Consider the following 72,089-nt stretch of genomic DNA (forward strand, 5'->3'; position numbering starts at 1 on the left):
ATTTGCGCGAAACTTTCTGGTGGAATGGCATGAAAAGGGAGATTGCTCGGTTTATGGAGCAATATCTGACGTGTCAATAGGTAAAGGCTGAACATCAAAGGCCAACAGGGCCATTGCAGCCATTAAGTATTCCGGAGTGGAAATAGGAGCACATCTCCATGGACTTCGTTAGTAGGTTACCACCAGCATTTCATGGGCAGATGTCATCTAGGTAATCATGGACAGGTTGACTAAATCTGCTCACTTCATACTGATAAAGGTTAGCTACTCTTTGAGTAGGTTAGCATATTTTTACGTGCAGGAGATAGTCAGAATGCACAGGGTACCGATGTCTATTGTTTCATATTGAGACTTGAGATTCACTTCTCGATTCTATAAGAGTTTACAGGAAGCACTAGGGATGAAGCTTACTTTCAGTACAGCGTTCCACCCCCAGACTGATGGACAGTCAGAGAGGACGATACATATCTTGGAGGATATGTTATGGGCTTGTGTATTAGACTTCGATGGTATTTGGATGCAATTTCTACCATTGGTGGAGTTCGCCTATAACAACAACTTCCAGACTAGTATCGGGATGGCACCGTTCGAGGCATTGTATGGTCGAAGGTGTCGATCTCCTTTGTATTGGGATGAGGTCAGTGAACAGCAGATATTGGGTTTCGAACTCGTATAGCAGGCATCTGAGAAGGTCAAATTAATCAAGGATAGGATTAAATCAGCTCAGAGTCGGCAGAAGAGTTACATGGATGTTCGCCATCGTGAGATGGAATTTGAGGTTGGGGTTAAGATATTTTTGAGAATCACTCCGATGAAAGAGGTGATGAGATTTAGGAAGAAGGGCAAGCAAAGCCCGAGGTATATCGGACCATTTGAGGTATTGGAACGAGTGGGTCCGGTGGCCTATAGGATTGCAGTACCCCCAACACTCTCGAGGATCCATGATGTGTTCCACATATCCATGTTGAGGAGGTACGTGTCGGATCCGTCGCATGTGGTTAGTTACGAATATTTAGAGATTGAGGATGCTTTGGCGTATGAGGAGATGCCCGTTCAGATTCTGGACCATAAAGTTCAGAAGTTGCGTACCAAGGAGATACCTTTAGTGAAGGAATTGTGGCAAAATCACGCGGTTAAGGAGGCTTCTTGGGAGTTAGAGACGGAAATACGCCAAAAATATGCACAGTTGTTCTAAGTAGTAGTTTTGATAGTAAGATCGATATGGGTATGTATGTATATATGTAATACTCTGTTATCATTGTAGTATTGTGTGGTTAGTCTCTGGAAGAGTATGTGATATTGTGAGCTCCCAAGACAGTGTATGTATGTAACCATGGTATTCCTCCGCTATAAGTGAGGGTATGTATGTATTTGGGATGGGGCTGCTATGTGGGTGACTGTCGGCTCTTCCAAAAGTCGGCATGCGTTTGGGTATGTAGTGAGTTGGTAAGTGAGAGATCACAAATTTCGAGGACGAAATTTTTGTAAGGAAGGGATGTTGTAAGAACCCGACCCGAGATATGTAGATTGAATAAATAACAAAAGAGTAAAAAGGTAAATTTTGCAGGCTTCGTCGACGAAGTCATTGTTCTTGTCGACGAAGGTCATCATACTCTTCGTCATCGAAATTCAAAGCCTTGTCGACGAAGAGATACCGAACGTGTTGTAAAATATCAAAATAGGGTTAGTCGCCGAAGGTGCTGGTTCATCGACGAAATGTATGGATGATTCGTCGAAAAAGGCACCATCTCGTCGACGAGGTTGGCCGGGTCAAAAGGGCTATAAATATCCTATTTCATTGCTTCATGTCTAAGTAAGCTAAAATCCTCTCTCTCTCTCTCTCTCTCTCTCTAGAACCAGCGGGATCTCTCTTTCTCTTCTATTCTTCGTTGTTCGTCGCTTGATTCAACAATCTGACGTTACTACGTGGATCAGGGGGAGAATTTCTACGTTTTTAGTGGATCGAAAAGTCGTTTCAAGGATTTACGAGTTTTGACCCAAAACCAAGGTAAGGGTCTGATTTCAATTTTGTTTTGGTATATATGTAGTAGTAAGAATTGTAGTAAAGTATAGTTCTTGGATTTTAGGTTTTGGAAACTCGATTCGTAGTTTTGGAGCCTTAGAGTTCGTATTTTGGTATTCGGGAAAAGGTAAGGGGATTTTGTTTATATCAGTTTATTTTTGAAATTGGGATCGGTAAACCTGTAGTTTACAATCGTGTGTATGTTTTAATTAATTATTTGGGAAAATCTATCGAGTTAAAATGCAGGATTTTCAGGTTACAATTTTTGGGAAAATTTGGGGGTTTTGAGTATCATCTCTGTTTTGTTGGAGAAACCGTATGTTGTATTAAAACTGTAGTATTGAGATGACCGTACCCATATTTGTATTAAATTGTACTCTTGAACTAAAAACGATAGGATTTGTTGTTTACCAAATAAGTGTGGAATGAACTGTTGTATGTAAAATGTTCCATAGTTTTGTAAAAACAGCTAAGGGCGACTAATTATCGTACGCTGATGAGTATAGGGACATGAGTTCCAAAATTGTTCCAGTTTTTGTAAATCAACTAGGGACGACTAATTACCGTACGCTGACGCCATGTCTCGGGTAATTACCGTAGGCGAGAGTGTCCAGCTCTATATCCGAGGGTGTGAAATATCACCTGTTTCGATGGGTGTGAGCTGTGTCCAGCTCTATATCCGAGGGTGTGAAATATCGCCTGTTTCGATGGGTGTGAGCTACACCGTACTAGCAACGATATCGCTGTGAGGCTTTGGTTATTGCAGGGTATCGAGTGCTTAAGTGTAACGACACTAACCGTATGTTTGGTATCGTATGTACTTGAATGGATTTGTAAAAAATATTGGAACTGTATTGAACTATATTGTATTATGTTATGTTTTACGCTGAAATAACACTCGTATACCACACACTGATATAATATGTTTTCTTCCTTACTGAGAGGTGTTTCACCCCGAATATACAAATGTTTTTCAAATCCTTTGGATAGCCAAAACTAGCATCCTAGCATCCGAAAGCGGAGGTGTTGTTTAGCTATATTTAGTACCTGAGTAGGTACGAGTTTTGTAACCAGGTTGTCAGTGTTGGGTTTTGTAGACACCCAAAGTATGTATTATATTTTGGAATGTATATTTCCAATTATGTAGATTTTGGTATGATATGATGTATGTATAGAAAGAATATTTCTGCTGCGTATTTGATGAGTATAAATATGTATATGAATGTGTATAGGGTGTACATGTATCCCACAGGGTCGAACCCTCATTCAGTGTAGTATCATGTATGTTTTAATTGATACAGAGACAGGTTAGGTTACTATATTCACACATGAGACCCATCTGCGGGCTTGAGGCGTGGCATATACATAAAAAAATAATTTTTAATTCCATAATAGAGGAAGTTATTTGGCATTTTCTAAATATAAAAGGACAACATTAGCACTAGTATAATTTTCAATAAGAAGTTAAAATTCAAGGTCCAATGGTCAAAGTAAAATATTAAATTTAAAATTAAAGAAATATTTGTTAGATGAAACTTATAACGCGATCATTGTTCATAGACAAACAATGAAAGCGCAAAATACTAGTTTGAAAAATACAAGTAATGAAGATTCTATAGGACCTACCAAAGATTTGATGCATCTTCAGTGACAAAATGAATACAAAATCCCGAACGATTTGTTTGATATATAATGTTAAAAATACTAATAATATAAAATGATAAATTTATAAATAAAAAATAAATAAATAAATCATGATTCACAATGCTCTCTTTATATTCAAGCCCTCTGCAGTTTATTGGCTTTCCTCATGAATCAATGCAGCAGATTTCCTTAAAACTTATCTCCTCCGAAATACAACAGTCGAATCTAAATCGTATGACTCCAATTCTGCATAAATAGAGGAGTCCAAAACTCCACAAAAAAACACCTCTCTTTATTTGTCAAACTTTCTAGACTCAAGAAAAATGATAAAATGAGAATGAAGATAATTGATTTATCTTGTACTAATTTTTGTGTCAAACTCTCTAGACACAATTTTTTTTTTCAAAATTTATAATAATAATAATTATTATTATTATTATTATTATTATTACTTACCTCATATCATGAAAGGTGTGTGACAATATTTTAGATGGTTCAAAATAAATGTGTAGGAGTCTATATACTGAATATTAGAATTCTTTTATAAAAGAAGGAAAAAAACAAGAGATAATTAAACATTCCAAATATTAGATGAACCTTAAAAACTGAAAGCAAAAGAGGGGAGATCAAAAAATAAAATAGATCCACCAAGTTGGGAAAGGAAAAAATAAAAAAAAAAATCTAGAAAAGGCATATTGCCAGCCTTTAAGTGAGGAGCTGAGAGGCAGGCAGCCAAACCAAGCCAAGCCAACACACACCAGATCCAGATAAATTTTTTTAAATTACGAAAAAACCTTTGGTCGGTCCAACACACCCATCTTGTCTTTTTGACGCTTCTCCTAAACGGCGCCAAATCCCCCGTGTTGTTCGATTCCACCCTCTCCCCCGGTTTTTGACCCCTCCCTCTCTAACGGGCATCGGAGCCCGCGCGTCAACACCGCATTCGTCCATACTTTCCATGCTACGTCCTCCCTAGGATCCGACGGCCCGCGGCCTAGTCACGTGGTCGCCCTATCCACCTTCTATATTAGTCAGGTAAGTGGACACGTGTTCGGCGGACACACATTGTTATCTTCCCTGTCTTTGCCTTTCCGAAATTTATTTTGTCGTGCGTGGGCCAATCACGAGTTGTCTGTATCCCCGGTTGTCACGGATTCCATATTTCCGTTCACAGAATATTCGGAGTTTAGGGCTTGACCGATCCGTAACCTGTTGGACGGTCTCGATTTCGCGATCTACTGAAGTTTGGAACAAAGTCTAACGGCTGAGAAGCCTCAACAAGACACGTCAAATTTTCCACAATAAAAGAATTAATTAATTACCCGATAACTACAGAAATTCACAAAGTTGGAGGTCTCATCTCTCTCCCTTACTGAGAATTAGATCCCACCCCCCAAAAAAACCAAAAAAAAAAAAAAACAGCGAAAAAGCGCGTTGGGCTTCTAAATACCGACCGGACGAATAAAAGAGAATTTAATTGCCACCGATAACTACAAAAAATTACAAAATTGGACCTCACTGGTCTCATCTCTTTAGACGGGCGGGGGGAAGACAGCCTAGCGGAAAAGCATTTTGAGCTCCTCAATCCTGGCCGTCCGAACTTCGTCGTCGGTGAGGGCGCCGGCGATCATCCGCTGCTTCCTGGCCTGAACTTGCTGCATCCTCTCCTCCACCGTGTCCTGCCCCCCATTCATTTCAATTAACTCAACTCTGCCGGCCTTGAACAGCTCACACTGAGCCTTTTGGGCCTTAATCTGTTCAGGCCCAGCCCACCCTTTTTTTTTTTTTTTTTAAGAAAATAAAAATTAACAAAAAAAGAAAAGGGGGTATGCGGGGAGCCCACCTTGACGATGAATCTTCTGACCCGTACGGTTCGCTTCTGTCCAATGCGATGAATTCGCATAATTGCTTGCTCCTCTACTGCTGGATTCCACCATGGATCCTACATAAACATTTGAAATGCAATACAAAATTTTGATATCACAGGGACGAGGGGAATACTTGACCTTCCGGAAGTAATAATTTGGAAGGCCACAAGAACTAATCTGAATGAAGTATATATATAAAAGAAAGAGTTTTTTCGCAAGGTATTCAGATTTATATCGGACCGTTTTCCGAATACACAAGGAGTATCCATGCTACAGTTGGAAGCTTCCGTGGCACAGTCAGAATACAAAGTCCCAAAAAGGAAAAAAATTTAAAGTCATTATTTTCCATGCAGAAATGGGGTTAGGAGCGTACCATTATAAAGACGTGAGAAGCTGCAGTTAAGTTCAAGCCCACGCCTCCCGCTTTCAGTGACATTAGCAGTACCTGCAAATTGCAAGCATGCACGTGGAGTGGGATTAATTACACAACTCCCAAACAATAGGCTCCATCATAAATTTTGATCCATTATCTCCAAAGCGCCTTAATGCAACTATTAAATCCACAAGCATCCCGGCCGCAGGAACTATTTCAAGTTAAAACTTCTCCATTAGCGAGTGCTTACCATTTTATCTTTGGTCTGACTGAACTCCTTCAATACCAACTCCCTGCTCTTCTGCGCCAGTTTTCCATCAAACCTCAAGAACCCAATTCCCCTGTCCCTCAATGCGATCTCCAGGAGATCAAAAAACGAAGTCCACTGGCTGAACACAATGCTCTTCTCCCCTGACCTCGACTGCCCAATCCATTCCAAGCAATTCAGCAGCTTCGAAACCTTTGAAGACTCCTTCCAGTTCTCCTCCACATCGACTCGGAACTTGTTCTCAGACGGGCATGTTATGAGATCATTCTTCCTCAGCGGTTGCCTGCAGATTGGGCATGCGCCGGCCAATGGTGTTCGCCAGCTGGAAAGGAGGCATTCCCTGCACATCCGATGGGCGCAGGGGGTGAGCACTGGGTCATCGGCGTATTCCAAGCATATTGGGCATTCCATGTTCTCCCCACGCCGGATACCCTCCACCACCTCTTCCACGTATGCTCTGGTGGGCAGTCTGTGATTTGGGGATTCAGAATCAGTGCTGCCTTCAAGAAACCTTCTTGCTAGCTTGTTTAGGTCTGCATATTTTTGCGAATCGACTCGACTGGAAAAGGAAACGGAGAAATCAAATCACAATTTGCCAGAGCAGGAAAAGGGAAAATAAATGAAAGTTACTTGGGAAGTAATTGGAATTCAATTTCCCACCTCATGACGAGAAATGGATGGTTGCAACATTGCCTCAGACGAAGTAGTAGCTCAAGGATGGATGCATAGTTGTGGAGAACTTTGCCTTGTGCCACAAACTGGTCAAACTGAACCTGTTCACATTGCACAAAGGATGATAAATTTCGTCGTTAACAAAAAAGCCTAAAGAGGGTTAAAAGCCCATGGCCAAGACAATGACATGCAGGAATCATGTCAAAATAGAAGTTACCTTCGATCTCTTGAAGAGGGCATTGTAAAAGTGATGTTCTGCTTCTGATTGTTCACACTCGATGATTTGAATATCCGTGGCAGGGAGAGTAAGTATGGGCCTAATCCACGCACGTAGAATTTCAAAATTCTATAAATAATATGATATAATATAAATAGATAAATGAGAACCTAAGAATGATCACCTTCCTTGTTTGTCCTTTGTGTCCTTTGTTCTCCTTAGCATCAGTGGCCTCAGAATGGCCTTAATCAATCTCAGCCCTCTTTGATCGCCGCATTCGTAAGGCTTCTGAATCAATTTAGACCACCTACACAGGCAAGATGATATTAATTATGAATGATTCAAGGCGGGAGGATTAGCTAGAAACTCAAATAAGCATGAGTTGTTAAACTCTAAATTATTGTTGCTTTAATTTGGGAAACGGTAATCAAAATGTGATGATTTTCCAATGATTTTGTTTATCTCACCATGCCCAATTGCACCATGGCTCAACACGTAAGAAGCATAGAAGGCTGTAGAGGTCTTCCAAATTATTCTGCAAGAATTTATAATAAACAGTTACCGTAGACAAAATTGAAACTACAGATATGGGAACGAACTTTAAAAACACATTGCATACTAAATCAAAACTCATTATTTGCTCAGCCCTCAGAATCCTGTGTCCCAACAGGGCATGTAATAGAGAGCAAGACGAACCTGCAGAGGAGTACCAGTAAGACACCACCGGCAGTGTGAAGATAATTTGAAGGCAGCCTGAGCACCTTGGGTCCTCGAAGATTTAATAGTATGAGCTTCATCTAACACCACCCGGTACCAGTCAACCCTGTGGAAGATGCTGTCCTCCCCATGCTGTAACAAAAGTTGTAAAACACCTATTAAAGAACGAAAAGATATAACTCTATGTGGGACTATAAACAAGGAAGAACAAATAAACAAGCTAACAGTCAAAGTAAACAAAGGGATTTAATTGGACAGAGTCAAAGATGACAGTTTGTACATTTTTATATGCTGCAGTTAAGACACCGTATGTCGTCAAGACCACATCATGTTCTGCCATCACCTTAGGGTCATTGGTTCTATACCCACCATAGTGAACAAAAATTGAAAGACTTTCCGGCTCCGAATGGGTTTCAAGCTCATCCTGCCAAGTACACCAGAATCATTAAGATTTCTCTTCAAGTACAGAACAGTCAAGTAATTAATAATTTAGATTATCCTAGGATTTATTGTTGCATTATTAGCATTTTGTACTGAAGCATGATAAAAAGTTAGAAGGTGCAAGGTTAGGCCTAACAAACAATTCAAAAAGTAATAGATTTTCTTCATCTCATGGTATAGGAAATGGAAATCTCACCTTCCACTGGCCCAACAAGGCCATGGGACAAATAACAAGAGTGCCACCTCTTGCTTTCTTGGAAACTTTTGCACAAGAATCTTTTTTATTTTTTTGTGTGCTTATAGAATCATTAGCAGCTTCTGTGACAAGTCTTTGGTTATCAGGGTTTCCCCTACCTGGCCTTGCAAGTATTAGAGCTATTGTCATCACAGTTTTCCCAAGCCCCATGGCATCTGCTAAAATCTGCATGTACAGTCATTATGTTATAGAATGGTCAAAGCACAAGATGACCACAAAAAGGAATAAATCCAACTTCATGCAGACAATGAAAATTAGCACTTTATTTTTGGACTGAAGATAGCCAAGACTAAGAAGTGATCAATGATCGACGAAACTCACTCCTCCCCTTGCCATCTGTGTCGCAGTCGGAAATTTTGCTGTTGCTTCCCCTGAGAAGATGTTCACATAGATTGAAGAAGCCCTCCTGCAAGCATCAGTTTTGGTCATGTGGGGATTAAAAGCTGTATAACCTAAACATGGATATCCCAATTAAAAGCAAGTAAATTCATACTGGTCACATATACTATAGGCTGCCCAACATGGATGAAGAGTTTCTGCTGCTTTCTCAACATCAATTCCCTTCTCAGATTCTGACATCCAATAGAGAGCTTGTTTCTGGTATGGCTTTAGTTCACACGTAAGGGTACTTGGGCCCTCCATCTCCTGTGAAAATTAGAGTTTGAATGAGAAAGAGGTGGAAAGGAAAGAAGAAAATTTATGTGAAAAACATTTCATTGTTCTACCTCTAAGTTATACACATCTGCAGCACCAACTAGCTTGTTTACAGATGACTCGGAAATAGCTTGTTCATCTTTGTTTTGTTCAGGAAACTGTTGGCAATCCTTTCTTCGTTTCACTATGGGCAACATGGACGAAGCTTCCTCGGGGTAATCCTGCTTTGATCAATAAAAATATTTTTTTTTTAATTAACTAATAACAAAGCATGCTAATTAAATTTTGAATGCAACTTCAGGATTAATTTTTCATTTTCAAAACTCTAAAAGTGTCACCTCATCTTCATTTTTTTTTTATATTTAGATAGCCTTGAAAACAATAAAAAACATGTGTTTCAAAGAAGAAAAACTAGAAAATAAGGTTTTATTTCTGTAATTTTTAGAAAGCGAGAAATGAAAAATGAAAACTAGTTTTCGCATGCTAGCTAAGGTTCTGCAAATATTGACATAACATACTGCAATAGTTTGGAACCATTGAAATCAGAAAAGCCTATCCAATTAAGGAAAACTTGGGATCTTTTTAATTGAACATTATAAATTAAAAACAAATGAACAGAATCAGCAAAGCAGCAATTTAACCCATAACTCTACACATTTATTATAATCAAGCAACCTAAATCATGAAATTTGAGCCAAGCAATAAAAATTAAGGAAATCCATCAACTGAAACGAAACTAAAAAAAAAATACCTACTTCTAGAATTAGCGAACGTTTTCGTGAGTCAAGATCCTCGGGGGTGAATTCAGCCTGGTTGAAAGGCCAAAAAGAAACACTCATTTAATATTTTACTCTTAACCACAGTAAAAGGTCCAATACGTGGACTTGTCTTGTCTTGAACTTCCAGCAGAGAGAGAGAGAGAGACAACCTTCTGATATGGTTTGATTTTCAACACTTTGAACAGAGTCGGGAGGGGATAAACTGTGGAATCAATGTTGGAAGAAGCATCCAGCCTCCATGAAGATGTGTCACCCTCAGTGAAAATGGAATGATGAACATAAAAGCTGCCAAACAAGAAAACACCAGAGAAACAAAATTCTGAGTTAATTAAATTCATGTCTTATGATTGGTTTGAGCAATCAATTCTACAGAGGAAAAGTTATTGAATTTTGAGCTGTCCAAGTAAAATAAATGAAAATAAGTTTCAGGCAATTTTTCAAGTTAATGAAGTTAGAAGCCCAACCTCAAATAAAGTATTATTTCTTGCATCAAATGAAGCATTGTTGGCGCAGCTACACATCGACCAAGAACTTTCACCTTTTTAGAATTTACAAGCGGAATGAGGCATTTTGCCCATTCCATGGGCAGCCTACCAATCTGAAATTGGATCACAGGCAAAATAAAAGAACTACCTTTTCTTAAATACTTCATGAAAATCTGTAGGCCCAAATCCAGCACACTTCAAAAAATTTTTAAAACAGAGAACAAGAAAATTGAAACTTACAGCAAAGATATAATCCATGTTATAACATCAAGAGGCTGGCAAAGCATTAGTGAAGCACTAGAAGCATTTCATTTATAGAACTTGGGAGGGGAAGAAGCAAACCTCTCCAGATCGTTTGGTCGAGAAGCGCACAATTCCAGATGCTGCAGCACCAGCTTTTGCACTCGCTCCATAAGCTCTATACCTACTTCTCGAATCCGCAGAAGGAAAGGAAAAATGGACTATCTCATTGTCCACCAATTTCGTCCCTTTCGTCGTTGAAAGTGCAGTAACCATAGTTCTTCCCACCAACAGCCAATCTTGTTCTTCGGGAAAATCCCCATCCTCCACTACGACAGAGCTAAGAGTCCGATTCCCAGTCTCTCCTTTCCTCATCTTGGAAGGTTCATGCCACAATTCACGATCTTGTGTAGTCAGAGCTTTGCTATATTCATCTGCCGACACAACTTTGGCATTTCTTGCCCTTAGAAACTCGTTAAACATCTCCCGGTGCTTCTTCGTCAGTGTCAATGGCAGACGACGCTCAGAATCGGCTGATGCTTCTTTCAATGGGACTTTTTTCTCAATCCCTACATTGGGCTCCTCCTTCGCTTGGATCTTCCCTTCTGAACCATGAACAGTTACAGCTTCTTCCGACTCTATATATGCCTCTGGCTTAAACTCATCCAAAGGCACTACTCGCATTGCCTTCTCAGGCACCAATGGTTGAAAATGCTCCGAGGCTACTGCTTGGATCTTCCCTTCTGAACCATGAACAGAAACAGCCTCCTCTGACTCTGTAGACGCCTCTGCCTTAAACTCAACAGAAGGCGCTATTGACGTGTCATTCCTAGGCGGCAATAGTTGAAGATACTCCGAATCCGAAACCTTACTCTCAAACCCCACATCAGGTTCCTCCTTAACTCGGACATTAGAGTTGGACCCATCGATCGATCCAACTTCTTCTGATTCCGATGGCTCCTGCTTAATCTGCGCAGAAACACGTGCACCGGTGCTAGTAACCGTTCGTTTGACGGTGACGGGCCTTGACCAGAACTCTCGCGTGTCAAGAATGAACTTAACGGCAGCATCTATGCCATTCCCTGACAGCGAAAGTGCTCGGAGAATATCTACTCTAGACAGTTCCTTCCCCAACGCAGCCCTGATCTTCTGAATTTTCTCTTCTGCTTCTGCTGAGTTGAGTTCCATATTTCTGAACGGCAGCTAAGAGAATAACCCAGATGGAATAATGAGAAATGGAGGTGAGGAAGGAGACTTGAGCTTTCACTGGTTCGAGGATGGGGAGAGGGAGAAAGGGAAGTGGAAATGAAGAGATTTCGAAAGGTTTTAGTGCGTATTTACAAGTAATTTTTGGCGCGAAACTTTTGAGTTTGTTCAACCGCGCGGCTTTTCCACTGCTTTAATTGTTTTTTTAACATTCTGGCGCGAGAGGTAAAAATGCCAAAAGTGGAAAGCAGCAGAGCAGCGCCATCGAGGGCGAAATGGACGACAAAACGGAGTCGTTTAGCGATGCTTTTCACAGAGGCGAAAGACTTCTTTTACGAGATTACCTTGTTTGCCTGGTTTTAGGCATGGCAATTTTCCCAGCTGGGCAATTATGGTCTGCTAAGATTAGAAAAACATTGTGAGAGAATGATGAATGTTGGTGGTCTTACATGGTTTCTATGAGCAGTCTCCAGCTAATATAAAATCCTCTTAGCTCTCTTTTCTTGATGCCTAAGTTTTGAGGATGAGCTCTCTAACTTAAAATTAGAGTTGAACTTTGATATGCTTCACTCCTCCATGGGTTGGACTCCTTCTCGCCTCATTTCTCCTCATAGGCTCGAGGGGAAGTGTTGATGTATGTCCAGTACCACATTACCTCTACCTATGAAAAAAAAAAGTAATAAATAAAACTTTGTTTAATTTTAGTTGTTGAATCTCTTTAATTGATTAATATATGATATTCCGAATTCTCATTATTAATGGAATTCAAATGATCTCTAGATCAATCATATACTTATATGGTTAGTTTTGCTACATAAATAATTTACTATTTACTAATTGTAGGCATATACTATCTGCATCTCTCACTTTTTAAAATTTGCTATTTGTAAATCATAATGGGGAGTAATGAAAATCATGAGAATTTATACAATTTCGTTTAAATTTTCTCACATTTTAGATTACTATTACTTGGAAATAATATGAAATTAAGAAGAAAAGTTAAAAATGAGAGTAAGTAGGGCGAAGATGAAATTTGATTCGATAAAAGCTTGTCCAAACCCGTTATTATAGAAATGAATGATTTTCAAGTCAATTATGAAGCTCATCTAACAAAGGAATTGAACATAAATATGAACAGATTCAACTAAATTTGGCTTAGTTGTAGACTTCATTGCGTTTATTTAATATGCTTGTTGGGCTTGTATAGGACATGGTTTCTAAACCTGAACTAGACTAACAAGTTTGACTGGATTCAATTGTAGCCAATCACCAAGACAGTTCAATCAATTCCCGAAACCAGAAATTAAAAAAGCCAATGATCATCTAGCCAACTTCGCGTGAACCCGGTCTAAACTAGGGTCAAAGGTAGATCAACTCACCTCTTCACTTAAAAATAGAAAAATAAGGGGGTAGCACCGCCGGGGGCGGGGGCGGGGGCGGGGGCGGGGGCGGGGGGGGGGGGGGGGGGGGGGGGGGGCGTGGTGTGTTGTTGACCCACCCATGTGGGTGCATTTATTCTGCTTGGGAAATTGCAGCGTCGTGGTGCATGCGCAGTCTCAAGCATGCAATTTGTCTTTATTGTTGCTCCATCTCAATGCTCCTCTCTCTCATATATTTATATGTGCAATGCTTTGTAAAGCAATGAGTGTGAGTGTAAAAGAAAATATACAGAGAGAAGAAAATAGAGTGTTGTGTGCGTGTGGCAGAGGGGTTTGAGCTAGAGTTGAGTGAGTGAGTGTGTGTGTTCTCCTCCTCCACTGTATTTTTTTTTTATAATATAATGTGACTCCCTCTCTCCCGTGGATGTAGGCCGAGTTTGGATGAACTACGTAATTTTCCTTGTGTTTGGTGTGTGATTGTGTTCTGTGTGTTGTTGTAATCATCCCCTTCCCTTAACAATTAGTATCAGACCTTACCTTTGGGTTCGGGGTTTGGCGACGTCGAGTCGGAGTTGCGACCACAAACCATGTCACAAAGGCGTGAAGGGAATTTTTTTTTTTTTTGTTTGCTGTTGATCGTGTCAAGAACTCAGCCGCGAGGAGTAGTTGCCTGGTGTGTGAAGTCTTCAATTTTTTGTGTGTAGAGGTGGAGCAGGGAGTACTCTCTGTGAAGAGATGGAGAGAGGCAAAGGAAGAAGATAATTCTTCCCCAGTAAGTCACTAAGGTCTTTTATTATTAAAATAAAATAAAAAAAGTGTTGTCACTTCACCTTTTCTTTACAAAAGTAAGGTGAGAGATTTTTTTTTGCACCAATTAATTAGAGCTACAAAAGTGTATTGAAGTGCACGCCACAACCGAAGTTTTTTTTTTTTTGCCACGTCACCAGTGGGGCCCGCCTGCCACGTCATCTGTGGGGCCCACATATATCGGAGCACACTTATTCCTAACTATTTTGGCTGTTCCGAACGCATTGGTATAGTCGATTTTGCCAAAATCAGCCTCTAAGTTGCTGTTTTATAATAGATGACAATTTATCCAAATTCGGCATAGAGAAATTTGACGGTCGGAACAATTTCAATTTATGACAGAGTACAGTCAAGGATATCTTGATTCAACATGACTTGATCAAGCCGCTAATCAAGAAGAAGCCAAAAAATATCAATGATGATGATTGGACAGAGATGGAAATGAAAACGGTTAGTACTATTCGTTTATGTTTGTCAAATGAAGTTAAATATTTTGTTTTAGATAAATCATCACCTGTTGAGTTATGAAATAAATTAGAACAGAGATACATGTCAAAATCTCTAACAAACAAGCTATTTTTGAAGAAGAAACTATATCAGCTAAAAATGGAACAAGGGGTAAATATTATTGATCATATAAATGATTACAACAAGTTCATGACCCAACTAATGAATCTTGGTGTAAAAGTTGAAGAAGAAGATAAAACACTTCTTCTCCTAACATCTCTACCACCTTCGTATGATAATCTTGTCACGGTATGCTTGTTGGTAAGGAAACCTTGAATTTGGAAGAAGTGATGGCTTCACTACAGGATACTAACACCTTTAGAAAGCCAATTATTAACCTTCAAGGGCGTGCCTTGGTCTCACAAGATGAGAAACAGACTAGGGGCAGAAATCAAAATAGAAATCAAAACCGTGGAAGATCGAGAAGCAAATAGTCCAAATCAAGAGCTCTAGGAAATTCCAACAACACTCAGAACAAAAAGCAGATCGAATGTTGGAATTGTGACAAGATTGGCCATTGCAAAAATCAATGTCGATCCCAGAAGAAGGAGCCATAAAATAAGACCGAAGCAAATGTCGCCTCTTCTTCAGGAGAAGGAGATGCACTGTTATGTTCTTTGGAAGGAAAGGGAGTGTCTTGTGTATTAGACTCTGGAGCCTCGTTTCACATAACAAGTAACAAAGAAATGCTTAACAGGTATGTGTCGCAACGTCCCGGGAGCGCGTGTGCCCCGGGATGGCAAAATTAAAAATCATATTTAAATTTTCAAGGAAAAATCATGGAATGTTGGAGTTGCCACTAACCTTTTAGTGTGGTTAGAACACATGATTACTACCCCGTTAGGGGTAGAACGGGTCTATGTTACCAGAGTTAGGTTCGGGAGTTCGGTTACGCGAGGGGAAGGTACAAGCACCCCCTACGCGCCCATTCTTACAAACGGTACCTAATTAATTTGAAATATCTAATAAGTCTTTAAATTACTCCTTTTTATGAATTTATAAATACATATGAAAAATAAATAAATAAATAAATAAATAAATAAATAAAATATAATATATACATATGTATTCCCTCAAAGCTTAAAGTATGTGATGCCCGAAGGCTCATACCCCCGCAATAAAATCATAGGGATAAAAAATTGAAAATAATCATAAAAATAAATAATAATATACAATAATAATAATGATAGTAATGATAATAATAATGAGAGTAATAATAATAATTATGAAAACAAATACGATAATAACATTAATAATGATGATGATAATATTAATAAATAATAATAATAGTAAAAATAATACTAATATTAATAGTGATAGTACATAATACAATAATAATAATAATAATAATAATAATAATAATAATATTATTATTATTAATAGTAATAATAATAGATAACATAATGGTAACAATAATAATAATAACGATGATAATAATAATACTAATAATAAATAACAATAATAGTAATAATTATAATGATATTAACAGTAATAATAATAAATATTGTTAACTAATAGTAAAGATAATATACATGTTTTAATAATATTATATTTGCCTTAATATTAACGCACTATTAAAGATATGCACAAGACATACATATGTAAATAATTAAAGAAACAAACCGATATTAAGATTACAATATGGAAACCAATGAAAAGGGCGAACTTATGGAAACAAGTTAATTTCTAAAATTAATATGAACCTATTCAACATGGCCACCAAAATTAATACACAACCTTAACTATACAAATATTAAAAATAAAATGAGTGCAATAATGGCCAAAAACCCTAAGTACACACAACAATGATAATAAAATAATTAACCAATATAAAAAATACAATAGAAAATACTTGCCATGAATGTTAGATATTCAAATAAATACAAAGAAAACTGTAAGATGAAAGGTAATTATTTAATGTATACACAAACACACACACACACACACACACATATATATATATAATAAATACAACTTGGATATCTTACCTGCACAATGAAGACCCAACATTAGATCCGAAACAGGAAAATAATCAAAATAGGAAACAGAAAGAAAGGAAAAAAAAGATAAAACTCCATGTGCGCGCGCGTGTTTGCAGTGTGCTTGCTGTGTGTTTAAAGGTGAGTGTTTTTTTTTTGTGTTTTGCTGTGTGTGCTGTGTGTGTTTGCAATGTGTGTGCAGTGTGTGCGTGTGTGGGTAAGTGTAGGCAAGGGAACTCACCAAGGGGGTTGCCAGAGAATGGAGCAGGGGGCACTGGGAGGTCTTGCCATTGAGGCTCGTGGGGATCTGGAGTAGATGCGGCCGGAGAGCAACGACAACGGGAACGACGTTGATGGTCCTGTGGTGGCAAAGACGATGGCGGTGGGCTGAGCTCCTTGTGGCCGTGTTGGGGTTGTCGGGTTGAGCGTGGCCTGCTGGTGGTCTCGGGTGGTCTGTGGTTGCTGCTCGGATAGCTACTGTGTACGGCTGTGGAGCTGCTGCAGGTCTAGACTGGAGGGTGGCCGGAGTTTGGGTTGACTGTGGCCTGGTTCAGGATTTCTGGAGGAAAGAAGATGGAAGTTCTCCCGGAGTGGCTGTGCGGCGAGAGAGGTGATGCTGCAGATCTGTGGGAACGGAGATGATGGGCTATGCGTGGAGGATTGGTGCGAGAGGTAGGGCTGCGGCTGTTGGTGAGGGAGAAGAAGAAGAAGAAGAAGAAGCAGAAATTTTTTTTTTATTTCTTTGGCTCGCTGTGCGCTGCCGTGTTGCGCCCTCCTTATATAAAACAATTTGGAAAAACCCTAAAAAAACTTCCTTTTTGATTTTATTTTCTTTTTCTTTTCTTTTTTTTTATGCTTTTATTCTTATGGTAATAATGAAAAAGGAAATAATAATAATAATAGTTATCATAATAATATAAGAATCAATAAGCTAATAATAACAATAATACTACTAAATAGTAAATAATAATAAATAATTATAATAAAAATAATAAAGATATTATCCGTAAAATAATAATAATAATAAATAAATAAATAATAGTGATAATAATAAATTACTTATAAAAATATAGGAAAATAATTATTAATAATAATAATAATAGTGAAAATAAAAATAATAAAAATAATATAAATAACAACAATAAAAATCAAAGTAATAATAATAATAATAATAATGAAATAATAGTGATAATAAAATAATAATAATAATAATAATAAGGAAATAATAATAATAATAATAATAATACAATGAGAAAGGACCCTTGCTCTGTTTGGCTAGGGCAAAAATAGGGTGTCTATAGTATGTACCCGGTAATCTTGGCAATGTTTATCTTGGTGATAACAAACCTTGTGAAATTGCAAGAAAAGGAGAAGCAAAAATAAATTTGACAGGTACCACCGGGAGTTTGACTGATGTCAGATATATGCTTGATCTCAAGAAAAATTTAATATTTATTGGACAGCTTGCAAGTGAAAGTTACACTACAACTTTCTATGGTGATAGTTGGAAAATTTCCAAAGGCACAATGACATGCTTACGAGATAAGAAAACTGGTACTCTTTATATGATTACAGATGCTTGCATGTCAATTTCAGTTGCTGCAAGGAATGAAGATTCAAACCTATGGCACCAGAGACTCAATCACATGAGTGAGAAAGGTTTGAAAATCATGAATTCAAAGGGAAAGATACCAGGTCTCTAGTCAGCTAATATTGACCAATGTGAAAGCTGCATCCTCGACAAACAAAAAAAAGTCAGCTTTCAGACATTCGACAAAATTCCAAAGAAAGAAAAATTAGAGCTGGTGCACACCGATGTTTGGGGACCAAGCCCAGTTTCATCCATTGGCGGGAAATCCTATTTCGTCACCTTTATTGACGACCATTCCAGGAAAGTATGGGTTTATTTCTTAAGACATAAATCCAAAGTGTATAATGTTTTCAGGAAATGGAAGGCCATGTTGGAAAATGAAACAGGCTTAAAAATCAAAAAGTTGTAATCAGACAATGGTGGTGAATATGAAGATAGATAATTCAAAAGGTTTTGCTACGAACTTGGGATCAGACTTGAAAGAACCGTGCCAGGTACACCCCAACACAATGGCATATTAAAACGAATGAACAAAACCTTGACTGAGGAGCCAGAAGTATGTGATTACAAGCAGTTTTACCAAAGCAATTTTGGGCAGAAGCTATCAACACAGCTGCTTATCTTATCAACCAAAGTCCATCAGTACCATTGCAATTCTAGTTACCGGAGGAGGTATGGAGCAAAAAGGAGGTAAAACTTTCACATTTAAAATTTTTCGGTTGTGTTGCTTATTATAAGTGATCAGGCTAGGAGCAAGCTTGATCCAAAATCTCAAAAATGCACATTTCTTGGATATGGTGAAGATGAGTTTGGTTACCACATTTGGGATGATCAAAACAAGAAAATAATTAGAAGTCGAGATGTTGTTTTCAATGAAAAGGTTATGTACAAAGACGCGACATCATCAAGTAATCCCGCACTATATAACCCTGTATTGTAGAGTTGGATGATTTCACTAAAAGCAGTGTGGCACAACAGACTATTGACAATTCCCAGACAGGGGAATCTATCTATCATAGAGGAGTGCTCTAAAGCACGACAAACTCCAACTCCAAGTCCTACTCTGACTCTGAGGAGGTCTTCCCGACCGCATGTACCAAATAGGAGATATTTGGATTACTTGTTACTAACTGATGTAGGTGAACCAGAGTGCTATGATGAAGCATGTCCGGTGGATAAGGTTAGCAAGTGGGAACTTGTCATGAAAGATGAGATGAAATCACTCATCGACAACAAGACTTGGGAGCTAACTAGTTTGCCCAAGGGAAAAGAAGTTCTTCAAAACAAATGGGTGTACCGCATAAAAGAAGAGCATGATGGTTCGAGAAGATACAAAGCAAGAATCGTGGTCAAAGGTTTCCAACAAATAGAAGGTATTGACTACTCAGAAATCTTCTCACCAGTTGTGAAACACACAACCATTCGGACAGTTTTGAGCATTGTTGCAGCAAAGAATTTACACCTCAAGCAGTTAGATGTAAAAACTGCTTTCCTCTATGGTGATTTGAAGGAGGAGATATACATGCACCAACCTAAAGGTTTTACAGAGAAAGGCAAAGAAAAACTTGTTTGCAGGTTGAATCAGAGTCTGTATGGTTTGAAACAGGCTCCAAGGCAGTGGTATAAGAAATTCGGCGGCTTCATGCAAAAGAATGACTACTGCAAATACAATGTTGATCATTGTTGCTATTTCAAGAGGTATAAATCAAGTTACATAATTCTTTTACTTTATGTTGATAATATGCTAATTGCAGGATCAGGCATGGACGAGATCAGAAATTGAAAAGGCACTTGTCCACTAAATTTGAAATGAAAGACTTGGGTCTAACAAAGCAGATGCTTGGGATGAGAAACACTAGAGATATAAAGGAGGGAACCTTGCAGTTGTCTTAGGCCGAGTACATTAGGCGGATTCTCAGAAGGTTCAACATGAGTGATGCTAAGGCAGTTAGCACACCATTAGCTGATCATTTCAAGTTATCAAAGACTTAATCTCTAGAGTCAGAGGAAGAGAAGAAATAAATTGACAAAATCTCATATGCTTCAGCTGTAGGAAGCTTAATGTACGCCATGGTTTGCATGAGACCAAATCTAAGTCATGCAGTAGGAACCATCAGTAGATTTATGTCAAATCTAGGAAAAATTCATTGGGAAGCGGTAAAATGGATTTAACAGTATCTTCAAGGTACAATTAACAAATGTTTATGCTTTGGCAAAAGTGATCTGACATTAGAGGGATACGTAGATGTAGACTTTGCTGGCAAGATAGATCATAGAAGAAGCACTACTGGATATATTTTCACAGTAGGTGTGTAACAACTCGGACCTTTATACAGACCCAGGTGTCATTCACTTATACTAAATACATGTACCTGTTCAAGATACGTAAACAACCCACCCTAACCAGGGACATATAGGTATAAATCATACATAATTTCGATGTAAATTTTGTGGAAAAACATAAACATCCATTGGGATTTCTATTAGTCTTATACCAAAGCTTACTAATACATCCACAATTATATAAATCTAGACATATAATAAATCCTGTTATTACAATCCTTCAGAAAATAACTTCATCTAGGTTTAATACAGGATTCAAATGCTTACGTAAGCTCTGTTGAAAGGGGTAATGCGATTTGGGAAGAAGGGTAAACTTAGTCCTAGGTTTATCGGTCCATTTGAGATTCTAGATAAAATGGGACCGATAGCCTACATGCTAGCTTTGCCATCTGTGTTGTCCAGGATCCATGGCGTGTTACATGTTGCTATGTTGAGGAAATACGTCCCAGATCCTTCTCATATCACCAGTTATGATGAATTAGAGTTCAGTGATTCACTGGTGTATAAGGACGTACCAGTACATATTCTGGATAGGAAAGTACCAGAGTTACGTAACAAGGAGATTCCTCAGGTAAAAGTTTTGTAGAGGAATCGTACAATTGAAGAGGCTTCTTGGGAATCTGAGGAACAGATGAAGCAGAAGTATTCACACCTATTCTAAGGAGTCTAAACAGGTAAAATGTAAGTAGTTAGGTAGTATTTCTTTTGCAAGTACTTGTAATGGTTTAATTAATGTAGCATTTTAGTTTTGGGAGAATTTTTCTTTTGTGTATGTAATCTCCCAGGACTAGGAATGTAACCACAATATTTCTCTTTGTAAAGCAGTGAGTGTGAGTGTAAAAGAAAATATACAGAGAGAAGAAATAGAGTGTTGTGTGCGTGTGGCAGAGGGGTTTGAGCTAGAGTTGAGTGAGTGAGTGTGTTCTCTTCCTCCACTGTATTTTTTCTTGAAAATATAGTGTGACTCCCTCTCTCCCGTGCATGTAGGCCGAGTTTGGCCGAACCACGTAATTTTCCTTGTGTTTGGTGTGTGATTGTGTTCTGTGTGTTGCTGTAATCATCCCCTTCCCTTAACAGGTGGTGTTGCCTACGTTAAGTATTGAACCTATACTCTTGAAGCATCCCTCCTGGCCACCACACCAATTGAGTTTTCTAGTAAACTAAAGGACTAATATATGTAGACAACTAGAATACAAACGAAAAAAAAATCGTCCACACATAAAAATAATTAAAAGTATTTTTAATAATATATAATATAATAAATAAGTTTTAAAAATATTTTAAAATAGTTAATCTAATGGGTGACTTTATTTATCTTTATAATATATATATATATATATATATATGAAACTAGTGTGATATTATTATTTTTTTCTTATACATAATACGTTAATATAACTAGTTTAACCTACCGTCTGACTAACTCGATAGCTTTACTAGGTCATTAACAATATGAATTTTAAAACCATGCTATAGAAAGTTCCAAAAAACCAAGCCATTTGTGAGCAACTTGGTAGCTCAGTTGGTCAAGGCTCAATCAACTAATTTATTTGACAAAATGAACAAGTTTGAGGGAATTATGTGTGTATGAGAGAGAGAGAGAGAGAGAGAGAGAGAGAGAGAGAGAGAGAGAGAGAGAGAGAGAGAGGAGATAAAGTGGCTTTATGTTGTTAGCACTAGGATAGTTGTATTATGTGCTGAAAAATGATTGAAAAAGTAATGTCTACGATAAATATTACACATATTTATATCCTTTCTAGATCAAATCTACATCAATTTTATGGATACAAGACATTGATCATATTAAATTCAAAAACATTAATCCTAATAATAAATTTAAGAAGTTTTTAAACATTAGTCATAGTTGACTTCTCCCTTTTGGTCTCGCCTAGGTGGCCACTTGCTACTTGGACTTGTTGATTTTTGTGTGTTGCCTCGCTAGGTGACTTCTCATTTTAATTCCTCAAATGATTGTATTGCCTTAGGATGTTTGTCATCTACCTCGTTTGAGCAACTTCCCATATAATTTCTTGGATGGTTGGATGATAAGTGGTTCTTATTTGTGCAACTATGTTATACCTAAATGAAAATCATGTGCCTTGCATGGGCCATTTCTCATTTCAATTTCTCAAGTAACTTTCTTGATTGGTCAATTATCATCATATTCCAAGTCGATGTACACAGATTATACAAATACTATGATTCATAAATATTGCAACTATAAGATAATTAGCTTTTAAAATTGAAGATGTTTTTCTAAACATGATTTATGGGAAAAAAATGATTGAAAGTTGCTAAGCTTGCATTAGTTAATAACAGAGGTGTGTTATACATGTTACATCGATCCATTAGATTAGTGATTTTTTTTTTGTTAAAATAAACTACATGCATTCTAATTTCAAAAATCACACTTGCTCCAATTAATGTTACTTATATGATTAATTTTATTTTAAAAAATAAATATTTTGATACCATACCCACAACAAAAATTCATTTATGTAATGATATTTTACTATCTTTAATTAAACACATAATTTAGAAGGTTTAAGTGTCAATATTTTACAAATTCTAGAGACATTTTTTTTGTCTTACTTTATGTTTTCAATTAATAATTCTTTGGACGAAAGGGTGGAATTTTGTTTGGTGTGGGAATGGTATTGGACTCAAGCCATCCCCTTTAGAAATGTAAATTTTGTATTATTGCGAGGGGTATTGCACAAAGATAGGGAAAAGGAAATGTGAAATTGTATAATTATAGAAATCATAGAAGGGGGAAGATAAGGAGGGAGGTGGCAAGAAATAGATTAGAAAAGATAAGAATATGAAGAGAGGAAAAAAAAAAGAAGATAGAAAATAGAGGCAATTAGAGATGGGGAAGAAAGAGATAGAATGGCACTAGGATCGAAACTAAATAATTGACATATTGTGTGTATGTCAAGAGATGTGTGTTTTTACTTCTTTATTGCATCCGGTTTATAGGAAAGTAGGTCAACTTTCTCTCTCTCTCTTCAATTTTTTGGCATTTCTCAGTCTAATCAAAAAACAAACATCATATCCGGGTCTTAGCTTCGCTTCTGAATACTTTAACCGGACTGATTTGTCATTTGGACATTGTAGGCACCACTCCAGAGTTAAGGTAAGTGGAATAGATTATGTCATGTATTTTAAAAAAATTACTCGATTAAATTGAAGCACATGAATTTAATTAGATTTATGTTATTTAAAATATGCCCGATTTAAATTGAGTATGTGAAATTAATTACATTTATGTCCAGATATTATTTTAAAAATATGCCTAAGTTAAATTAAATTGCAAGAATTTTATTATATCAAATTTTTTGAGAATATTTTGGAATTAAATGAAATTATAGAAATTTGATTTTATCAGATTATCAGGAATAATATATGTGTTTTTTTTTTAGTATTCTGGCATATGGAAATGGGAATTTTGAATTATTATTGTTATATATGTATATTTTTGGGAATATTTTGGATTATATTAAATAGGTGAAACTAATCATACTATTATTTACAGTAGAAAAATATAGTTTTTCCCAAACAAATTATTATATTGTGGATTATCACTCAAACTGTGTGACATGAGTATAATTATTTTTATCGCATAAATGAGCTTGTTAGAATAATTTATGTTTACTCAGAACAAGTACAATATGATAGTGATTTTCAGAAAATGTTATAAATATTATGAAATTATGATACAACAGTTTAGCCGGCTTAATGTCGTGTTCACCATGATATGACAGTTCAGTCGGCTTAATGTCGTGATCAGTATATTATGACAGTTTAACTGGCTTAATGCCATGATCAGTTATGAAATGATGATTTTATATAGAAATATGATATGACAGTATTCAGACAAGTTTTATGAGATAAAATCATGTATTAGTGTTATATATGTATATAGATAGTATTATATGGTTTAAGAACCCCAATGGACTAGATATGTTCAGAAAGCTCGGCACCATAGCTATTATGTTATGTTATGTCAGTGCAACCACACTTTTCAAATAGAGTGTTGGTATTGGATAGTCGATTGACCCGTGAAGTGTTGCGGAAAATAGGATACCCCCTTGGGTCTAACCCGTGAAGTATTGCGGAGAGCAGGATGGGTCCGGACCAGACTGGGTGGGCAATCGTACTTACATACTTTTATGTTTGACTTAACGTGATAGGCTAGTCATTACTAAGTTCAGCCTACGGGCCACACAACCCGATCATGTGGGGTCATTACATGATGTTATATGAATGTCCATCCAGTAAGGGGAAATCCTTTATGTATAGATATAACAGATGATTTACATACCCATAGAAACTTATTACGATACAATATGTATTTTCCATATATATATATATATATATATGTGTGTGTGTGTGTGTGTGTGTGAGTACAAATTTACCAGATTTATCAGTTAAGTTTTGACGATAATACCAAACAACCCCTTAGCTCTTCTCATCTCAAAATATCTTAGGAGAACAAGTTGGCCAATTTCCAAGCTTCGCCATCAAACTAATTTGAAGTTTTTTTTTTTCCCAAATTTATTAGAATTATTCAACCCAAGTGTTGAATTTGAATGTTACTTTATCTTAAGGCTATAGAGATACAATTGTTATTATTCAAAACACTTGATTATTCAACCCAAGTGTTGAATAGTAGTTTTCCTATCATTTTCATTATATTAAAATATATATTATATTAGAAAAGGAATTGTATCTCTCTAGGCTCAAGATAAAGTAACATTTTTTGAATCGTAGTTAAAGTAACATTCGAATTCAACACTTGTTATCTTTTTATATTATACTCGTGTCATTAAATAAGTGCTTCAGGTGTGATTTGGAATATCATTAAGGGTTACACTCATTTAACTGATTTCGCTGTTTTCACCTTCTCTAACTCCATAACCTCTACCCTCCTAGCTAATGCAGCAATAAGAGCCTGAATATCAGTTTCCTCCTTTACCTCATATCTACCTCCACCACCAATTGCCCTGAGAGGTTGCACTGCCATTGGTGCCCGATCAGATCGTGTGTTCCATTGTTGTACACTTTCAGCTAAATAATCAAAGAATGCTAGTACTTCATCTGGTTCCTTATTAAAGAACTCCCCATTACACATAGTTTGAACAAAGTGCTTACAATCAGGAGTGAGGGCAGTGTAGATAATTTACCAACCTCCAAGACTCAAACCCATGATGTGGAAACATATTTATCAGCTCTTTGAACCTTTCCCAACAAGCCTGGAAAGTATCATTACATCTTTGCATAAACTGACTGATTTGCTCTTGTAGGAACTGGGTTCTCTGAAAAGGAAAAAATTTATGTAAGAACTCACGTTGCATGTCAGTCCAATCAGAAATAGAGTTAGGTCTTAGAGAATTAAACCAGATCTTCGCTTTATCCTTCAAGGAAAAAGGAAATAAATGAAACTTAATGTATTCATCAGTTCCTGATCTAGTAATGAAGGTAGTACATGCCAACTCAAAATCGGTTAGATGTTGATAAGGACTCTCAGAATTCATCCCGTAGAACTGAGATATTATTGACAACATACCATACTTAATGGTGAAATTCGGTGCATTATTTGGCAAAACAATACAGGATGGTGTAGTAGTGCGTGTAGGCTGTAAAAAGTCTTTCAAAGTGCGAGGTGCAGGAGGATGTTCAACCATGATTTCCTCAAAATTCTCTTCAAAAATATCACTCAAATCAATTTCAATGTCCTCACTTACAACAGAAATAGGAAACCTACTACCTGTATTAGGTGACAGTTTGTATAGCCTATGTGAAATGTCTCTAACCCAAGACATTAAACATCAACCCAAAAAGCAAATAGTCACCAACATAGCAGCAATCAAGCATGATCAATTTTTTTTTCTTTTTTTTTTTCTTTTTTTGAAAATATTATATATATTTTTTGTGTTTTAAAATTATGAGAAAAATCAAAATAAATGGAGAAACACTAGATTAAAACTAATTCTCGCACTCCCCAGCAACGGCGCCAAAAACTTGACTCACTTCTAAAAATGAGTCGCACTAAAGCTATCCCCAGTATAGTAGTTATATCGTGTAATATTCAACCCAAGGGCTAGATTGTCTCAACGGGGAATGCAAATTAGTTCTAAACTAGCGCGAAATAGGAGAAGAAAATAAGAAAACAATTTTTACTAAACATGGTTCAGATTCGAAATTTTGGGTTTTTGGAGAATTGTAATGAAATTGAAATGACGCAAAACCTAAACTAAAGATTTAACACGCATAAAACCAACCAAACAACTCACTAACTAAACAAAGATAAACTAAAATTAAACCTTATTAATGACTTAAGATTAAATACCCAACTCAACACAATGATTACTTGACCCCAAAAAAATTAAGCAAACAAGACTCATTCAAAAACAAACTAAACTCAATATGATAATAACCTAAATAAAGAAATAAAGTAAACTAGATCTTAAACAAAAATAAACTAAGCTATATGACAAACTTAAACAAAATGATGAAATAACAACCTAAAAATACTCAAACAAAAATGCTCAATTCAATAGCTAACCCAAACTAAATATTAAAATAAGTGTGGCAGTGATAATGAAGTAAAACGCAGCAAGACAAATTCAACACATAATCTAACTTAAATTAAATTTATTGACATTAAATAAAAAGGGAAACAAACTGACTTTAACAATAAGAACAACTCAAATAAAATTTCATTCCAACAAAGATTACAAATAAAGAAACGAACTAAATTTAATAATAAATATTAACTCAACCAAACACTAAAGATTCAAAACAAAAGAGACAATTAAAGCAATTAGTATAAATAATTCAACTGAAATTTAAACTCAATGGTGGCATTAAATAAAAAAAAAACAACTAGATTTAATAGTGCTCCGACATGTATTGAAATAAAATAACTCAAAGAGAGAGAGAGAGAGAGAGAGAGAGAGAGAGAGAGAGAGAGAGAGAGAGAGAGAGAGAAAGAGAGCGAGAGAGAGAGAGAGATAGAGAGAGAGAGAGAGAGAGAGAGAGAGAGAGAGAGAGAGAGAGAGAGATCAATGGAGGGTTGGCCGTGAGGAGCTCTCCTTGCTGTCCAGCGGCGCACAGACTCCCACAAAAGACCACAACTGCTGCTCCTTCCAAAAGAAAATTATTTTTTTCAACCCTACCTTACCTCCTTTTCTTTTATTTTCTTTTCTTTTTTTTCTTTCCTTTCTTGCCCTCCAGCCCTTCAGCCATGCGAGTCTTTAGCTACAAAATAAAACGAAAGGGACCCGACTGCATGGCCGGGTCACTTCAAGTATATTTTATTTTTTTCCTTATTTGTTTCTTTCATTTTAAGTTTCCGTCCCCCAGCAAACAAGTCTTATTTCTACCATACTAAAGTCTGTATCTCTCAAAGTTTAAAATACAAAAGTTGTAGATCTCTTTCTTAGCTTTCTTCAGAATTTTGAATTGCCTTGATCGGAGTTTGGATGGAAAAGTAATGCCCGAATTACGAACTGATGCCGGTTTTGGCTCCTGAGAAATTTCCTGCGATAAAAAATTGCCAAAAATTCATAAATTATTCAATGAAACTCAGAAATTATAAATAGGACACTTTGTTAAAATATTGAGAGTAATTAGGCATTTAATTTAAAATATAAGTTCTAATGCTCGGATTAAAACGCCTAATTACGCAGTTTAAGCGTGTAATCATGTGTAACCACAGTATTCTTCTGCCATAAGTGAGGGTATGTATGTATTTGGGACGGGGATGCTATGTGGGTGGCCGCCGGCTCTTCCTAGAGTCGATTACAAATTTCGAGAACGAAATTTTTGTAAGGAGGGGTGGTTGTAAGAACTCGACCCTAGATATGTAGATTGACTAAATAACGAAAGGGTAAAAAGGTAAATTTTGCACGCTTTGTTAACGAAGCCATTGTTCTCGTCAACGAAGGCCTTCATAATCTTCGTCACCGAAATTTAGAGTTTCGTCGATGAAAAGATATCGAACATGTTGTAAAATATCGAAATAGGGTTCATCGCTGAAGGATCCGATTCGTCGACGAAATGTATGGATGATTCGTCGACGAAGGCGCTGTCTCGTCAATGAGGTTGGTAGGGTCAAAGGGGTTATAAATATCCTATTTCCATTGCTTAGGTGCTAAGAAACCTCAAATTCTCTCTCTCTCTCTCTCTCTCTCTCTCTCTCTCTCTCTCTCTCTCTCTCTCTCTCTCTCTCTCTCTCTTTCTCTCTCTCTCTCTCTATCTTTTTTTCAATTCTTCGTTGTTTGTCGCCCGATTCGGCGATCTAACGTTATTGCGTGGATCATGGTAGGAATCTCTTCGAGTATATTGGATCAGAATTTCATTTCGAGGATTTTCGGGTTTTGACCTAAAAATCGAGGTAAAGGTTCTATTTCAATTTCGTTTCGATTTATATCTAGTAGCAAGAATTATAGTGAAGTATAGTTCTTGGATGTTTAGGTTTTGGTGTCTCAGTTCATTGTTTTGGAGCCGTAGAGTTCATATTTTGGTATTCGGGAAAAGGTAAGGGGATTCTGTTTATATCAATTATTTTTTAAATCGAGATAGGTAAACCCGTAGTTTACGATCGTATGTATGTTTTGGTTACTTATTTGGGAAAATTTATCGGGTAAAATGCGAGATTTTCAGGTTACAATTTTAGAGAAAATTTGGAGGTTTCGGGTATCATCTCTATTTTGTTGGAGAAACCATATGTTGTATTAAAACTATAGTATTGAAATGACCGTACCCATATTTGTATTAAATTGTATTCTTTAACTAAAAACGATAGGATTTGTTGTATACCAAATAAGTGTGGAATGAACTATTGTATGTAAAATGTTCCAAATTTTGTAAAAACAGTTAGGGGTGGTTAATTATCGTACGTTGACGAGTATAGGGACATGAGTTCCAAAATTGTTCTAGGTTTTGTAAATCAATTAGGGGCAGCTAATTACCATATGCTGAATTAGCTTGGGGCGGCTAATTACTGTACGTTGACGCCATGTCTCGGCTAATTACTGTAGGTGAGAGTGTCCGACTCTATATCCGAGGGTGTGAAATATCGTCTGTTCTTTCCAGCTGGTCACCGATGGGTGTGAGCTACACCGTACTGGCAACGATATCACTATGAGGATTCGATTATTGCAAAGTCTTGGGTGCTTGAGTGTGACGACACTAACCGTATATTTGGTATCGTATGTACTGGAACGAATTTGTGAAAAATACTGGAATTGTATTGTACTGTATTGTATTATGTTATGCTTTAGGCTAAAATAATACTCGTATGCCACATACTGATATAACCTACTTTCTTCCTTACTGAGAGGTATCTCACCCCAAATATACAAATATTTTTCAGGTCATTCGGGTAGCCAAAACTAGCATCCTAACGTCCGAAAGCGTGGGTGTCGGTTAGCTACGTTTAGTACCTACGTAGGTACGGGTTTTGTAACCGAATTGTCATTGTTGAATTTTGTAGACACTTAGAGTATGTACTGTAATTTTGAGAACGTATATTCTAGTTCTGTATAGACTCTGGTATGGTTTGATGTATGTATATAAAGAACATTTTCTGTTACGTATTTGATGAGTATGGATATGTATGTGAATGTGTATAGGGTTCACGTGTACCCCACGAGGTCGGACCCTCATTCAGTATTGTATCATGTATGTTTAATTGATACAGAGATAGGTTAGGTTACTATATTCACACCTGGGACCCATCTGTGGGTTCGGGGCGTGACAGTAGTACTCCCTTCTATATCTACTTTAGAACTTTGTGCTTATTCTAATGCTGATTGGGTTGGAGATCCTACAGACTGCAAGTCCACAACTAGTTTCTATGTTTTTCTTGGTGACTCTCTCATTTCGTGGAAAAGTAAGAAGCAATCTGTAGTTTCTTGTTCTTCTACTAAGTCTGAGTATCATGTTATGGCTTCAACTACTGCTGAAATAGTTTGGTTGCGTTGGTTTTTCGCTGACATGGGTGTCTTACTTGCTGAACCCACTCCAATGTGTTGTGACAACACGAGTGCTATTCAGATTGCTTATAACTCTGCCTTTCATGAACGCACTAAGCATATTGAAATTGATTGTCATCTCACACGTCATCATCTTTGCCTTGGTACCATCTCTCTGTCATTCATTTCCTCTACTATGCAGTTGGCTCACTTCTTCACAAAGCCCCACATTATTAGTCATTTCCAATTTCTACTCGCAAACTCTCGATACTTCTTGGTGCCCCATTGTGAGTTTGAGGGGAGATGTTAGATAATATATATTTCACTAGGGGCATTTTAGTCTTTGTATATATATTAGGTTTAAGTTTATATTATTATGTATTCTGTCTTTGTATTGCTGCTCTGAAAAATACATAACCTAGGCTGGCATGTGCGTAGTCTCTCTCTCTCTCTCTCTCTCTCTCTCTCTCTCTCTCTCTCTCTCTAATCTTGTGCTATCAAACATGTTAGTGTAACAAAAATAAAAGATAAAAAATAAAAATCATATAATATAATTCCATGTTATCAAACACAAACTTTCATATGCATTTATCATTTATTCATATAAATTTAATATGCAAAAATTCATACATGAAAAAAACTCTAACATCAAATTGGGGATTTCCAAAAGGATGCTTCAAATCACCAAATTTATTTTAATATAACCAAATTCAACGTAAAAAATATCAATTTCTACTACAAACTAACACAAATTCCAACTCAAATTTCAGAATTTTAGTAAAACAAGAACAAGGTTTAATGTAAGAAATCATACCTCATATTCCTTCTTTATATACTACCTTCCCAACATTTGGATTGTAATTCGTGACAGAATGTTCAGATTATACAATCTGAACCTAACATTCGTCTGCAACTTTAGAAACTCGTCATATCACCTTCCCTCCTCTTCGCTCTTGGCCTCCTCTGCGAATTGCAGAGATGAAAGGAGGAGAGAAAAAATATCATCGCAAAAAATGCTATTCCTGTCACGTGTTCTCTCTCAAAACAAAATTGGATCATTGAAAGTATTTTGTGACACATTAATCATAAAAATAAAGTTGCACCCGAATTTTTCTTAAATATTTTTCATTAAAATAAATTTAAATTCATAAAAAGCTCTTAAACATTGCTCCCCGAAATGAGAGAAGCAAAAGGGGAAAGTAAGGCAAGAAAAGAAGAGTAGTGATTGTAATGGGTCCTACTACTACTAAACTTGGATGTTATAAAATGTAGCAAATCCATAGACGGCGACCCTGCAACCCTCACCATCGGTTTATCTCCAAACAATTTGCCAAAAGCACTACCCAACTCCGCCACCATGTGCTCTTTAGAGAGGCGCGGCAACCTCTTCATCCTAACCCTCACCGGCGACGACGAGCACCGTCTCAACCCCGCCCTCATCGACTCTATCCGATCCGCCCTCTCTCAAGCCAAGTCCCAAGCCACGCGCGCCTCCGCCCTCGTCACCGTCGCACACGGCAAGTTCTTCTCCAACGGCTTCGACATCGCCTGGGCCCAAGCCGCCGGCTCCCCATCCGCCGCCAGAGACCGCCTCTTCCACATGATCCACCTCTTCAAGCCCCTCGTCGCAGACCTTTTGTCTCTCCCGATGCCGACGATCGCTGCGGTCTCCGGCCACGCCTCCGCCGCCGGTTTCGTGCTCGCGCTCAGCCACGACTACGTGCTTATGAGAAGCGATCGAGGTGTGTTGTACATGAGCGAGCTGGATATAGGCCTTACGCTGCCGGACTATTTCACGGCGGTGCTGAGGTCGAAGATCGGCGACCCGGCTGCCCGGCGGCGCGTGGCTTTGAGCGCGGCGAAGCTGAAGGCGGAGGAGGCGGTGAAGATGGGGATCGTGGATTCGGCGCACGTTAGCGGAGAGAGCACGGTGGAGGCTGCGGTGCGCCAGGGGGAGCAGTTGGCAGGAAGGAAGTGGGATGGTAAGGTGTATGCCGAGATGAGGAAGTCTCTGTATCCTGAACTATGTGTCGTGCTGGGATTGGTTGATAAGGCCGTTGTGTCGCGTCTTTGATTGATCAGCCGTTGTGCTGTGCCTTTGTGGCTTGTACTCTTATCTTTATCTCCTTTTTAATGTTAAATCTGTTCTAAATAATTATTGAAATAAATGCCACGCATTGACAACCTATTGGCCTTATTTTTTTTTTTTTTATTAAAATAGTTTGCTCAAAACTATAAAATACAAATGTCAAGATGGACTTCAAAAATCTTAAAAATATAAGATACTGAATGCTAAATTGAAATTATAAAAAATATTGAATTTTATTATGAAAATACTATTAAGTTTATTGTAATTTCTAAGCTATTATTTGCTATCTAAAATCTTAGTTATTGTTATTTTTTTATTATTTCTTAACAATCAATTAATATTTTTTTAAAATAAATTTAAAATTTATTATTTGGAGGGTATTATTAGGTCCACGGTTTCATTTCTAAGATTCATCTTTAAAAAATTATATTATATAATTATCTAAATGATGTTTGACACTTCACAATAATTTTAGAAGACATTAAAGGAATTAACTATTTTATTTTGGGATGTTCATTTTACTTGTCATTTATAATACAATTGCATTTATTTTATTTTTTTAAATAAAATAATAGATCCAGATCTTGACTTTTTCAAAATAAAATTTTTAAATGTAGATTTATCTAATATTATTGAATTTATTTTTTTTAGAAATACTTATGGTACTTTGAAAATATAATAATATTTTGTCTATGAAATTATTTACACTATTTGTGTTTTTAATGACTGCTTACATTATTGTGGTCTCTTAATTTATCAAATACAGACTCACGAATGTTGTGGTGCAATGGCCATAAAGGGATGGCTCGTAGTTGGGTTAAACTTGATCGTGTTCTTATATTTAATTTTTATTTTTTTTTATTTTTTTTCAACCTATATGGTTCGGCTTAATTCAAATATCTGAGTCAGAAATCTTCGGATCATAGCCCTATGGTGGTGTATACAAATACGTCTTTCTCTCGGTATGACCCTACCCTATTTCGGTTCTTGAATATGTGGAGTTAGCATAATTTGTTTTTGTTGTGCATTAAAGATGCCTGAATCAGGAATGACTCGGCCTCGGGGCTTTTGAAACTTGCTATTCGCCTTAAGAGAACTTAAGTTGCATTCTGTGCATGGAATAAAAATGTCTTTAGGAGAATGGGAGAAAATTTAAAAGCTCTTGAGAAAAGAATGAAATATTTAGAAAATCAACTGCAAGCAGGGTTTTTTGAGGATGTCAAAGCTGATCACTTGACTACTAAGTTGGAGATTTAAGTGTGGGAGAATAGGGAAGCATCTCGCCTAGGACAAATTGCGAAAAAAAAAAAATGGTTGATTGAGGGGTATCAAAACTCTAAATTCTTCCATTCAGTTATCAATCAAAAGCGGAATAAGAGTTGTATAGATCGTATGGTTCTGAATGATGGGAGGATATTGGAGGGTGCGAAAGCAATTCATAATGAAGTAGTTGTTTTTTTCCAGAATTTTCTTTTAGAGTCTTCGGTAGTTGAATCATGTGATCTCTCCAAGTTAATTCAAAGGCAAATTTCAGATGTTGATAATAATTTCCTCTACGCCGAACCGACAGAAGAAGAAGTTAAAAGAGCGGTGTTCTTTATTCTCAAAGAAAGCAGTCCGGGACCGGATGGATTTGACTCTGAATTTTATAAATCTTGCTGGGACATTGTAAAAAAAAAGATCTCTTGGATGCGGCAATGGATTTTTTTAGGGCACTACTCTTTCCAAGTTTTTTTCCTTTTCTTTTATTGTTTTAATTCCGAAGGTGGATAATCCTTCTAGTTTTGATAAATTCCGGCCTATTAGTTTGTACTCTGTGGCTTATAAAATTCTTTCCAAGATTATTGTTTTTAGACTAACCAAGGTTGTTGATAAGTTGGTCTAGCATGAATAAAGTGCTTTTTATTCCTGGGCATAGTATTTTTGAAAATATTATACTTGCTCAAGAAATGGTTCAGTCTTTGTACAAAAAAATGGCTGGCGGCAATGTGATGGTAAAACTCGATATGGCTAAGGCTTATGATAGAGTGAATTGGAATTTTCTTTTGGTGGTACCTAAGGTTTTTGGTTTCTCTGAGAGATTTTGTAAGCTCATAAAAAGTTGTGTGGAGTCCCCATAGTTTTCTGTTTTGATGAATGAAATTTTTAAAGGGTTTTTTCAATCTACGAGAGGCTTGCGGTAAGGGGATCCACTCTCTCATTATTTATTCATCATAATGGAGGAGGTTTTGACAAGGTTGCTTAAGAAAAACTATGAGACTGGTCAGATTGGTCAATTTAATCATCTGATTGGGGGCCCATTAGTTTCGCATTTGTTATATGCAGATGATATTCTTATTTTTGCGAATGGTGGGAATAGGTCTATTAGAAATTTAGTTTATGCTCTGGAAATGTATAAGAAGCGGTTGGGTCAAAATATTAGTAAGACAAAGTCAGTGTTATTCCTTTCAAAATACATCACTCTTACTCGGAAGCGTGGTTTATTGAGAATCATGGGTTTCATGGAAGGTAAATTCCCAATTACATATTTGGGTGCACCTTTGGTTTCTGAAAAATTGACTTCCAGGACATTAGAGCCTCTTGTGGAGAAGATTAGAAAGAAAATTGTAGGGTGAAAATCTAAGTTGCTCTCACAAGGTTGAATATTGATATTATTAAGACATGTGTTGTCTAGCATGCTTATTCATTTGATGTCTGTTATTAAGGTTTCGCAGGTCATATATTCTCGCATTAATTCTCTTCTTTCTAATTTTTTATGGGGAGAAGTGAATAATAAAAGAAAGATTCATTGGCGCTTTTGGGGGAAAATTTGTAAACCTACCTCGGAAGGGGGTCTGGGTCTGAGAGATCTTAAGGAAGTTTAGAAATCTCTTCTCATGAAATTTGCCTTCAGATTGCTCACCCCTAACAATTTGTGGGCAGGTTTTTTCAAGGCTAAATATTGCAGAAATAATCATTTATTAATAAGGAAGGGGAGACCAAATGACTCTCGGTTCTGGAAATCAATTATGGCCACCATTCTAGAAGTTATGGATAATGTTAAAATTTTGGTGAGAGGTGGGAACTCTTCTTTTTGATTCGATAAGTGGCTGTCATCAGACCCGTTATCTGTGAGCACTGAGGATATTTTGAATAAGAAACTTGTGTATTAAGGATTACTGGCTAAATAATAATTAGAACTTTGATTTAGTATTGGAATTGGTTGGTGCCGAAAAAATAAGGGAAATTTTGCACCAAGTGCCGGCGGGAAAAAGTGGATAGGATATTTTTGTCTAGAAGCCTGCCCCTGACAGTAATTTCTCTACAAAAATGGCTTGGGAGAGAGTGAGGAGCAGAAGTGATAATTTTGTGTGGAATGACTAGTTTTGACATTTTTTATTGCCCAGAAGAATCTCAATGTGTTTATGGAGAACCTGATTTGATGTTTGCCTGTAGATGATAGAATTCAGGCCAAAGGAATATCGATGGTGTTGGCCTTACAAGGCTTAAAATCTTGTTATCTTGTTTTGATGCTAACAAACAAGTGGAATTTAACATATTTGTGTGAGTAATGTTATTTTAGGGTTCACATATGAGAAAGTAAGGTCAAAGTGCTTACAAGGATCAAATGAACCTTAAATGAGTCAAAGCATGAATTTAAAGATGATATATTAAACCTTGAAGATTATGAGGACATAAATGAGTTGTTGAAAGCCAAGGAATATTAAATTCAAAAAAGTCAAAGAAAGGAAAAGTGAGAAAGTTCAAAGAATATAGAAGCTTGAAGAAAAGATGGACTCAATCCAAGGACAGCATAAAAACTCAAGAACCTAGAATGTTAATGTTTTAGAAGTCTCATGTAAGTGCTTTAATGTTTAAAATATCGTTTGAAATATTTTGAAACTCTTAGGTTAATTTCTTGGACCTAGATACCTTTTAACATACTTGGAAAATATTTTTATAAGGTCAAAAATTATTTTAAAAATGTTAGAATCATTTTTAGAATGAAAAGCACCAAAAAAAGTTTTTCCAAATGTTATCAGTTTTTATACATCCGCATTGGGGTGAATTTTTATCCATAAAAAATTCCTTATTTTAGAATGTGTTCAAAATGAAAGTTGTAATATTTTATCTTAGATTTCTTTGACACCAATAACAAGTAATTTGGAATAATACAGAAAAAGTTATGGTCAAAACACTAAAGTGGGGTCACAGCTGTCAGCCATCTGAACACTGTTCACGAGAGGAACTTCAGCTGTCTAAATAGCACACAGAACGACCTCAGACGTCTGAAGAATAAGCTCAAACGTTTGAAGATTTTTTGGGACAGAACTGAAACAGGCAGTAGCTGTTCAGACGACTGAACCCGACACTTCAGACTTCTGAACTCGACACTTTAGACATCCGAACCCTCTCTTCAGACATCTGAACACTATTCAACAGGAAATTTTTTTAAAATCTAATATTTTAAATTATAGCCGTTTGGGCTCCAAAATTTCTAACAACTTGGGAAATTTTCTATGGAAACTTTAGTAACAAGGAAACTTGTTTGAAAACCTATAAATACATGGTTTTGCAAATCCAAACATACCATGAATTGAAAAATCTGTTTTGAGAAGCTGAAAGCACTCTTGTTCTTTCAAAGTTCTCTTGCTCACTCATTGCAAATCTCTTTTGCTAAGATATTCTGAAGTTCTAATCCTTCCTTCTCTGAATTCCTGCTGCTAATCCTCATCTAAGAAGGATATTGGTGAATTCTACACTTAAGTTTCATTGTATTTCATATTGATATTTTACATTGAAGTATATAGTGCTGAAATTGTACTAACTTGCTCTTTGAGAGAGTATACTTGTACGTAGATCTTATCTTGTGTTTCTTGTAATTCTTTGACGTTCCAAGGATTGTTTGGATCGTTGGCTAAGCAAGGAGATATTGCTTAAAGAGGCAGGCTTTAGCCTAAAGGAGTGACCGAACGAGGGGACATCGTTTGGAGAGGCGGGCTCTAGCCTAAGTGAAGGAGTGTTTGAGCGTGGGGTATTGCTTGTAAAGGTTTTGTTCCACCCGTCAACGGAACAGGTTTAGTGAATCCTTTGGTGGTTTGCCAAAGGCGAGGACGTAGGCTGGGTATAAGTCGAACCTCGTAAAAATCTCCGTCTCACTCTCTCTTTCCCTATTCTTTATTTTCAGTTCATATACAACTGCGTGGATGTTTTTTAAATATCTAAATTATACATACTACGTATATTTGGAAATCAAGGAAACTTAAAGGCCAATTTTGATTTGGGTTGCGGAAACCGAAAGGGAGTACGTTGGTTACACCATATCTTACGGAAACCATACGGGAGTATGTTACTTGGTAAACATCCCAAAGATAAATTTACCAAGAGTTTATTTGAGTTCTAAATATTTGGAAAGAGTGATTGGATTCATCTATACAGAGCTTTACATCAGCAAGTATAAAATCTTATTCACTAAAGGGCTTGGTTCAAATTTGGCTAATATAAACAAACAACCATCTCGAGTTGTTATATTACATAAGTGCTGTGTATTTGCTTGTTTGTTTACTTTCTAATTATATTTGATTGGTTTGGTTGAATGATTGGATGTTTGTATGGTTAAAAAATAAATAAAGAAACTAAGTTCTCGAGTGCTTAACAAATTAAACAAATAAGTTATGAACTGATTAAAAGAAATAAAATAAGTTTAAGTTTTCTAAAAAGAATTAAAAGAAATTTTTAAAAGCCAATTCACCCCCCCTCTTGGGAAGCTATTCCTAATTTTAGATGGCTTTGGCTTGTGATTGCCGCGTTTAGAGAAGTTAGGAAAACATTGATCATATTTTTTCTTTAGGTGGGGTGGCTTCAGAGGTTTGGCGTCGGCCTAGTGTGGCATTAGGGGTTCCTTTCCAACGATCCCTTCTCTGGAAAAACAAAATGGCAAATTGGTTCCATTATACTCAAAAATCGTCTATTAAAGGTATTTTAATCGGGCTGATTTCGTGCTTGATTACGTGGTGCCTATGGAATCGAAGATGTAAAACGAGAATGGAAGGAGTTTATCAAAATATAGATCAGATGTGGAGAAATATTTGATTTTGGGTTAGTTTTACTGCTGAGAGCACCAATTCTTTTCAAAAATTGAAGAAGTTGGACATTAAGATTTTGAATGAGTTTCAAATTAAGCATTAGGGAGTTTGCGACAGGCCTGAAAAAATTATTTCGTGAGTTAAACTTCCAGTAAGGTGGATAAAACTTAATTGTGATAACAGTTGTAGGGGCAATTCGGGTACTTCAGGAGGTGAATGAATTATTTAGGATTGTCATGGCATGGTAAAAGAGGTTTTTTAAAGTTAAAAAAAAAGTTCAAATATTAACTTTTAAATATTTTAAATGTAATTTTATCTAATTTTGATTAAATTTACTATCTATACATATTATAGAGATCTAATCCTTCGAATAATATTTCGGTCTTTCTTTTGAAAGATAAGTATTTGTATAAAAATTTATATCTTTTAGAAATGTTGATCTTTTAAAAGTTTGCTTTTACAAATGAGGATGCTTTTACAACAAATTGATTTGCATTTATATCTTTTGGAAATTTTTACTCTTTACTTCAAAAGTTAAGGATATTTTTGTTCATAAAATGATTTAGTACTATTCATATTTTTATATATAGTATAGATATAGCTATAGATAACTCAAAGTTCACATTAAAATTTGCGTAATTCTTCTTTACAATTGAAACATCCAAAAGAAACTGTGAATTTTTAGTTTTAGAAATGAAAAATGAAATATATTAAAAGTAAAAAAAATTCTAGTGGCCTGGCTTCTCCATGCTCACACTTGGATACACATCATAAGAGAAATTTTAGTCAGTAATAGGTTAGTAATTAAATTAAAAAAAAAATTAATCAATTTTGTTTTAAATTCAATTGATCAATCAAGTTAGTAAATAAATCAAAAATAAAAAAAATCAATCAATTTGTTTTAAATTTGTTTGATCAATCAAATTAGTAAATAAATCGAAAATTAAAAAATCAATCAATTTGTTTTAAATTTGATTGATCAATCAAAGTTAAATTGGTGGTTCTCACTCTAATCTATAAATTTAGTTTTCCAGAGAAGTGGTGGGAGGAAAAAAATGGTAAAAAGAAAAGCTAAAGGCGAGGTTGAAAGATTAAAAAAGATGGGGCAAGGTTATGCCAAGTGAGAGAGGAAAGAGAAGCCAAAACTCTTCAAAGAAAAAGGAGTAGCTAAGATTTGTTGAGAAGCAGCAAAGAGAGCAGAAGAAAATCGGAAGAGAGGGATTTGAAGAAGGGCTTCTTTGTTGATAAAGATAGTAATTGGAGAGGAACAGACTAATAAGTAAGTACCTTTAATTTTTTATATATGCATGTGGTTCTGGTTATTTTAATTAAAGTTGGGTTTGATTAAGCAAATGTTGCAGGATGGTACAGAAATAGGGAGAATTGTGCAATGAAATCAATTTGTAGAATTTCAAAACGTGTTTAATTTGCAAAATTGGAATTGATTTATGATAAATTAGCTAATATTGATTTTGAGTACCAACCTAATTCTTCATTCAATCTTTTAAAAAAAATTCTCACTTAAAATATGAACCCAAAATTAAAAGCCCAAATTTTGAGACCCTAACCCAACCTTTTATGATTCTAGAATTATAAGTCAAAATACCCTAACCAAACTTGAGCTAAACGATAGAAATATTTGAGTCAATTTGGCCCAAAAACCCAAACACCCGATCCAAAAACTCATGTCCAAGGACCTAGATTCAATGACACCAATTTGAGAACTCAAGTCCGAAAACCCAAATCCATGAAGCCTCAGACCCAACCTAGGGACATAAGTCAATTTGACACGGGTCCAAGTCAACTGAACCTTTAACCCATAGCCTAGACCTGTTTGTCCTAACTTAGCCCAGTTAACCAACTTAATATCCTCTAACCCAGTAGTCCAAATTTAAGCTAAGCCCAACACCTATTCAACCTAAATCGTAAACTAATTCAACCCATTTAAATCAAATCGATTACCCAATTAAATTCAGACCTCCTCACACCCAATTGGGCTTGACCCTATTCAATCTATACTTAGACATTCAATGACCCAAGCCCAAATTACACTAAGCTTGACCTAGCCCAAACCAACATGGCTCAATCTAAACTCTATATCTATGATCCATATAGCCCCATCCATAGAAATTTTTTAAAAATTATTAATTTTTTTAATTCATAAAAATTGGGGAAAATAGTAAAACAAAAAATTAGAAAAATTAGCAAAATTTAGAAAAAATCAGAAAAAATAAATAAAATTATTTAAATCATTTTTGACTCAAAAAATAAAAAATAAATAAATACATAAAATAAATAAAATGGATAATTTTTTTTTTTTAAAATCCCCAAAAAAATGCAAAAAAATTTTAGAAAATTTCTTGAAAAATTTATGAAAATCTAGGAATGTTTTAAAGATCCATTTTGCTTGAATTTGATGCATTTGCATTATCATTGTACCTATTTAATACATGTATTCATCATATTTTGTGCGTGTGTGTGTGTGCATGTGCATGTGTGCGTCTCGATGATAAAACGAAGGATAAAAACATATAACAGTTCACAGGGAAGATTTATCTAATAACACCCCTTATTTTGGAGATCGTATTAGACATTCCTAAATCACATTTGATTTCATATTTTCTTTTGAAATTCTAATATTTATTGAATTATTTTGAAGTTAATTAAGAACCATATAGTTCAAGTTAGGATAATTCTTAGTTAATTAAGTATTGTTCATTGTTAGCCTAACAAGGCTTACAAATCTTATTTTGATGATAACAAATCAAAAAAATTTAACATGATTTGGTTAAAGTGATGACATTTCAGGAATTAAGAATTAGAGTTCAAGATCAAGAGTGCATTGATAACTTATATTCCAAACAAGTGATCAAAAGAAAGCTTAACAGATCAAGTTTGACAAATCTTATGAAAACTTAAAGACTTTTGATGCTCAAAGTCAAGATGGACTCAAAGCAAGACATACATGAAACTTCATATTTGGAATGCTTAAGTCTTATGTAAGTACTTCAATTTAAAATCAATACAGATGCTTTGAAGCTCTTTAGGAATGATTATGTACTTAGAGACTCATTTTTAAAACAATGGAAAATACATTTTTCAAATTACAAATCAAAGATTCCAAGATTAAAAGTTAAAAGAGTTTTCAGAAAACAAAATCTTAAAAACAGTTAAAATGCATGCTTAGGCGCTTGACTAAGTTTCATCGGGCGACTGACAAATTATATTGTTTTTAAGAAAGGCAAACAGAACCATGACAGGCGCCTCATAAATCTTTCTCAGGCGAGTGACAGTAGTCAGGCGACCGACAGAACACACTCAGGCGCCTGACAAAGCACTGATTTTTGAAATACGTTGATTTTTAAAGTGATAGAAGACTGACACCTTTTTGTCAGACGACTGATATTCATAAATTTTGAATTAAAACAGAGTGGGAAACTTTCCAAAACTGTTTGCTTGGGCTCCAAATTTGTAAAAACTTGGAAAATACCCCAAGTAAACTTGGGCAACACGAAATTACTTTTAGAACTCTATAAATACATGGAAAACCAAAGGATTTTCACAACAACTTCATACAATCAACATTCAAAATCTCTAATTCTCATACTTTTCAAAAGCTTTCTTGCGCACTCACTCTTTCTGAAGTTTTATTGAAATTTTTCTGATATAACCACTCGGTTCTTGTGCTCATGTTGAGTTTTCTTCAATCTAAAAAAAAATCCAGTGATTAATTTCTTGAGCTTCAAATTCATTCTTTATTGATGTTTAATTTGAAGTATATTAGTGCTCTAACTTGTAGTAATCAACTCTATTGTGAGAGTGTCTTTGTAAACAAGAATTTGTTCTTGTTTCTTGTTGTTTTTGACGGTTCAGGTTGTTGAATCGTTGGTTTACCAAGCGTGGGGTATTTCTTGGAGAGGAGGGCTCTATCCTATTTGAAGGAGTATGTAAACGGTTTGCTCCGTCTGATTAAAAGAGTGATATAGTGCAATCATTGGGTGGTGCACCTAAGGCGAGGACATAGGCGGGTATAGCCAAACCTCGTAAAAATCCTGGTGTCACTCTTTTCCCTATTCTCTTTAAATTTCAGCACATATATACTGCATGGATGTTTATTTAAATTGCTAGAAATAATTTTGTGATTGAGAATTACGGAAACCTCAAAAGGGGAATACGTTGATTGAAACTTGCGGAAACCTTCTAATGGAGTACGTTCATTAAACAGGTCGCTCATTGGCTACATCTCAACATCAAAAGACCGAATCTTGGAAACTTGCTGGAATTATTAAAGCAATTCACATTATGAAGAATTATCTTGATTGAACAGTTCACATTATGAAGAATTAGCTTGATTGATTGAATTATCTTATTGAATTTTGGTTTAAATTGTGTTTTGGCTAAATTTGTGATTGAAAATCAAACTATACATGTGTGCTTGCTGAATTCAAAAATTAGTTGAGAAAGAATTTATCAAAAGAGTTTAAAAGAAATTGTCAAAACCCAATTCATCCCCCCCTCTTGGGAGTACACCTTACTTTTCAATTGGTATCAAAGTCAAGTTATAACAAATCTTAAATTATAAGCTATATAAAGATCTTAATGGCACACCTAGCCGTATCTCCCTTTGCCAAGGGACAATCCTCAACTAGACCTCCTATCTTTTTTGGTGTAAACTACACATTTTGGAAACAAAGAATGAGAATCTATCTACAAACTATAGATTGGAAAGCATGAAAAGTTGTCACACATGGTGAGTGTTGGAATTGGTGTATTCCCAAGAGGGGGGTGAATTGGAAATTTAAAAATTTCTCTTAAGTTTGGTCCAAATTCCACAAACAGTATTACACAAACTTGAGGTCTTTTTATATAATCATAAACCCAATCATTCACAATAATAATACACAAACATTCAAGTGCTAAAATGTAAACTACATAAAATAAAAGCAGGCATTAGAAATGTTATCGGGGTTCGGCCAATACTGCCTACGTCCCCGCCTCAGCTCGGAAGCCTGAGGATTACCACTATTGCCTACTTAACGGGTGGAGCGGCACCTGTTATAGCGAGGTCAAATTTTTAGGATTGACCTCAATCTTTACAAACTCTCCTTGCGGGGTGGAGAAGGCCCCAACAACTGATCCTTACGGGCTAGATCAATACCCCCTCAGGCTACGCATGGAATACAATAATCAATATTATTTTTGCGTACAATTCAAATGCTTCTTAACTAAGAAAACTATGTACCGATTCAATACAGTATAATCAATGCACACCAACAATGTAAGAACTATAAACTAAGTGCTATATGTGTGCAATCAACACTCAGAGTAATGTCTATATTCTATCAAGTGCAATGAGTGTATCAATAAGCTAATCTTTGAAACTACGTATAGATGTATATCTCAATCATAGTTTAGGATTTCAAAGATTTTCACCAAGTGTAATCAAAATATCTCAAAAATATTTTCTCAATATTCAAGCACAAAGAGATATTCAAAAGCAAGCTTATGAAAACAATTTTTGCTCAAACAAAAACACAAGCTAAGGTGTCTTGCAATTTGAATGCCAAGACCCACAAGCTTTAAGTTTTCCCATATAAATATTTATTAAATTAAATCTGGGGGGAAAACTATGCTTAACTCTCAATCTCAAAATCAAGCAAACAATAAATGCAATGAGAGTATAAGCTTGTGTAAATACTATGGGATATCTCACAATACTCTTACCAAATTGGTTTTGGCAAAGAAAATGAAAAATGGGTAGAGTATATGGGATTATATGTGGAAGTAAAGCTCTAAAAATTTTAGAGGAAAATTTTTAATCAAAAACCCTAATCTCTTGTTAATCTTTGCAAATGAACCCATATATATAACACTAAAAAAATAACCGTTGGGGGAAATAGATGAAATTTTAGAAAAGATTAAGTATGGTTAATAAAAAATAACCATGTTTTAACCTCGGTAAAATTTGAGCAACTCGAGAGGTTTGGTCTACTATTTTTAGGGTTTGGTCGACTAGGGTGTATTTGAACTGAGGAGATGGTCGACCAGACTTGAGGTGATTTCAGAACCTTCGAGGTTCGATTGACCAGGCTAATTTCAGTTGACCGAATTGGGATGTTCAGTTGACTAGGTCCTTTTATAACTAGAGGTTTGGTCTACTAAGGCCTTGGGATTTCCTATGTGCCAGTTCGGTCGACCAGAGCGTTGAAGTTCATTTCACATTTAGTGGACCAAAAGGTCAAATGTTGACCCTGGGGAGGTTTGGTTAACCGAAGGTCTATGTGTGTTCAGGTTTGGTCGACCGAACACACTAAAGTTGATCAATTAAGTCCTATTTTTTGAAAATAAATTTCCTCTGATAGCATATGTGAAAATGGGGACTTTTCTAAGTGCAAGTGCAAGAACCTAGGGTCTCTCTAAGGTCGAGGCATTTTAATTTACCCTTAAAAACTTGGCGTCGCTCAACCAAAGTCAGCCCTAAGGTCTGTCTACGGTTTCTATCTGAGCATAAAGACATATCATGCAGGATGTATGCAGTTATTATAGACCAACATATAAAAACTTAAATGCATTATACAAATAAAATCAAAATGGCTTCTTCTTGATCTTCTTTACTCTTTAACCTTCATAGAAAACGCCAGGAGAGTGTGAGCTTTATATTCTAGTTGACATCCATTATTCGTATCTTATGTTTGTGCTGAATAAAACTTGTTCACACACTAAATGCACATAAGATACTGGTGGTTTGTCAGCAACAAAACAGGGATTGGACTAAAAAAGCCAATAATCTCCCCATTTTTTATGATGACAAACACCCAAGAGCGAAAATGGGTACAACCTGAAACGGCTCCCCCTAAGAATATGCATAATGTAAAAATAAACATAATAGCTCAAGTATATTCATGAAAGAAGACACAACCAAGATTGTGCATTTAAATTTTTGCATTACAGCACACACTCAAACAATTTTCCTTATGGTTTGCCCCTAACAATTTCCCTTTTGGTCATTATCATTTTGCAAAAAAACATTCTCCCCCTTTTGGCATCAGCCAAAAGGGCTAAGTTAAGTAGAAAATAATTTTATCATTTAAAATAGATTAAGCAAAGAGAACTCTTTCTTTTTGAAAAACTCTCCCCTATGTGATATAGCAGTTGGGCATAAAAATTTTATAACTGTTGTAAAAATTATAGCAATGAAGCACACTATAAGATTATACTGGTCATTTAAAACATTAAATGACATGTTAACAAGATCAGACCAGAAATATTCTCAAACCATTGCAATTTAAGCACAATGTAAGTCCCCGCAAAGATTGAAATTTAAGAACATGCGGCATATAAAAAGTAGGTTTGAGCATAAATATGATCTAACTAGTTCACATGCATTTTATGAAAAATCCATGAACCAATTATGCAATACTCTTTTAGAAGTTTATAAACAATAAATCTTCATGATATAAGATTTTAATACAAGAAAAGCATGAGTCATGAAGGCTTTAAAAACACACAAGCAAGAAACAAGATGTATTCTATAAAGGTTCATTTCTTGCGTTTAAAATATGTATATAAGTATATATATATATATATGTAAAAAAAAAATTATCCCCTTAAAATTTTTGATAAATATTGGGGGCTTATGCTCGCTGAAAAAGAAACTTTAATTCAAAGCTCAAGCAAGCATTATTTTTTTAGTCTATCATTTAAGCACAAATCACAAAGTACCAGAAAAATACAACCATATAGATCCAAAGATATTAAATAAAATTAAAATAGGGATCATATGGCAAAACCTAAGACACCTGTGGCTAAGAAGTATATTTTAAATCAAAATTTTCAATAAAATCATCTCGATTAAGCACAGGCCACCAAAAAAAAAAATCTAAGCATGAAAATGTTGGTGAGCAACATAAGATAGGATTTTATGTTTAGATGCTCCCTCTATCAGTTTGAATATGTGCTTAGATACTATGGATAAACCATGCACTAGAAAATGCAAACATTAAGTTTTGTGCAGTGTTCGTGCGTATCAGGAACAATGTATATCAAAGATGATTCAATAAAGACAAGATATGACGTTCAAGGTACTTAAAACAAATTAGGACTCAAAAAGTGGAAACAATGAAAATATGAGTCCATGGGTCAGGTGCTATTAATCCTTTTCGCACGGATGGGGCTTAAACTCCTTGGTATAGTTTCAGGCATACATAAGTGCATTTACGCTCAATGATGAATTTCATTCAAGCACATTCATCACATGCTCATCCTTATTAATATAACTTAGCATGCAAGAGATTATAAACGTTAAGCTCCTATTCATTCTTTCCTAAAAGTGGGGCTTACCCTCCCCCTATATATTTGCGTGCACACCTACTTGCATTAAGCTCAAGGGTGATAGTCTTTTAAGAACAATCCTCATATTTCATCCTTTCTAAGAATTTCAATATGTAGAAAATATTAGGCATTCAGAACATAACATGACATATTGCATTTCAGTTTAACGCACTATAGTCAATCAAGACTATACTCAAAGGTAATGTAATAAGGATTCAAAGAGGATGGCACAACTCAAAATACAATGAGTGTGCGTAAAATGAAGAACTCCCCCCAAGTCCTGCAATTGTCAAAGTTTATGGACCATCCTCAAAATATGGTATGATTAATTAAAAGGATGATGTTTTATCATTTGTGTCCTGAGTGAAAGTGCATAATACAAGGAATTAGACCAAATGGTGTCCATGAACTAGTCCCTCCTAGGACGACAAGATGTGTACATGTTTTTTATTTACATCTTGGTTTGGATTTGACATGTAATGACCCAAATTTTCTAACCATTTTTTTTTTTAACTGTCAGGCTATATATCATAACTCTGATACCCTGTATATAAATATCTGTTATCATCACGGCCCAGAGTGGATGTCATGGTAACCTGTGCATTCCATGTATATTACCTATGTAATGGAAAAACATAAATATTCAAACCATATCCCAAAATACATAATACCAGAGTACTACTGATCCACTTATAAATATATACACACATGAACATCATTTCCTGAAAAATCCCAAAATACTAAGGGCTCTACTACTCAGCTTGAGACTCACCCCAAAACTATGCCGACTCAGCTGCCTCCTTTATCTCTGAGCTGGATCTGCACATCTCTCTGGGTTACTTGCCCTTTTATCTCGGTTAAAAATAAAAACAACCTGAGAGTTTCGGGTGCCCGAGCCTAAGTTCAACTGACCGAATAGACATAGTAATAAAAGGCATTTTCATGGTCTGGGTGCCTGAATTTTAGTTCGGTATGCTGAATGAGGTGATTCCTCAAAAAGATTGCATTTTGGGTGCCTGGTCTGAAGTTTGGTATGCCGAACTCATAAGTTTGGTCACTCGAGGGTAAAATGAACGCGATGTTTCAGGCGCCCTAGTTGGTGGGAAAGGTCCTGACACGGGTTCGGTCGACCGTGGACGATACGTGAATTTTAGTTTGGTTTGCCGAACTCAGGTCAACATGTTGACCGGTTCACGGTTCAGGTGCTCGAGATGTTTTGAACACCAAGGGTTCGGTCGCCCAACCACTCACAATTTTTACCCTTTCAGTCCAATTTTGCTTTAGTTAATTCCCCTGATATTTTATGTGATATTGGGGCTTAGTGCACTATGTGTAGGAACCTAAAGTCCATCTAAGGTCATTTTGAGCATATCTACCTGCCATGCATGATGCAGATTATTACAAGCCATATTGAGGTACAGTCCATAATTAAATTACATCCCATAATGAAGAATATAAAAATAATTACAAATACAACACAATTTTCTTCATTTTTCTACGTGATCACCATACGCCATCATGATGTAGCTTTCTATTCAAATACACGCGTAGGGTGAATGTGATGACCCAAAATATATATATATATATATATATATATATGATTAAAGTACAATAATAATAAAATAATAAAAATAGTCATTAAGTTAATATCAATACAAAAGTGTTTTTCTGTAGGATCCTTGATTCCATGTTTGATGCCTAAGAAAGACCTTGTCTTAGCGAGTGTTCAGCGACCATTGCGGTTCAGTCGCTCCCTGGAGGTCGGCCTGGTCAAAATGGAATTTCATAGGATAAACATTATAGACACTGTTTGTACACGTAAATAAGTATATATACATAAAATAGTGTTTTGATAGACATAATTTGTAGAAATACATAATAAGATGATAATAATATATGTATCATATGTGGGGCCCACAAGACTATGTGGGGTCCACATGAGTCCCGGAGCCACAAGACACTGTTTATATACATAAATAAGTACATAAAATAATGTTTTAACTGATATAATTTGAAGAAATATATGATAAAATAATAATAATATAGGTATCCTATGTGGGGTCCACAAGACTGTGTGGGGCCCACATGAGTCCCGAAGCCGTATAGAGGTTTACACAAGTCTCAAAGCTAGGTAGGATGCATAAAATCATATAAGAGTTATTCGAGTTACATAGGATCCATTCGGGTCTCGAAGTTGTGTGGGGCCCACAAGACCATGTGGGGCCCACATGAGTTTTCAAAATTTAAATTTAATTCTTATTCAAAAATAAATAGTAAAATAAATAAATACTAAAAGTAGTTTAAAATTAATAACAATGATAATAATAATGATAATAATGATTAGGAAAAAAATAATAATAATAAAATAATAAAATAATTAATTAAGTAATTGATTAATTAATTAGGTAAGTAATTAATTAAAAAATTATTTAGTGGGAATGGTGGCAAGCACTCCCACATGGCCTCCATCCCTATCCCATACACAACCCATACCTTGCCCATTCTTTAATTTTTAAAAATCATAATTTTACCAATCTCCCAACACTTTTATAAATTTCATTTATTCCCCAAAATTTTCCTATAAATAGGAAGCTCTCAACCTTCATTTTTCACAACAATTTTCCAAGGAAGAGAAGAATTAGTGAGTGAAAGAAATTGTGGTGGAGAGAGAATTTTTGAGTAAGTTCTCAATCACCCACTCTTTCCGATCTCATTTCTTAGAGATAGTTACAGTTTTCGTAAGGAAGAAGGTAAGTAAATTTTGATTATGTTAATTTTTTTTTATTTAAAATTCATACCCGAGTTTATTTTATAAGTAAATTTCAATTATGTTAATTAGTTCCACAAAATTTCCATGAGTTTATTTTTACGCGTATTTAATTATACCAGTTCTATCTTTAATATACTTGCATCTATTTTTGGGTTAAAAAAATGTTCTAATCCCCTCGGGTAAATTTTCAGCATTTATTTCTATTCAAAAATAAAATTATATATATTTTTAACACAAAAATTGTGTGGCATGAGTTTATTTCTACGTTACATTTTTTTATGAAAATATGAGTAAAGATGAGATTTTCACGATATTATTTTAAATTGCATAAATTATAATAAGATGATTTTAAAACCCCCTATGGCAACAAAAGTTCAAAGTTACAGATGTTCGGTACCGCAGCTTAAAGTTTATACGGATCAGAGTGCACCCACACTGTTTACAGAGTGGTTTTTTATGTTAGTGGATTTCTCCTAAGTGCACACCTGGTTCCGGACCAGGACTTAATAAGGAAAATCTCACTTAAAGTTTACGTACGTTGATTTAGTTTGGTCGGCCAGCCAACTAAGTCCAATCTTCGAACCGCACAACCCAGTCATGGGGGTAAACATGACTTATGGCAAACAGGCCTAAGGGTGGTTTTTACATATTTAATTACGTGTACAAAGTTACTGATGATTTGAAGGAAAAGTGTAAGTTTACGTGAAAAGGATCATTTTGGTGCTTAAATGACGATCTAAGGAAAACGTATAAAGAAAAGTATATGTATGTTTATCATTAAATATTTTACAGTTTTAAAGTTAAAAGTTTAATTTAGCAGTTATAGTATATGATTGTAAAAATTTACTGTTGAAATTGATGACAAAAGTTTTATGCAGAAATTTTTAAATCTATATTTATTCTAAAAGCAGTCTTGAAGTTATAGTATGAAATATTATTTTACGAAATTCTTTAAAAGCTCATTTTGGCCGCACACTAATAATAATCTTATTTACTTATTGAGCATCGTCTCACTCCAATCATATTTTTATTTCAGATAACTCTGAAGAGCATGTTGGAAATCAGGCTTAGTAAGCATACGGGTGGGGATAGAAAAATAAAGATTATTTAGAAATATTAGTATGATGCCGGATATTTATGCTTATGTAATTATTCTTCTTTTGAAATAAATGATTGTAATATGGATAATTAGCGCTCTGGTTTAATACTAATTGAGTTTATTTGCTTCCGCTGTAAATTAATGGTAAAAAGTTAATATCCCAGACCCCTCGGGGTCGGGGTGTTACAGTGAACTTGCATGCAAGCTCATGACAAACATCAGTATCAAATGTATTTGTCATTATCAAAACTGGGATATGGCAAACTAAGTCAACATATATCCTAAAGTCTTACGAGTATTAACAAAATTTTCTTCTTACGTGCACCTCATACGATGGCATGTTATAATCATAGAATTATCATATGATTCACATAGTAAGAATAAACATAAAACATGCAACATGTGAATCAAACATCAAATAAAGTAGAAGGAGGAAGATATATACCTTTCCAATTTAATCCTTCTTAAACGTTTAAACTCGAAGTGGTGTCTTTTTCTCTCTCGATTTTTCAAAATTCTATTGTTCCCAAAATTCCTTAGGACTACTACAAGACATAATCATATGCATGGCATTCAAATGATATGCATTAAAACTATGTCATGTAGATTCAAATTATTTTTAGGTTTGGGAAACATGCATCTTTTTTATAAAAAAAAACATTTTTAATGAGATATGAAAAGCTTTGACAAACACTTTCCAAATCCTCCAATCATTTGATTTTACAAAAATCATTTTCAATATTCATTCAGTAAAATCCATGCAATGAAAACAGTGGAGGAGTTGCAAAGGGTTGACCCTCAAAATCGGGATACACAAAAAAACGAGCCATTGCAATCTTTATGCAAATAGATGTTAAGCTTATTGCAACCTTTGCTCTAATACCAATTGTTGGAATTGGTGTATTCCCAAGAGGGGGGGGGGGGGTGAATTAGGTATTTAAAATTTCTCATAGGTTTGGTCCAAATTCCACAAACAGTATTATACAAACCTAAGGTATTTCTATATAATCATAAATCCAATCATTCACAATAATAATACACGAACATTCAAGTGCTAAAATGTAAAATGCAAATATTAAAAGCAGGCACCAGAAATGTTATCGTGGTTCGGCCAATACTGCTTACATCCTCGCCTCAGCTCACAAGTTCGAGGATTACCACTATTGCTTACTTAACGGGTGGAGTGGCACCGGTTATAACCATGTCAAATTTTTAGGGTTGATCTCAACCTTTACAAACTCTCCTTGCGGGGTGGAGAAGACCCTAACAATTGATCCTTACGGGTTAGATCAATACCCCCTCAGGCCACGCCTAGAAAACAATAATCAATATGATTTTTGTGTACAATTCAAATGGTTCTTAACTAAGCAGACTATGTACCAATTCAGCACAGTATAATCAATGCACACCAACAATGTAAGAACTATAAGCTTAGTGCTATATGTGTGCAATCAACACTCAGATTAATGTCTATATTCTATCAAGTGCAATGAGCGTATCAATAAGCTAATCTTTAAAAATTCGTATAGATGTATATCTCAATCACACTTTAGGGTTTCAAATATTTTCACCAAGTGTAATCAAAATATCTCAAAAATATTTTCTCAATATTCAAGCACAAAGAGATATTCAAAAGTAAGCTTGTGAAAATAATTTTTGCTCAAACAAAAACACAAGCTAAGGTGTCTTGCAATTTGAATGTCAAGAACCACAAGCTTTAAGTTTTCCCACACAAAAGATTTATTAAATTAAATCTAGGGAGAAAACTATGCTCAACTCTCAATCTCAAAATCAAGTAAACAATAAATGCAATGAGAGTATAAGCTTGTGTAATGTAACGACCCTGAATTTCCTTAACATAAAATGTAACATAATAAATGGGAAAGTCAACCCAAACCCGTAGGTAACGGGGACACCTGTCAATCACAGCAGAAACCTAAGCAGCAGCAATCATAAACATTTAAATCATCCATCCATCAAGCATAATACCAGAGTTTACTACACATCATAAAACTGTATTTTTATACATCCTCATAAACATCAAAATAACTCTAGGGTCAAATACAAAATAATTCTGACCCTAGTACAAAATCTTACCCTCCTAGTGGGGTAATAATCCTAACTCAACGGCGGCCACGACCCGCCGGTCACTCAGGGTCTCTTGAAAAATATATTAATGTTGGGGGTGAGACACTTCTTAGTAAGAGAAAATAAACTAAATACAGTTGTGTGGTAACATGAATTATAATGCAATTATACATATACAGTACGTTTCATAAATCGAAAAACATTCATTATATCATATTGAATAATCATACGTTTTCATATTTGCTAATAACTCATAACGTACATAAAACATCTGCTATAACTGTAATACTGAAAATATATCCAGGATGAATAGTTAGCCAATGTCATGTATTACAACCCATGACGGGTTGTGCAGCTCGAAGGCGAGACCCGACAATGGCTCGCCGACCACCGCCGAGTTAAATATGTCTGTAAGTACGATGGGCCTGCCGCACTTTGGTCCGAACTGCCAGGTGGACGTGTACAACTCTACACTGAAAGCCACACCGACTATCCATCTCCCACCCCCTCGTGGGGTGGTTAACACAAGTCTGAACATAGATATCTGATCTATAACTAGCTACGGTACCGAGCTCTTGAAACTGAACTAAACTAACATCCGGGTTCTGATAACATATAGTACATGACAATATAGCATCTTTCATAATCACAGCCTTGTGCCAAACATTTCATAAATATGGCCTTGCGCCGAAATCATACATAAATACGGCCTTGTGTCGAAATCATACATACATACGGCCTTGCGCCGAAATCATACATACTTACGGCCTTGCGCCGAAATCATACATACATACGTCATTCTAAAAATATTCATTTAATCATATATTTGTCAGAATCATAATGTACTGTATAGTTCCATAATTTCTCAAATCATACTACATTCGTATCATTATCATATCATAATATTTTTTCACGTAAAACAATATTCATGCCACACATTTGCTGTATAAAACTTATGCATTGTATTCTAAAATCATAGTTTCTGGCATCTCATACATATATATATATATATATATATATATATATATATATATTTCAACGTAATAACAATATTTTTCTCAATCGTACATTTCCTTCGTAATATACAGATAAAATATATGCTTTTCCTGAACATAACTTTTCTCATAAATAACAATAATTTGTAAGAAAGTAACTGGTTTAGTTTATTCCCTTACCTGACTACTGAGAAAAGTCCCTATAAACTCTAATCTCACACCTGTAAGGTTTCCTAATCAATACCCTGAAACTGAAACTTTCAGTATTAAACTTCAGTATTTCTACGTGTACATCACTTCCTATAATTGTCGTAAGACCAAATTTGGCTTGAAAAGCCTTACCTCAACTTAGGGATGATTTCCAACTTGCTTTCACCAACGATCCGCTCCGGTAGATTTGGAGAGAACTTCTCTAGGAGCGTCGTGGTGACTTCGGAATGTTGATCCGGCGTAAATCTGGCCCAAAAATGAAGAGAGAGAGAGAGAGAGAGAGCACTGAAGAGGAGAGAGAGAGGTGAGAGTTTGCTTAAGAGTGAAGTTAAAAATTTGGATTTTTCTATTTATAGAACTAGATTCGTCGACGAGCCATGTCATTCGTCAACGAATCCTTCAATAAATTCGTCGACGAAATTCAGTCAGCTCAAACCCTCTCGGTATTTTTTCGTCGACGAATTCTCTTAAGCTCTCGTCGATGAATCCCCTGTATTCGTCGAAGAAGTCGACTTCCTCCTTTTGTTACCATTTCCATTTCTCCTCCTCTTATTGTTTAAATTCCATTATTATTCGGGTTGTTACAATGCGATATCTCATAATACTCTAACCAAATTGGTTTTAGCAAAGAAAATGAAAAAAGGTAGAGTATATAGGTTTATATGTGGAAGTAAAGCTTTAAAAATTTCAGAGGAAAATCAAAAACCCTAATCTCTTGTTAATCTTTGCAAATTAACCTATATCTATAGATACACTAAAAAAATAACTGTTGGGGGGCATAGATGGAATTTAGAAAAGATTAAGTATGGTTAATAAAAAATAACCACATTTTAACCTCGGTAAAATTCGAGCAACCTGAGAGGTTTGGTAGACCATTTTTAAGGTTTGGTCGATCAGGGTGTATCTGAACTGAGGAGATGGTCGACCAGACTTGAGATGATTTGAGAATCTCTAAGGTTCGGTCGATTGGGCTAAGTTGGGTTGACCGAATTGGGATGTTCGGTCGACCAGGTCCTTTTATAACTAGAGATTCGGTCGACCAGGGCGTTGGGATTTCCCACGTGCCAATTCGATCGACCAGAGTGTTGAAGTTCATTTCACATTTGGTTGACCAAATGGTCAACTGTTGACCTTGGGGAGGTTTGGTCGACCGAAGGTCTATGTGTGTTCAGGTTCGGTCAACCGAACACACTAAAGTTGTGCAATTAAGTACTATTTTTGAAAATAAATTTCCCCTAATAGCATATGTGAAAATGGGGACTTTCCTAAGTGTAAGTGCAAGGACCTAGGGTCTCTCTAAGGTCTAGGAATTTTAATTTACTCTAAAAAACTTAGTATCGCTTGAACGAAGTCAGCCCTAAGGTCTGTCTACAATTTCTGTTTAAGCATAAAGACATATCATGCAGGATGTATGCAGTTATTATAGACCAACATATAAAAACTTAAATGCATTGTACAAATAAATTCAAAATGACTTCTTCTTGATCTTCTTTACTCTTTAACCTTCATGGAAAACGTCAGGAGAGTGTGAGCTTTATGCTCTAGCTGGCATCCATTTTTCGGTATCTTATGTTCGTATTGAAATGAAAACATGTTCACACACTAAATGCACACAGAAGATACTGGTGGTTTGTCAGCATCAAAATACGGATTGGACTCAAAAAGCCAACAGTGACCTTATCCCAACTAAAATTGTGGATGGTAAAAACATGCCTAAAGAAGAAAAGGAGATGACCGACAATGATCATAAGATGTTGCAAGTAAACTCAAGTGCTATAAATGCATTACATTGTGCCCTTGATATAAATGAATTCAATAGGGTCATGGCATGCAAAACAACCAAAGAAATATGGGATAAATTAGAAGTAACCTATGAAGGAACAATTGATGTGAGAGACAATAAAATTGACATGCTCACTAGCGAATATGAAGCTTTTAGGATGAACCCTGATGAAACTATCACTAACATGTACACTAGGTTCACCCATATAATAAACTCCCTCAATGCCTTAGGGAAAAACTACTCTACATATGAGATGAGTCGGAAAATCCTTAGAGGACTTCCACCAATTTGGGAACCTAAAGCCACAACAATTACGGAAGGAACAAATCTCAAAAACACCTCCTTAGACGTATTAATTGATCACTTCTCACCTATGAGATGACTATGAATGAAAGGAATTTTGAAAATAACAAAGAAAAGAAATCAATAACCCTTGAAGCTGCAAAATAAAGTTCTAGTGAAGAAGAAGATAATAATGAATTAGATGATGATGAAATAGTATTGCTCACTAGGAGACTCGGAAAAATTCTTCAAGAAAAATAAGAAATTTGCTAGAAAGTTTAGAGGTTCAAAATCTGAAAAGGAGAAACAAGTAAAAAGGAAACTAAGAATGAACCTCCTACATGTTACAATTGTAAAAAGATTGAACATATTAAACTTGATTGTCCACAACTCAAGAAAGACAAAAATAAGAATAAGAAGGCTATGAAAGCTACTACATGGGACGACACAAGCTTAAGTGAATCGGAGAACGAATCAAGTGAACAAGAAGTAGTGAACATTTGCTTCATGACAAAAAAATGTTGAGGTAAATTACTATTCTAACTCATCCGAAGAATCTAGTGATGAATCATGTAGTGACTCATGTGAAAGTATGCCATTATATAAAGAAATTCAGGCTGAGTTGTTTGCATTACATAATAGGTTTATAAAAATAACAAAAAGAAAAACTTTAAAAGAACAAAATGAAGCACTAAAAAATCAACTAGAAACTTCAAATTCAGTTGAAAAAGAAGATGAACCACATATTGATGAACTCATGAAGAAAATCAACAAGATGTCTCAAGAGTTGGTAAAACTTCAAGTAAATGGTGAAAGTAAGAAAGAGTTAGAAATAAAAGATCTTAAAAATAAAATTGAGGATAAGGATAAAATCATTTACAATTTTACAAAAGGAAAGGAAAATTTTGAAAAGTTGATTGGAACCCAAAGAACGTCATTAGACAAAGAAGGAATTAGATATAATGGAATTGAGAACAAAAAGAAAAAGAATATAAATATGGGATATTTTGTCAAGGAATCAAAGTATTATGCAAGTACATCTTCCACAAATATCTATGAATATAAACGTGCTTCTTGTGTAAGAAAAAAGGACATGTAAAATTTGAATGCCCATTTAAAAGAAAAAATGTTAAAGTCAAGAAAGTATGGAAAGTAAAAGAAAATAAATCTGAAGTAAAAAGACCTAAAAAGGTTTGGGTACCTAAAAATTAAACATTGAACCCTTCTTGTAGGTTTGCTTTGGGATAACCCCATCAAAAGACCAATGGTTACTTGGATAGCAGGTGTTCAAGGCACATGACCGGAGATAAATCCAAATTCACCACACTAATGGAAAAAGATGGTGGATAAGTCACGTTCGGCGATAATGCTAAAGGTAAAATCATTGGAATTGGAAAAATAGGTAAAGAATCTTCTTTGACCATTGATGATGTTTTGTTGGTAGATGAATTGAAACATAATATTTTAAGTATAGGCCAATTAAGTGATAAAGGATTTGTAAGAACCCAAACAGTGATAAGTGAGTTTAAAGAGAGGGCATTTTGGTAAAAGAGCAGGCCTTGTCGATGAAGTCTTTGTCCTTTTCGTAGACGAAGTTCACAGATTCGTCGACGAGGAGAAGCCGAGGAGTTTCGAAAACCGGGAATATCAGAATTCGTCAAAAAATTCCTCATCTCGTCAACGAGAAGACTATAGGGCCTCGTCGACGAAGGCACCATTTCGTTGACGAGTTTGCCCGGGTCAAAGGTACTATAAATGGATTTTTCATTACTTCTTCATTAAGAAAACTCAATTCTATCTCTCTCTCTCTCTAGAACTCTCCCTACTCTCTCTCTCTTTAGATTTCTTCACTGATCGTTGATGGAATCGGAAATCTGAAGTTACCACGAGGATCATGGAAGGATTCTCTACAACTTCTATAAATTGGAATCTCGTTTCGAAGATTTTTGGGTTTTGGTGTAAAATCGAGATAAGGCTTGGTTTTCAATTCTAATCCGGTAGTTTTGTAGGTAATGGTATGGTGAACGTATTCTGTACTGTGATTTGTAGGTTTTGGAACTCGGTTCGCTGTTTAGGGGCCTTGGAGTTCGAGATTTGTTATTCAGGGAAAAGGTAAGGGGAACTGTGTTTATATCGGTTATTTTTGAAATCGGACTCGGTGGAACTGTGGTTCACGGTCCTATGTATGTTTTGGCTACTCATTTGGGGGGGATCTAACGGGAAAAACTATGTTTTTTTCATTATTACAATTTTGGGAAAAGGGGGCGACGGGCTGTATCTCGGGTCTTGTTGAAAATCGAGGGTATCTATTGATTTATACTGTGATATTGGGATGGTCGTACCTTGACTTGTTTAAACTGTATTTGTTTAGAAAACCATGATTTAGATTACCAAATGTGTGTTGTTTGTTTGCTTATATGAGCATGTATATGTTGTTTCTTGATGAAATAGGAATGGGGTTCCGAATTGTTCCAAGTTTGAAAATCTGGCTTTTGCCGAAGAGTGCGCAATACCACTAGATTGGCTGACTTTCGAGTCGAAGGGTGTACGAACACCAGACCTGCACCGGTTCAATGTTGATGCTATGCCAGGTTACCGGGGGCACCGACGTTTGTCAAAGGGTGTGAAATATCACCAGACTACCGGCGTTTGCTGAAGGGTGTGAAATACCACCAGATCACTGATTTTTACCGAAGGGTGTGAAATACCACCAGACAGTCCGGCTTTGAGCCAAAGGGTGTGACGACACTAGATTGTATTGCTTGGGTTTGTGAAAATACTGGAACTGTTTTGATTGTTTTGACTATTGATCCATGCATGTTAGTGTATCATGATAACACTCAAATGCCACATACCGATATAACCTATGTTCTTCCTTACTGAGAGGTGTCTCACCTCTGCTGTACGTACATTTTTACAGGTCCTTCGAGTAACTGGAACTAGCGTCCTGGTGTAGGGAGCATAGTGGCTGGTGTAATGCGTTTAGCGCTTAGGTAAGTGCTAAGACTGTATTTTTGGTGGGGTGCCATTTTGAGATGTATATGGGCACTCGTTTGTATGTTTTGACTAGAGCCTGTTTCTGCTCTTGTATAGACTCTGGTATGGTACTGCATATGTTGTTATAGAATGACCTTTTTCCCGCTGCGTATATGATTTTGATTGGATGTGTTAGGGTGCCTGGGAACCCCATGGGGTCGGACCCTCATCCATTGTACTGTATCTTTGGATGTTTTATTAGATACATGGACATGTTAGGTTACATTTTCACCATTGGGTCCCATTTCGGGGTTCGGGGCGTGACAGGATTTGACATAATCTTCAAATGAGATAAATGCATTGTTGAAAATAGAGAAAAACATAACGTTCTATTCACCGCTAAAAGAAGTTAAAACTGATGCTACACAAAAACTAGAAGACTTAGAAATCATAGAAGTGAAAGAAGAGAAAAACGAAGTAACTCCAAATAATAATTCTATTGAAAATTATGAATTACCTAAAGAATGGAAATTTGTAAGAAATCATCTAGTAGATCAAATCATAGGAGAACCATCACGAGGAGTATCAACTAGATCTTCATTGAAAAACCTATGTAATCATTATGCATTTCTATCCCAAGAAAAACCCAAGAACATTGAAGAAATGCTAAGTGATGATTCATGGATAAAAGTAATGCAAGAAGAATTAAATCAGTTTCAAAGAAATAGAGTATGGAAATTAGTTCCTAGACCCAATGATCATTCAATAATTGGAATAAGACAAGTATTTAGGAATAAAAAGGATGAAAATGGTATTGTAGTAAAAAATAAAGTAAGACTCACGGCTCAAGGATATAATCAAGATGGAATAGACTATAATGAGACTTTTGCTCCCGTAGCAAGAATGGAAGCCATAAGAATGTTATTAGCCTATGCATCTCACAAAGAATTTAAACTTTATCAAATTGGCGTAAAAGTGCATTTTTAAATGGATTTATAAATGAAGAAGTCTATGTGGCACAACTTCCTGGTTTTGAAGATATAAATAACCTTGATCATGTATTTAGATTAACAAAAGCATTATATGGGTTAAAACAAACCCCTAAAGTTTGATATGAGAGGTTAAGTGGATTCCTACTAGAAAATGGTTTTTTAAGAGGAAAGGCGGACAACACCTTATTCATAAAATCTAAGAATAAAGATATAAGGAATTGCAAAATGTAAGCAAAACGAATTTGAATGAGTATGATAGGGGAATTAAATTACTTCCTAGGATTGCAAATCAAGCAAGCTAAAAATGGTATATATATAAATCAATCAAAATATATAAGGGACATGCTTAAGAAGTTTGACATGGAAAGTAGTAAGCCTATAGGAACACCAATGAGTACTTCCATAAGTCTTGATAAGGATGAAAAAGGAGAACAAGTTGACATGAAATACTATTGAGGTATGATAGGTAGTCTGCTATACTTGATAACTAGTAGACCAGATATAATGTTTAGTGTTGATTTAGGTTTAATCCCAAGAGGGGGGGGGGGGGAGCGGGGTGAATTGGGTATTTTTAAAATTTTTCAGATTATTTATCACTTATTCCCAAGTTTTATATTTAACAAATCAATTGCAGGGATTTAAGACTGAATTAAATTATTATATCAATGAATCCTTTTTACCCAATTAATTGTTAAGTGCGTGTGAGGTTAATCAAACATACACACATGAAATACGAGTAATAAAATGCAGTGTTGAAAATAAAAAGATAAGGGAAGAGAAAAGGCAAACGTGATTTTACGAGGTTCAGCCAACCCGACCTATGTCTTTGCCTTGAGCAACCCACTCAAGGATTCCACTATAATCTATACTCCTTAAATTGGGATGGAGCTTCCCTTACATCCGCTGCTTACAAGAGGTACAACTTCCTCTTAATCCGCTGCTTACAAGAGACACAACTCTTTCCTCAAACCCGGTTCACAACCCGAACTGTGATTACAATATAATATCAAATCTGCAAAACACTCAATGTTACTTCTAACAAAGCTAGTGAGTACAATTAAAATTCCTAACACATAATCATATGATGAGACTTGAAGTTCCGTATAAATGAAATGATATAATCGTTAATGAATGAATATGCTTCAACCCACAATTTCCATTCTTATAAAAAATTCCCAAGTAATGATATAATTAAAAGCTTTGGAGAAAATTAGGGTTCTAGTTCACTTTACAAAAATACACGAATATCAAGTGTGAACTTATCAAAAGCTTTGTCTTGAATATTATATCAATCAAAATCAAAAAGCTTTCTTTCAAATATTCAATCACAACATGATCTTTGTAATATGCAAATATATATATATATATATATATATATATATATATATATATATATAAAATAAGATTTCCAAAGATCAAGAGCTGAATATAATGTTTTCTAGAAAATATTCCTCAATAAAAAAAATATAGTTATGAACAATCAGGATATTTACTCAAGTGGTTTTGTGATATCAAAATTATCAAGTCTTTAACTAAGGATACAATTGAATGATAACTAATTAATCAATGGCAAAACCTTTCTCAAGTGGTAATCTTATCAAAATGATTTAATATATGCACACTCAAGATCAACCTCTTAACAAATATTCAAAAATGGATTTCGCAATACCAAGCTCTTTGAAAAATGAATATCAATCAGAAAATCAGTTTATATGAAGAAACTCTATGAGAATAACTCTTAACAAGAAGATTGATTTACCAAACCTCAATACCAAAATGAAAACATGATGTGTAAATGAATTCCCTTTGATTTTCTTAGTTGATTTGCCCAAGCTTGATGAGTATGAGCTGGAATGCAGGCAATCGTATAACAATATGTTCAAGTTTCTCAATTCTCTTTTAAAAAGATGTTCTCTTCTCTTCTCGTTGATCTTAGCTAACGCACTAGGGTTTAGATGTTCAATATATAGGTATCTTGCCCTTAGAATCAATCTTGACCGTTGGATAAAAAAATATCTCCCGAGTTAAAAATTAAATTTTTAAGTTTTTTTGCAAGTTCAGACGACTGAGGTTAAAGGCCCAAATGGCTGAAGTTCCTTAGATCTTTGAAAAAATAACCTGGACACAGGGTCAGACGACTAAAGTTGGGGTTCCGATGACTAAAGTGTCGGGTTCATACGACTGAAGTCTGAGTTCGGTCTTCTGAGGTGCTTCTGCCAGGTTTTGTGTTTCACATAAATTCTTCAGATGACTGAACTTAATTTTCAGTCTTCTAAAGAAAATTTTCAAACGACTGAACTTATCTTCGGTTTTCTGAAGTGCAATCTTCAGAAAACTGAACGCTAAGTTCGGTCTTCTGAAGTTCAATCTTCAGACGACTAAACGTGGAGTTCAGTCTTCTGAACTGACCAATTCCTAGATTTTTTCTTTTTAATTTGAAATTATGCTTTGCTCTCTTTCTTGGCTCTTTTATAAAAATATTTTTTTGGGTTTTAAAAATATTTCTAAGTCCATAGATATCCCCTAATGATGTTCATGAAATGCATGAGTCCTAAGGTCATTCTAGGGTATATGTTAAGCCTTAAATTAAATCATATGAAATGTAAATACATTGGTTCTAAGTACCCATTCCCATGACGTTCTTGAACTAGCCGCTTGCATCTTGACTCTCCAACTCTTTTAGATCCATAAATTGTGCCAAGTTGTATGCTTTAATCTTCATGGCTTCCATGACTTGTTATCTGTTTGTGCATGCTTAATATAGTTGCTGTTCACAATCTCAATGCACATATCAAATACCAAGTGATTTGTTATCATCAAAACTGGATTGGACTCATAGAGTCAACATTTAGTGTATGCATGTGCGTCTGGTCTCAATCAGCTTCTAAGGAATCTCATCAAATAGCGGTAAAAAGAATCTTAAGATATTTAATATGTACTATTGCCTTAGGTCCATGGTATCCTAAGGACACTGGATTTGAGACGGTTAGTTATTCTGATGCAAATTATGTGGGATGTAAAATTGATAGGAAAAACACAAGTGGAACTTGTCATTTTCTAAGACGATATCTTGTGTCTTGGTTTTCTAAGAAAAAAAATTTCGTAGCCTTATCTACTGCTGAAGCTGAGTATGTGGCAGCAGGTAGCTGTTGTGCTCAAACACTCTATATGAAGCAACAATTAAAATACTTTAATTTAGAGTGCTCATCTATACCTATTAAGTGTGATAATACAAGTGCTATAAATATTTTCAAAAATCTAATATCACACTCAAGAATCTAGCATGTAGATATTAGACATCATTTCTTAAGAGATCATGTACAAAAAGAAGATATAATTCTTGAATTTGTGAATACAAATGATCAATGGGTAGACATCTTTACAAAACCACTTTTAGAGGATCGATTTATCTCTATTAGGCGTGAGCTAGGATTATTACATATTATAGAATTCATTTAAAGAAGAAAACAGGAAATTGCACTATCAGGCGATTGACCATATGAAGGGCAGGCGATTGACTCGCTACTACCTGACGAATTTAAATTCATCAGGTGCCTGACTCTTTGATTGTCAGGTGATTGACACATGGCGGGTTATGTACATATATATATGAAAAACCCTCATTTTTGAAACCCTAAGGTGTCTAACTCTACTACTTCACTCATCCAACACACCCTCTCTTTCACTTACCAGCCTCTCACTTCTCAAAATCCTTCGATTCTCATTTAAAATCACACTCTCTTGCTTCATCTCCATCAAAATACCTAGGGTTTCCATCAAATCATCTTGTCACGTACAAAGACAACTGGGAACAAAGCTTCATCCTCTAGGCATGTTGATAACAATGAAGTCGAACAATGGCTAACCTTTCCACAGGAAAAGCAACTATATAGAAATCATCTTCGTTCCACGGATCCTATATTTGAAAAAGTTCTTGATACATCCTTCCTTGAAACTGATTTTCCTAAAATGTTGCCCATGTTTAAAAGATTAGGATGGAAGAAGTTTATCATGTATCAAGCCACTGGATATTATCTAACTTTGATCAAAATATTTTATGCCAATTTGGTCAAACGAGATTTGGGACTATCCACCGAGGTCATAGGGCATTCAATTACACTCACCCCACAATCCCTAGCCAAATTTCTCCATATTAAGCAAGACGATTTTGAATGTCCTCAAACTGAAAAATCATGGATCATGGCTCAAGACTTCACTCTAGAAGAATTTATGTCGTTGGTTATGAAGGATGAACCTATATATTTTAGTAATCCCCAACTTTACAAACAACTAAACCTCCAAGCTCTGGTCCTTCAAAAACTGATCGCCTACAATATTCTACCACGAGCTGGATCACATGATTATGTTACTTTTTTGGATTGTTTTGTAATGTGGTGTATTCTTAAAGGGAAAAAGTTGGATTTGCCAAGCCTCATTCTTAAGTGGATGATTACAAGGGAAGAAGCTCGTCGTATTGTTCTTCTGTATGGTGGGTTTCTGAATTTGATATTTGCACACTTTCATCTTACCACACCATCCTCCCCATTTGTTGAATGGACTCACTATGACATTTTTCTGCAACTACCCTTAAGATGATGGGATTTGAAAAACATGAACAAGGGTGGTTTCCCAAAGAAGGAAGGCAACGATATTAAGCTCCTGCACCCCAACCAGCTGTTCAGCATCCAGAGTAGCAGTTTGCTCCTCAAGCAGAGGACAACCCTTCATGGGTCCTTCCTTTTCATCACCAATTCTCCATCTTGAGTAATGACATGAGGACTGGACTTAACTCTCTTCAAGAAAATGTTGCATCTCTACAGATCAACTATTCCTCACTTGATTAGAGAATTGGACGTACGTATTGAACAACATCTGGCTAGTTCCTCACACACTAGAGATCCTATGGCATTAGCTTTGCACCTCCCAGTGATGATGCATCTGATGAAGAATCTGACGAAGGTGAAGAAAATGATGAAAATACTGAGGACGATGATGCAACTTGACTCGTTTTAAGTTATGCTTCCAAGTGCAGAAGTGTCAAGTTGTATCAAGGATTAGTCCAGGATTGTATTCCACAGGGACCACTGAGTATCAAAGTATTTGTGAAAGTTTAGTGAAATCCTGTTGTTGTAAAATATGGGTTGAAAATCTTTTTAGTCTTTTATGATTTTGAAAACAGTAAACAAAGAGAAAGAAGCTTGGGTAAACTATCAAAATGAATTTGAAATTTTATCAATTTTCCAAAAAATGTAAATCTAATAACGCAATCAAAACTAAACAAATTTTACCAAACACTCGGGTTACGGGTCAATGTCTGCTTGCTTCCATCGTTTACTAATTCCATAGGCCTTACTCCTCTTCTTGTTCATCCAATCAAGGCATTAATAAGACGAAATTTTATTACTAAACTCGAGTAAATTTGCAACATCCAAACGGAAGAAAATATAAACTCTCATTAAGCATCAAACGAATGTCGTGTAAATTAGTTGATGAAAATCCTAGATTAAATCAAGGTTTTGATGTGCCTAACGTCAACAACAAAACAAGAAGCAAGAGCTAGCAATTTATCAACGATCCCTTCAATTTTCGGTTTTAACTAAATAAAAGTTTAACAATGATATCATAGGATAACTAATAAACCATGGAACACAAACGACATCGACCCACAACCCAAGTTACCGAACTTAGCCACTCATGCTTGCAATAAAAAAAACAAGTATGGAAATCCTAGTCTACTTAAGGAAATATCTAAACACGCATTAGTAAAGATGGCAACTACAAATAAGGAATTAAAACATGCAATGGAAACTCAATCAAACATACACACACACACTAAAAATCAAACCTTTAATATGGATCAATAATTTAAACCAAGAACTCGAACAAAAATGCAAACACATCAAAAATCTAAACTTTGAATGATACCGAAAAGATAAAAATACGAACTTTAACAAAACTGAAAAAAAATATGAACTTTGATGAAACTGACCCTAACTAAATTAATTAAATAACTTGGAATATTAAACTAATCTACGGGAAAAAATTTAACAGAAAGAGAATAATAAAAAAAGAAAAAAATTAAACTTCACTAATCATGAAACACCCCAAATAATGTTCAAAATCTAAAAATAACAATAAGCTCAAATAAAAAGTTAACAATATTCAACTAATTAATTAGTAATAATAAAAGAAAAAGAAAAGATAAGAGAGAGAGAGAACAGAGGAATTTTAGGCCGGAAAGATGTGCAGAGGCACCTTGCTTGCTGTGGTGCTGGTGTGGGACTTGTTGGACTGGCCGAGAGTAGTGGCCTGCTGGTCTGGAAGAAGAGCTGAGGGTGCTTCACGGGTCTTGCAGCAGGTTGAACAGGAGTAGTGGGGAAGGAGGCCGGAGCTGTCTGCTGGTGTGGTCGGGTTCCAGCAGGTTGCTGCTGTAGCATGGGGCCTCGTCTGCTGGTGTGATCTTCACGGGAGGCTGCTGGTGCTGGCTGGAGCAGGTCTCTCGGCTGGAGTCTGCTGATGTTCGGTTGGCTAGCAGGGGCTGCGGGTGGAAGTTGCAGCAGAGGAAACCGAGGGAGGCCGTGGAAAAGAAGAGAGGGTGAGGGAACGAGAGGGAGTGCAGCGGGTGCGCGGAGGCACACCGAACAGAGGAAGGAAAGAAGGTATAAATAGGATAGGGAAAAAAAAACCTATGACCTGCTGGTAGCTAACCCGACCCGGCCATGCATGGCCAGGTCACATCAAAAACATGGTTTTATTATTATTATTATTATTATTATTATTATTATTATTATTATTATTATTATTATTATTATTATTATTTTTCTTCTCTTCAACTTTGCTCTCCGCGTTCTCAGCCAAATATGACCCTCCTTGAGCCCATTTCTTTAAAACTCAAAACATGAAAGTTGTAGATATTCCTTTCCTCGTTCTCCAAAAATTTAAATCGTCTCGATCGGAGTTCGGACGGAATAGTTATATATGAAATACGAACAGGTGTCGATTTTGATTCCCAGAAATTTTCCTGCGATAAAATATTACCAAAAATTCATAAATTGCACAATAAAACTCAAGAATGATAATTTTGGCACTTTATTAAAATATTGGAAAATTTTGGATATTTAATTAAAAATATAAACCACAAAACTCGGGTTAAGACGTCCAATTACGCAGTTTCAGGGTATAATCACAGCTGATGATGATTGATTTCTTTTTTTATTGCTTTTTTGTGCTATGTATCTCAGTTATCTATTTGTATTTGCTTTACATTTCAGTTTTTCTACAGTTGTACTTTGGTTTGTATCTCCATATGTTTTTTAACACTATGTACACCTCTGGATGAATATGAATATCTTTTGTGTGCTATTCCGTGTCTACATTTGCCTTTGTTGTGTTACTTTTATCTTTTCGATTGATGTCAAAAGGGGGAGAAAGTTTGAGCAAAAATGAGAGCAAAATTGAGGAGATAAAATACAAAGATAAGAAAGCTTAAGCAATGAAGAATATGAGATATGGATATGATATTGCTAAATAATGGTATGATGATATGATGATATAAACTATAGTGCATTAATCCTTGATTGATCTATCAATCTTGAACAATGAACTTATTGATCTATCGATCTTGAACAATGAACTTACATGGTATCTGAAATTAACTCTGAAACTATTTGACCAAATGAATGATTTGTTTTTTTCAAAACATTGTTAAAAGTGTGCTTATTGTAAGTGGGTGCCTTATCAAGGTTCACTCACTTTTACTCCTTATTTGTCATAATAAAAAATGGGGAGATTGTTGGCCTAACAAGACTTAAAAATCTTATTTTGATGATAACAAATCAAGGGAATTTAACATGTTTTGGTTAAAGTGATGACGTTTTAGGAATTAAGAATTAGAGTTCAAGATCAAGAGTGCATTGATAGCCTACATTCCAAACAAGTGATCAAAAGAAAGCTCAATAGATCAAGTTTGACAAATCTTATGAAAGCTTAAAGACTTTTGAAGCTCAAAGTCAAGATGGACTCAAAGCAAGACATAAATGAAGACTTCACATTTAGAATGCTTAAGTCTTAAGAAAGTCTTATGTAAGTACTTCAATTTAAAATCAATACGGATGCTTTGAAGCTTTTTAGGAATGATTATGGACTTAAAGACCCATTTTTTAAAACTTTGGAAAATACATTTTTCAAATTTCAAATCAAAGATTCCAAGATTAAAAGCTAAAAGAGTTTTCGAAAAATAAAATCTTAAAAACAGTTAAAATGCATGCTCAGGAGCCTGACTAAGTTTTATTAGGTGACTGACAGATTATATTGTTTTTAAGAAAGGCAAATAGAACCATGACAAATACTTCACAAATCTTTCTCAAGTGACTAACAGTAGTCAAGCAACTAACAGAACATACTCAGGCGCCTGACAGAGCATTGACTTTTGAAATACGCCGATTTTTAAAGTGACAGGTGACTGACACCTTTTTATTAGGCGACTGACCTTCATAAATTTTGAATTAAAATAGCTTGGGAAACTCTCCAAAAATGTTTGCTTGGGCTCCAAACTTTGTAAAAACTTGGAAAATACCCCAAGTAAACTTGGGCAACACGAAATTACTTTTAGAACTCTATAAATACATGGAAAACTGAATGACTTTCACAACAACTTCATACAATCCGCATTCAAAGTCTCTAATTCTCCTACTCTTCAAAAACTTTCTTGCTCACTCACTATTGTTGAAGTTTTACTGAAATTCTGCTGATATAATCACTTGGTTCTTATGCTCTTATTGAGTTTTATTCAATCTAAAGAAGAATCCAGTGATTAATTTCTTGAGCTTCAAATTCATTCTTTATTGATATTTAGTTTGAAGTATATTAGTGCTCTAACTTGCTCCTTGGCCTTAGGATTAGTTTAGAACTAATCAACGAGTAGTGATTATGTGAACTTACCATACTTAGGAATAGGTTAATGGCGACTCCATCGTGTTATTTGTGGCTTTTATACTTTTGTTTTTATTTGCAAAGAAGGAAGAAAGAAAAACATGAAGGGCGCAGCTTAGCAGCCTCGTTGACGAGGGCTTATGTTCGTCGATGAGGGGACAACAGAGGCTTGTTGATGAAGGCTCTGAAGTTCGTCGACGAGTAATTACCGAGAGTAGGAAATTTCAGACTTCTAGATTCGTCAACGAAAGTCTATTCTCGTTGATGAAGGATCTTCTTGGTCTCGTCAACGAAGCCCTGTGTTCGTCAACGAGAGGCGCCTGGGCTGCGAGCAGTTTTTCAGAAGTTTTGAATTTTGAATGTTGGGTGGTAGGGAAAACGGGGGAAACCTCCGAGAAACTTTTATATATGTTATTCTGGGCATATATGAGAGTAAGGATGATCATTATAGAATTGTATTGTGTAAATCTTGATTTTCTTAGTGAAAATTTGTGTGCCCTCGCTTTCGTGGATGTAGGCTTTGCCAAACCACGTTAATCTTTATGTTGTTGTTATGGTTGTGCATTTTTATTTACCTATTGTTTAATTTCCGCTATGCATCTTCATTGTTCAATCCATTATCACAACAAATTGGTATCAGAGCGAAGTTGTTATGGCATTGGGATCGTCTCCTGCAAGGGTTGACATCGTTAAATTTGAATTTTCATCAAAGATTGAAGATTTGTGATGAAGGAGAAGGACTTGTGATAAAGGGTAGCAATGAGCGAGGCAAAGGAAAGATTAAGAATGGGTATAATCAGAAATCCTAAAATCAATCCAAGAAGAAAAAGGAAATTCGGTGTTATAAATGTGGTAAAAAGGGGCATGTGAAACCGGAGTGTCCAGATTGGAAGAAGGGAACTGCTAATAAGCATAAGGGGATTTTAAAATCTGTGAATGTTGTCCTAGAAGAGGATTCAGTGGATGGTGATGTTTTATCAGTTTCAGCAGAGTCGGATAATCTAATGAACTCTTGGATACTTGACTCGGCATGTTCTTATCACATGACTCCAAACAAGGAGTGGTTCAGCACTTACAGGTTAGTAAGCTCTGGATTAATTCTTATGGGTAATGATGCTTCTTGTAAGATCGTTGGCATAGGAAATGTAAAGATAAAAATGTTTGATAGTGCTATAAGAACATTGTGTAATGTAAGACATATACCTGAGTTGAGAAAGAGTTTGATATCATTTGACACTTTGGATTGTAATGGCTTCAATTATAAGTCCAAAGGTGGAGTCTTAATGGTATTGAAAGGTAATTTGACTGTAATGAAAGGGCAGAAAATGGATGGAAATATTTACACATTGCAGGGAACTACTATTGTAGTTGGAGTTGCAGCTGTGGATGCTGAATCAAATGCGACCATCTTGTGGCATATGCGTCTTGGACATATGGGAGAACATGACATGAAAGAACTACACAAAAGAAAATTGTTGAAAGGTTTGAAATCATGTCAGTTGGAATTTTGTAGATTTTGTGTTCTTGGAAAACAGAATAGGACAAAATTCAATTCTGCATTCTTGACTATGTGCATTCAGATGTTTGGGGCCTAGTTAGAGTTGCATCAAAGGGTGGACATGTGCATTACGTGAGTTTCATTGATGATTACTCATGGAAGGTTTGGGTTTACTTCATGCGTTACAAATCTAGTACGTTTGCCAAGTTTAAGATTTGGAAGGTTGAAGTGGAAAACCTGACAGGGAGGAGAATCAAATACTTAAGTTTAGATAATGAGACAGAGTACGCTGATTCTCAGTTTATGGAGTTTTGTGAGGAGTAGGGCATCAAGAGACATTTTACCATTCATTGGACACCTTAGAAAAATGGTGTGGCAGAACGGATGGACCAGACTCTTGTTGATAGGACTCGGTGTCTCAGATTGAATGCATGGCTACTGAAGAATTTTTGGGCCGAGGCAGTTAGTATGGCTTGTTTTCTGGTAAAACGATCATCAAAGGTATCACTAGAGGGTTAAGTGGCGGAAGAGGTTTGGACGAGAAATACAGTAGACTACTTTGGATTGAAGGTATTCAGGTGTCCGACCTATGTCCACGTGTCTAGTGAGGAAAGGTCTAAGTTTGACTAGAAGTCTCATTGTTGCATCTTCTTGAGGTATTTAGAGGGTGTGAAGGGGTATAAACTGTGGGACTCAGTGGCAAAAAAGGTGGTGATCAGTAGAGATGTAGTCTTTGATGAGAAGGTTATAGTGAAGCATACTCAAGAGTTTGATGATCAGAAACAGGAGCCAGAAAGCTGGGGTACTAATGAACATGTTGTGCAGGTGGAGTTGGAAGGTCAGGGCAACGGAAATGATCATGGTCCAGTGGTTGCAGGAGCTCTAGCTCAGGAAACCAGCAAGTCGACGATATTCCTATACAGAGATCCGAACGCACTATCAGGCCTCCATTAAGGTATGGTTTTGATGAGTTAGTATCTTATGCTTTTCTTACTTGTTGCAACGATCCAACTACCTTTTAAGAGGAAGTGCACGACCAGGAGAAAGATAGGTGGATAGGAACGATGATTGAGGAGATGGAATCTTTGCATAAGAATCAAACTTGGGACTTGGTGGAGCTTCCAGATGAAAATAGACCGATAGGTTGAAAATGGGTGTATAGGAAGAAGGAGGCAATTTTAGAAAAGGAAGGAGAGAAATTCAAGGCACGGTTGGTGGCAAAATGATACTCACAGAAGAAGGGAATATATTATAATGAGATCTTTTCTCCAATGGTACGACATACTTCTATTAGAATTGTGTTGGGGTTGGTAACTCATTACGATCTTCATTTGGAACAAATAGATGTGAAGACGACGTTTCTTCACGGTGATTTGGAGGAACAAATCTACATGGTACAACCGGAGGGATTTATTGAATTAGGAAAATAAAATTTTGTTTGCAGGTTGAAGAAGTCTCTTTATAGGCTGAAACAATCTTCAAGGCAATGGTATAAACGATTTGATTCTTACATGATCAAGATTGGCTACAAACGGTGTGAGTATGATT

At 35.7% G+C, this 72,089-nt stretch overlaps 2 protein-coding genes across 4 annotated transcripts; one reads left to right on the plus strand and one right to left on the minus strand.

Moving 5' to 3' along the window:
- Nucleotides 1-4,186: 4,186 nt before the first annotated feature.
- On the minus strand, nt 4,187-11,961 carry LOC131150728 (DNA repair protein RAD5B). 3 transcript variants are annotated; one of them, XM_058101640.1, is made up of 18 exons: nt 10,740-11,932; nt 10,377-10,510; nt 10,062-10,197; nt 9,889-9,942; nt 9,205-9,354; nt 8,973-9,124; nt 8,801-8,885; nt 8,420-8,644; nt 8,063-8,206; nt 7,762-7,914; nt 7,533-7,600; nt 7,250-7,372; nt 7,066-7,165; nt 6,837-6,949; nt 6,159-6,735; nt 5,909-5,980; nt 5,511-5,609; nt 4,187-5,346 (listed from the first exon to the last, which is right to left on the minus strand). In XM_058101640.1, exons 1-18 carry the CDS (start codon nt 11,823-11,825, stop codon nt 5,224-5,226), a joined length of 3,594 nt encoding a protein of 1,197 aa, XP_057957623.1. In that variant the 5' UTR covers nt 11,826-11,932; the 3' UTR covers nt 4,187-5,223. The 3 variants fall into 3 exon arrangements, with proteins under 3 accessions (XP_057957623.1, XP_057957622.1, XP_057957620.1); XM_058101639.1 differs by having other exon boundaries at nt 9,205-9,357; XM_058101637.1 differs by having other exon boundaries at nt 4,187-5,609; nt 9,205-9,357; nt 10,740-11,961.
- Nucleotides 11,962-31,432: 19,471 nt separating this feature from the next.
- On the plus strand, nt 31,433-32,616 carry LOC131150598 (enoyl-CoA delta isomerase 2, peroxisomal-like). Its single transcript, XM_058101420.1, has one exon. The coding sequence runs from the start codon at nt 31,790-31,792 to the stop codon at nt 32,504-32,506; it is 717 nt and encodes a 238-aa protein (XP_057957403.1). The 5' UTR covers nt 31,433-31,789; the 3' UTR covers nt 32,507-32,616.
- Nucleotides 32,617-72,089: the final 39,473 nt, after the last annotated feature.

This window comes from Malania oleifera, chromosome 3 (assembly GCF_029873635.1).
Source record: "Malania oleifera isolate guangnan ecotype guangnan chromosome 3, ASM2987363v1, whole genome shotgun sequence".
Lineage (NCBI taxonomy): Eukaryota > Viridiplantae > Streptophyta > Magnoliopsida > Santalales > Ximeniaceae > Malania > Malania oleifera.

What these genes read in the sequence shown, in the direction of transcription:
- LOC131150728 (XM_058101637.1), bottom strand. Translation starts at nt 11,825, where the DNA reads ATGGAACTCAACTCAGCAGAAGCAGAAGAGAAAATTCAGAAGATCAGG. An exon ending in GCCTATAGTATATGTGACCA is followed by an intron (nt 8,886 to 8,972) that starts GTATGAATTTAC and finishes TGATGCTTGCAG; the next exon opens with GAGGGCTTCTTCAATCTATG. An exon ending in CCATGGTGCAATTGGGCATG is followed by an intron (nt 7,373 to 7,532) that starts GTGAGATAAACA and finishes TTGCCTGTGTAG; the next exon opens with GTGGTCTAAATTGATTCAGA.
- LOC131150598 (XM_058101420.1), top strand. Translation starts at nt 31,790, where the DNA reads ATGTGCTCTTTAGAGAGGCGCGGCAACCTCTTCATCCTAACCCTCACC.